The sequence below is a fragment of the Pongo pygmaeus genome, chromosome 7, assembly GCF_028885625.2.
Source record: "Pongo pygmaeus isolate AG05252 chromosome 7, NHGRI_mPonPyg2-v2.0_pri, whole genome shotgun sequence".
Classification (NCBI taxonomy): Eukaryota; Metazoa; Chordata; class Mammalia; order Primates; family Hominidae; genus Pongo; species Pongo pygmaeus.
In genome coordinates this window covers 107272396-107344236 of record NC_072380.2, presented here as the reverse complement: position 1 = coordinate 107344236, position 71841 = coordinate 107272396, and the positions used below count along the sequence as shown (strand labels likewise).

The 71841-nt window shown below is 44.0% G+C and overlaps 1 protein-coding gene and 1 non-coding gene across 3 annotated transcripts; both read left to right on the top strand.

Moving 5' to 3' along the window:
• The first annotated feature begins 26021 nt into the window (after window positions 1-26021).
• TP53INP1 (tumor protein p53 inducible nuclear protein 1) lies at window positions 26022-49582 on the top strand. 2 transcript variants are annotated; one of them, XM_054498728.2, is made up of 5 exons: window positions 26022-26327; window positions 34371-34632; window positions 35237-35597; window positions 43370-43407; window positions 44782-44889. In XM_054498728.2, the coding sequence occupies exons 2-4, from the start codon at window positions 34521-34523 to the stop codon at window positions 43389-43391; spliced, it is 495 nt and encodes a 164-aa protein (XP_054354703.1). In that variant the 5' UTR covers window positions 26022-26327; window positions 34371-34520; the 3' UTR covers window positions 43392-43407; window positions 44782-44889. The 2 variants fall into 2 exon arrangements, with proteins under 2 accessions (XP_054354703.1, XP_054354701.1); XM_054498726.2 differs by lacking the exon at window positions 43370-43407 and having other exon boundaries at window positions 26026-26327; window positions 44782-49582.
• Window positions 49583-69481: 19899 nt separating this feature from the next.
• LOC129043333 (small nucleolar RNA U13) lies at window positions 69482-69584 on the top strand. The gene has a single exon (XR_008504424.1). It is a non-coding gene; the product is annotated as a small nucleolar RNA U13 (small nucleolar RNA).
• Window positions 69585-71841: the final 2257 nt, after the last annotated feature.

Here is a 71841-nt window from a genome sequence, read left to right as displayed (position 1 = left end):
GAGGCTCTGCTGGATTCCGACTCCCAGCATGGGAGACTCACCTGCAACTTTCGTTGAGAGTACATGGGGAGGGGCCTTGGCAGGAGCAGTTCAGTAGACATCTCATCATACCATCATCTCTTTTCTCCCCAACCTCCACCTTAGATTTATAGGAATATAAAATCTGATTAAAATAGCAATTAGGACAGCTTTAAAGGGAAAAATAAGCTCAAGAAAGCCACCTGCTGAGTGTGAATGAAAGGGGATCCTCCATCCCACCGACACCTGCCCTCTGTCTCTACCTTGCCCTAACAGTTACAGGGGGCGGAGGAAGACTCGCTCTATCCCAGGGGCAACTCAGCATTGGAATGAGACAGTGGGAACTGGCAAACACATGACTTGGTTCAGGCTCCTCCAAGTGGCTACGTTGGTAGGCTGAGAAAGGAAGAAGCGAGGAGCTGGCATTTTGGAACCTCGCAGATCTCAGTTTGACTTCCTGGGCTGCTACTTGCTTACTTGTTTTGGGCCAGAAGGCCTTGGGTTTGAATCTCAGGTTGACCCTTGGACAAACATCTACAGGTGTGGAAGTGAGAACCATGCCTCTAGGTGGACAGGCTTCTGAAGCTGGCAGGCTATGTACTTCCTGCATATGGGTAAAGGGACGTCCTTTGAGACCCCCTTAACAAGGAAAGGCTTGGCTACTGATACACTGGGAGCGGATGGACTACAGGCTCCAGGTACCTCTGCCCGCAAGTTCCTTAGCATCTCTCCCACGGCACTCTACCTCCTGACAGCTTCCATGCCAGGTGTGATGCTGCTTCCTTCTTCATCAACACAGCCTCATTGCTCAGTGTATTGCTGCCTAAGCTGCCCCAGTTCCATGGGGTTCCTATCTGCAGGATCAACAAATCCTGAGGGCTTGAGCTGGGCAAGGCAGTGAAACAAATGGCTATAACATCCTTCCCTTCTTCTCCATACTGTCTTCAATATCTTGAAAGCTGGAGAACCATATACCCTTTCCTAAATGCCCAGGAAGAGAAGAGATTGGAAAATGGAGCTCCTGGGCCCAGTCTTGCCGGGGGCAAGTTCTTTGAATCAGGAAAGTAGGTGAGGTAAAGGCCAACTCACTGTCCTCCCTCACAGGAAGCCATGTCTGGTCATTATATTTTTCTGTGTCTTCCACCCCTACCACCTGCCAGGTCTGTTTTACTGTGTGTTTTTTTTTTCCTTATAATAAAGATAATTTTTTAAAAAAAGCAGATTTGGCTCTATGTAGACACCTGCTGCAAAGGGATGAGGAGATGGTATGGCCACAAGAGCTGGTCAGTGTCCTGAATGACCTTCCAGTTCCTGACTAATGGCCACCTTGCAGGGTGGTATGATGTTCCTGCTCTAACCTTGAGGACTGGCTGAGTGGCTTTCTGGAGTTCCCATAAAGACATTATTTGTTTTCCTCACTTTCATGAACACCCTTATCTTAGTTGGTTCAGGCTGCTATAATGAAAATACCATAGACTGGGTGGTTTATAAACAACAGAAACTTATTTCTCACCATTCTGGAGGGTGAGAAGTCCAAGATCAAAGATTCCATGTCTGGGGAGGGCTTTTTTTTTTTTTTTTTAGAGACAGGGGCCTTGCTATGTTGCCCAGGCTGGTCCTGAACTCCGGGCCTCAAGTAATCCTTCCACCTCGGCCTCCCAAAGCACTGGGTTTGCAGGTGTGAGCCACCACGTCTGGCCAAAGGTCACTTTCTTTCTTTTTTTTTTTTTGAGATGGAGTCTCACTCTGTCACCCAGGCTGGAGTGCAGTGGTGCAATCTTAGCTCACTGCAAGCTCTGCCTCCCAGGTTCAAGCGATTCTCCTGCCTCAGCCTCCCGAGTAGCTGGGACTAAAGGTGCCCGCCACCACACCCATCTAATATTTTGTATTTTTAGTAGAGACGTAGAGACGGGGTTTCACTGTGTTAGCTAGGATGGTCTTGATCTCCTGACCTCGTGATCTGCCCACCTTAGCCTCCCAAGTGCTGGGATTACAGGTGTGAGCCACCGCGCCCAGCCCAAAGGTCACTTTCTGATTCATAGTTTGGCATCTTCTCACTATGGCATCTTCTCACTATGTCCTCACGGGGAAGAAGGCATGAGGGAGCTCTCTGGTGTCTCTTTCATTTTATTTTATTTTCTTTTTTGAGACAGAATCTCACTCTGTCACCCAGGCTGGAGGTCCTATCATCTCCATTTTACAGATAAGGAAAAAATACTGAGACACAGTGAAATTAAGTAGCTTGCTTAAGGTCACATAGCTAGGAAGTGGCAGAGCCAGGATTTGAACCCAGATAGTTTGCCTAATCACATGGTAATTATTGAGGGTTTCTCTTAAGAAACGAGTATTTATTAATTTAGCTAGTTAGAGACAGAGTCTTGTTCTGTCACCCAGGCTGTAGTGCAGTGAAGCTATCATAGCTCACTGGAGCCTCGAACTCCTGGGCTCAAGCAATCCTCCCACCTTGGCCTCCCAAAGTGCTGAGATTACAGGTGTGAGGCACCATACCTGGCTAAGAATTGAATATTTATTTATTTATTTATTTATTTATTTATTTTCGAGACAGTGTCTTGCTCTGTCATCCAGGCTGCATGTAGTGGCACAATCATGGCTCACTGCAGCCTCGACTGCTGGGCTTAAGCAAGCCTCCCACCTCAGTCTCCCGAGTAGCTGGGACTACAGGCATGCACCACCATGCCCGGCTGATCTTTTTTTTTTTTTTTTCTTTAAGTTTCAGTAGAGACAGGGTCTTGGTATGTTGCCCAGGCTGGTCCTAAACTCCTGAGCTCACACAGTCCTCCCACCTTGTCCTCTCAAAGTGCTGAGATTATAGGAGAACTGAATTTTTAAATTGTACTTAATTTTATGATCAAAAACTCATTTTCCTTTAGGGTGGTCTTTGATATATTTTAAAGATCACATTGTGGCCGGGTGTGGTGGCTCATGCCTGTAATCCCAGCACTTTGGGAGGTTGAGGTGGGCAGATCACTTGAGTTCAGGAGTTAGAGACCAGTCTGACTAACATGGCGAAACCCCATATCTACTAAAAATACAAAAATTAGCCTGGTGTGGTGGCGCACGCCTGTAATCCCAGCTACTTGGCAGGCTGAAGCAGGAGAATTGCTTGAACCCGGGAGGCAGAGGTTGCAGTGAGCCAAGATCGAGCCACTGCAATCCAGCCTGTGCAATGGAACAAGACTCAGTCTCAAGAAAGAAAAAAAAATCATGTTGTATCTATTCCTTGCTCTCTAAATCTGCCTGGCTACTCCATGGACCAAAACACTTAAAGAATAACCTGGCTGGACTTTTCAGAAAGTAGCTTTCTAGGAGAGCTTTCTCTCTGACACTATCAGAATCTTTGTTTTTCTGATTTAGCATTTGTTAAATAACTACAGTTTGATAGGTAAAGGAAGCAAGATGGAGGTAACACTGCCAGAAAATTTTAAAATGCAGCTAGTTGATTTCCAGCTACCAACTACATCATTCTTCAATTTGTAGGTGAGTCAGAATTTTTTTTGAGACGGAATTTTTTTTTTTTTCCCACTCTTGTTGCCCAGGCTGGAGTGCAATGGTGCAATCTTGGCTCACTGCAACCTCCGCCTCCAGAGTTCAAGTGATTCTCCTGCCTCAGCCTCCCAAGTAGCTGGGATTACAGGCGCAAGCCACCATACTCTGCTAATTTTTCAATTTTTAGTAGAGACGGGGGTTTCACCATGTTGGCCAGGCTGGTCTCGAACTACTGACCTCAGGTGATCCACCTGCCTTGGCCTCCCAAAGTGCTGGGATTGTAGGCATGAGCCACCGTGCCAGGCCCAGAATTTTTAAAATATATGTGAAATATACATAAAAGAGTCTAGAAATACAAGGTGTCATTCTGTCATCTCCACCTGTAAGAAACCTGAAAATAGAGGCATTCCTACTGGCCCAATCCTGACACTGCAGCAGGAACCTCCAAGCTAGTCATTGCCAAAGAGTGGGGCTCAAGAAGTAACCCAAGATGGAAGAAGCCCAATGATCCATCTGGAGTCACTCTGGTGATTCTGAGCAGAGGCTAGGCAGAGGCACTGTTACACCAAACCACTTACAGCAGGAAGTTAGGCAACAATATTGTTTGGGAGTATCAGCTTCATTCTATGAATTCTATTAGCTACACCCTGACTTTCATTCCGTTGGAGTCAAGGCCATCTTTACTCTAGCACTGGGGTTTCCAAGAACTCAACTCACAGCTAAGTACGCTCCAAAATTTCCTGTTGCCTCTGGGCAGCATCACTGAAGGCCCAGCTGTGTGGTCAACATTTACCTTGCAGGTGTGTTCATTTCTGCTGTGATATTTTTGGATTCCAATTATGCTTATAGCTTTTGAGGCTTGATTGTTTACTCACACAGAATAGTTTTTCATATCATAGATGCAAACTCTTCAAGGGAAGGACTTTCTGAATTATCTTTGTACTCCCAGGACTTGGCAGAGACGCCAGCACAGAATTGAACAAAGTTGTGCTGGCTCATGCCTGTAACCCGAGCACTTTGAGAGGCCATGGTGGGAGGATGGCTTGAGGCCAGGAGTTCGAGACTAAGGTATGCTGCATGAAAGAATGGTAGCCAGTCTTCCTGTGTGATGCTGAGGGAACATTTTGGTGAGTTTCCCTTTTTCTAGAAATATGTTCCCATAGGTGAGAAGAAAAGGTATATACAATTTACAATCCTGCTTTTTAAAAAAGTTAATATGATATAGGCATTTTCCTGTGTTACCATAAATTCTTCCCAAGCATTTTTGGTATGTGCTTGATTAATATTCTATTGTATGAATGTGCCATACTTTTCTAAGCCAGTCTCCTGGTGTTCAGCATTTTGATTATTTTCTGTTATTTTTAATTTTTTTTTTTTAGAGATAGGAACATGTCACCCAGGCGGGAGTGCAATGGCAATATCATGGCTCACTATAACCTCGAACTCCTAGATTCAAAAGATTCTCCTGCCTCAGCCTCCTGAGCCACTGGGATTACAGCTGTGAGCCACCATGCCTGGCAATTTGCTGTTATTAACTATTATAAACAGAATTGTGACTAGCTTTTTCATTTGCATTTTGGCTTAATTTCTTAGGATTCCCTGACCTGGAATTTCTGGGTTAAATGATATTAGTAACTTTTTGCTAATTTGATAGTTGAAAACACGTCATTTTATGTTTTTTTTTCCTTCTTCTTTTTTTTTTTTTTTTTTTTTTGAGACAGAGTCTTGCTCTGTCACCAGGCTGGAGTGCAGTGGTGCAATCTCGGCTCACTGCAACCTCTACCTTCCACGTTCAAGCAATTCCCCTGCCTCAGCCTCCCGAGTAGCTGGGACTACAGGTGTGCGCCACCACACCTGGCTAATTTTTTGTATTTTAGTAGAGATGGGGTTTCACCATGTTAGCCAGGATGGTCTTGATCTCCTCACCTCGTGATCCACCTGCCTCGGCCTCCCAAAGTGCTGGGATTACAGGTGTCAGCCACTGCGCCCAGCCCATCTTAAGGTTTTAATCTGTATTTCTTTTCTTGCTAATGGTGCCAGTTTTATCTTTGTTTACTAGTTGTATTCCCTCCTTTTCAAACTGTCTGTTCATGTCCTTTGTCGATTTCCTGGTAGGGTCTTAACATTTTTCTTATCAATTTGCATGAGTTTTTTTTCCATTGTAAAGATCCTAAGCCTCATCATATTTACTGAAAACAATTTACCTCTTTCTGTGTTCTGGGTTTTATTATAATGTTTGGTTGTTGATATCGATATATTCTAATTTTTCATAACTTAGAGTTTTCCCTTGTGCTTTGTTTCCAACTTTAAAATTATTTTATTTAGAGACAAGGTCTTGCTCTGTGAACCAGGCTGGAGTGCAGTGGCATGATCATAGTTCACTGCAGCCTTGAACTCCCAGGCTCACCTGATCCTCCTGCCTCAGCCTCTTGAGTAACTGGGATTACAGACACTCACCACCAGGCCCAGCTAATTTCCCTTCCAAATCCAATATTGCCCAACTGCTGACCTTATGGCTTTGCAAGCTGTTCTCTCTAAAGTAATGAACGACCTTCTGCTACTTTTCAAATCCAGTGGCACCACTTGACCCTTGGAGGCATGTGAAAGGGCAACAGCACCTCTCTTCTTGCTCTCCTAGGTGGACCCTATTGGTTTGCTCCCTAGAATCATCTGTCCTTTGTCATTGGTTTCTCTTTCTCGGTTTCCTTTGCCAGATCCTCCTCATCCTCTTATTTCCAAAGGTTCCAGGTGCTCCAGGGCTCATTCTCCATTAATACTTATTCCCTAGGTGATTCATCTCATCTAGTCCTCTGTTTTTAAATGGCAACTTGATCCTGATGCCTCTCCAAATTCTATCGCCAGCCTACACCTCTCATCTGAACTCCAGACTCCAACTTCTTCTGCAACATCTCCACTTGGCTATCTAACAGGTGTCCAAAACTTAACATGGTCAAAATCTTGATTTGCTCTCTCAGGTTCATCCTCCCCACCTGAGCAAATGGCATCCTGACCTTAGAGATTCTTATTCTGAAAGGCTTGCAGTCATCTTTGACTCCTCCTTCTGTCCCACCCTAAGTCAATCTATCAGCAAATCTTATCAAATATATCCAGAACCCAGTAACTTCTCCCCACTTGCATCAACATGACTCCATGATTTCGCTCTCTCTCCCCTGGGCCACTGCAGTAGAATCCCAACTGGTTTACCTGCTTTTACTCTTGCCCTTGGTACCATCTGCTGCCCACATTGTAGATTTTCAAAAGTAAAGCAGATCATGACATCACACCCCTGTGAAGAACCTTCCAGGAAAGTCTCTACCATCTTCTCTAAGTCTCTTCATGATCCCACCCCACCTCTCTGACTTGGTCTCCTCCCTTGCTCACTCAGCTCCAGGCACCTTGGTTGTGTGATTCGTGAAAGACACCAAGCATGCTCCTGCCTCAGGGAGCTTGTACCTGTTCTTCCCTCTGGCTGGAATGCTCTTCCGCAGATGCCCATATGCTTGCTGCCCCCTGTGTGCCAGGTTTTACCTAAATGACATTTCATAATAAAGGCCTTCCCTTACTCTGCGTTGATTTTCTTCCTAGCACTTATCACCCCTGACATATGATATACGTTTGTTTATTGCCTGTCTCCACTGACTAGAATATTGTGGTAAGCAGTCTCAAAGTGGTTCCCCATGATCTGAACTTCCTGGTATTCACGCCCTTATGTAATCCCCTCCCCTTCAGCGTGGCCTGGACTTATTGGCAGTAATTCAAAATAAATAAAATATGGTAAAAGTAATGGGATGTCACTTTTGAGAATGTTTTACAAGAAGACTGACTTCTCTCTGTTCCTTTCCACCCGCAACTCCTAGCCCAGTAGAGATGTCCACGTTGCAATGAGCTGACATCTCTGGCCAGTAGCCAGCAGGGACCTGGGGCCTGCCAACTACCATGTGAGTGACCTGGGGTTGAAGGCTGAATCCTCCTCTGGTTGGCCTTAAGATGACTGTAGCCCCAGCTGACCTTTTTTTTTTTTTTTTTTTTTTTTTTGAGACAGAGTCTTGCTCTGTCGTAAAGGCTAGCATACAATGGTGCAGTCTTGGCTCACTGCAACCTCTGTCTCACAGGTTCGAGCAATTCTCCTGCCTCAGCCTCCCAAGTAGCTGGGATTACAGGCACATGCCACCACGCCTGGCTAATTTTTTATATGTTTAGTAGAGATGGGGTTTTGCCATGTTGGCCAGGCTGGTCTCGAGCTTCTGACCTCAAGTGATCCACCCACCTCGGCCTCCCAAAGTGCTGGGATCACAGATGTGAGCCACCGCGCCCGGCCCCAGCTGACATTTTGATAGCAGCCTTATGAGAGAACCGAAGCCAGAGGCACCCAACTAAGCCCTGCCCAGTTTCCTGACTCACACAAACTGTAAAATAATAAATACTTGTTGTTTTAAGCCTCTGAGTTTCAGGATAATGCAACAATAGATGACTAAAGGATCTCTGTCATTATCTCTGGCACCTAGAAAAAAACCTGGCACACAGTAGGTACTCAGAAATATTTTGGAATGAATAAATGAATTTCAGGACTTTTTCTTGGAAGATGGTCAGTCTTGCTGTGGATGATGTGTGCAAATGTGAGTGCTGGAACTGCTTCAGCCACTCCATGGCCATTTGTGAGGTCAGCCTGAATACAAGGCCAACACAGAGGGGCATATCCAAGAAAAAAGCGAAGTTGCAAAGCCAGAGCCCCAACAAATACATCTGCCCTACCTGTAAATTGTTTTGGCTACTTGATCAAAGTTTAAGCTAGTTTGGTCTCAGCTTTCAAGAACTCATAACTAAAAGCATCCTAATTATTACACTTTTCATGGCATCATTCCCCTTTTCTCTCTCTTTGCGTGTTCCTTTTTTTCTTTCTTCTGCCTACCCCCTTATGGTAGAGATTACAATGGTCTATCCAGTTTCCATTCCTTTCATTCCTTACCAAGGGAACCTGATTTAGTTGGTGCAGTGAGGGGCCTAGCTAAGAACTGCATTTCTAGCCTCCCTTGAAAATAGTTCTAAGTTTTGGCCAATGTAAGCAGAAGTTATGTAGTGAGTCTCCTGGAAAGACTTCCTTAAAAGCAGCCCCACTTGGCTGGCAGACACCTTTTTCCTTTGGCCTCTTCCGCTTTCCCGCGGCCTGAAATAGGATGGTGGGACCTAAAATGACCATTTTGTGAAACTAAAGCAAATTTGAGGATAGGCCATACACAGTAAGTATGGTGGAAGAAAAAGAGAGCCTGAGAGTCTAATGAAGCCAAGAGTCTAACCCTGAAAGCCTCACTGCTGAACTCTGTGATAAGAAGAAACCAATCCTAATCTTATTCATTGCCTTTCTGTTATTTATTTATTTATTTATTTATTTAGAGATAAGGTCTCACTCTGTCACCCAGGCTGGAGTGCAGTGGTGCTGTCACAGCTCACTGTAGCCTCAAACTTCTGGGCTCAAGCAATTCTCCCACCTCAGCCTCCCAAGTAGCTGGGACCACAGGCGCATGCTATCACACCTGGCTAATTTTTTGACTTTGTGTAGAGATGGAGTTTCACCATGTAGCTCAGGCTGGTCTCGAACTCTTGAGCTCAGGTGATCCTCCTGCCTCAGCCTCCCAAAGTGCTGGGGTTACAGGCATGAGCCACCATGCCTGGCCGTCCTTCCTGTTACATATATAATAGTTTAACATCAACCTGACTGATATAAGCCTTACATGTGAAGTCCCCAGGGTCTGTCCCTGTCTTCTCTTTCCCCCGCATGCTCTCCCCAGGTGATCTCATCTGCTCCTGTAATTTAAGAATGATCTCCTTTATAAGGACTTCCAAACTGATGCCTGTACCTCATGAGTATCTCCCAAGCTCCAGACTCAGAGTCTTGAGTGACTCCTATATGTTCCAAACTAGATGACACTTAGAAGCATACTAGGGAGCAAAGCATGGGTTACAGATTATGGAGCCAGTTGGCTATAGTTTCTGATCCTGACTCACTTTCTGAGTAACCGTGGGTGAGCAAACATTATTTCTGAGCCTTTGTTTTACCTTTGAAATGATCATAAAAATATTACTTCATAGGGTTTTTATGACAAAAATATCTGTAAAACAGTGCTGGCATATAACCAGTGCTAAATACATTGAGTTCTCTCCTCCCCCATCACCTGTCCCCATCCCTGTCCATATTCCCAGTCTTCTGACTTCTCACCTTCAGGTAAATGACTTTACGAACTACCTAGTCTTCCACGCTAGACATCTTGGAATCTTCTTCAACTTCTGTCATTTGCCATCATTCCCTCATGGCCAATCGACTAAATTCTGTTGAGTTTTTATCCCAGAACCGTGACCTCGCTTTCCTACCTCCATTGCAACTCCTGGCTTAAACTCTTATTAGCCCTTGTCTGGCTTATTCCTATGGCCAATCACAGCCTCTTCACAACTTAATCTCCCAACCTTCTACCAAAGTTGTTCCCTTAAACATAAAAACAGGATCATGTCTCAGCATAGCTTACTGACCTTTCCTGACTTGTGTGACCTTCAGAATAAAATCCAAATTCCAGAAGCAGTCATCTAAGGCTGCCCATCAAGGCCCTGACACCCTCCACCCTGTCCCAGCCTCTTCTTCCTCATTCCCCGGGGACTCGCCATTCTCCAGACAGATCAGGCCCTTTCCTGACTGTCTTTGCACCTGTTGGAATGTGTGTATACTGCCCCTGGTCCTTTAATTATATCATCACCTTCAATATGTATATGGCCCAGTAATTGTTTCAAAGTTTAATTTGTTTTTCTCCCTGCAGTTCCCCTTTTTCCTGTCCCCATTCTAAAAGGATCTGTTCTCAGCCTCAGGGCCGACTGGGCAGGGTGACCACAGAGTTGACTGCAGACTCTTCCTTTCCTGGCTCATATTTCCCAAGCCCTAAGCTCACTGAGGTGAACAGAGCTTGAGGTGAGGGTCTCTGATGGAAACAGTACTAGAGGGAGGGATTTCCCTCATACCAAGAAGAGATGCTGGGCCTGAGAAGAGGAAAGAGACATCTCTGGCTCCCATCACTGGCAGGGATCTGTACCATGCTTTCTGGATGTATCAGGCACTGGGTGGAAATTCCCATGGTCCATCAGGGAGATGGAGTGTGATATAGTTTGGATATGTGTCCCCTCCAAATCTCATGTTAACATGTGACCTCCACCAATGTTGGAAGTGGCGCTTAGTGGGAGATATTCGGTCACAGGGGCAGATGATTCATGAATGGCTCAGTGCCATCCCCTTGGTGATGAGTGAGTGCTCATTCTATTAGTGCGCATGAAATTTGGTTGTTTAAAGGAAGCTGGCACCTCCTTCTCGCTCTCTTGCTCCCTCTCTTGCCATGTAACATGCCTGTTCCCCCTTTGCCTTCTGCCATGAGCAAAAGCATCCTGAGCCCTCACCAGAAGCAGATGTTGGTTCCATGCTCCTTATACAACCTGCAGAACTGCGAGCCATATAAACCTCTTTTATTTATAAACTATCCAGTCTCGGGTATTCCTCTTTTTTTTTTTTTTTTTTTGAGACAGGGTCTCTCTCTTTTGCCCAGGCTGGAGTGCAGTGGAATCATCATAGCTCACAGCAGCCTCAACCTCTTGGTCTCAAAGTATCCTCCTGCCTCAACCTCCCAAGTAGCTGGGACTACAGGCATGTGCCACCATGCCCAGCTAATTTTTAAATTTTTTTGTAGAGATGGGGCCTCCCTATGTTGCCTAGGTCGGTCTCAAACTCCTAGGCTCAAGGGGTCCTCCCGCCTCAGCCTCCCAAAGTGCTGGGATTACAGGCGTGAGCCACCGTGCCCTGCCCAGGTATTTCTTCATAGCAATTTAAAAAGACTAATACGTGGTCCTACCGCCAGGGTTCCTATGTCACAGAAACAGCAGCACCAGGGACTGAAGGGCCCTTCAGGCTAACTAAGGCAACAGAATTTTAGCACAGCCTTGGGTGCAGGGGGAATCCCCAGGAAGGACTAAGATGACTTTCCCACAGCCCTAACAGGATGAGGGCTGAATGTGAAAATGAAGTTGAATGATAAGATAATGAAATGGGGTATTTATTGACCTGCTGAACTTGTGCACTGAGCTTCTGAACTGCTTGAGAAGTAGGCCTCCACCTGTCTTCCCCAACTACTGCCCTGTTCTCCCTAAATGCCCTCTGCTCTCTGGCTCTTGCCTTTCAGCCCCAAATTTCTGGTTCCCTAGACCTGCTGTCATGGGTATTTGCCAACCTTCACAATTTCCCACCTGGTTCTTTGGACTTTTGAGCTTCCTGAAGTTGGCTCTGAAGGCAGCTTGGGTTTTGGAATCCTCTATTACCTAGTTAGATGTTTGGCTACGGCCCCTGTTCCAACCCGTCTCCAGCTGAGCCAGCCTCTGGCCCTCAAGGGTAGAAGAAAGAAGGGACTCAAGCACAGAAAGCTTTTTTCTTTTTGCTTCCTGACATAACTGTATTCATCCTTCAAGTCCTTGTTCATATGTTATCTCCTGGGATCATTCCCTAACCTCCTTAGGTAGGGTTCCTTTTCTGGGTTTCCATAGCATTTTGTTTATACATCTGTCCCCTCACAGTGCATTCTTTATATGTTTATATAGTGGTCTTTCCACCTTGACTGTGAGCACCTTGGGGGCAGGACCCCTGCTTCATTCACTTAGCACAATGTCAGCTACAGAGTAAGTCCTCAAAAATGCTTGTTAAATGCCATTTTTCATGCAGTCTCCACATTGCCATGTACTCTTCTTTTTCTAGCCTTCTTTTTCTCTGTATCAATAAGACATGCCTTTGGCTGCAGGTAATAGAGAGCCTGACTGCAGTGATTTAATAGTTAGCGATTTTTTTTTTTCTCACATGAAAAGGAGTTTGGGCCAGGCGTAGTGGCTCACGCCTGTCTGTAATCCCAGTACTTTGGGAGGCCGAGGCAGGTGGATCAGTTGAGGTCAGGAGTTCCAGACCAGCCTGGCCAACTTGGCGAAACCCCATCTCTAATAAAAATACAAAAATTTGATGGGCGTGGTGGCAGGTGCCTGTAATCCCAGCTACTCAGGAGGCTGAGGCAGGAGACTCACTTGAACCCAGGAAGCGGAGGTTGCAGTGAGCTGAGATCATGCCACTGCACTCCAGCCTGGGCAACACAGCGAGACTCCATCTCCAAACGAAAAAAAGGAGTTTGGAGGCCAGGTGCAGTGGCTAATGCCATAGTAGCACTTTGGGAGGCCAAGGTGGGAGGATCACTTGAGTCCAGGAGTTGGAGGCTACAGTGAGCTATGGTCGCACCACTGTACTCAAGCCTGGGAAACAGAGTGAGACATTGTCTCAAAAAAAAAAAAAAAAAAGAAGTCTGGGCTAGGCATGGTGGCTTATGCCTGTAATCCCAGCACTTTGGGAGGTCAAGGCAGGCGAATTACTTGAGGCCAGGAGTTTGAGACTAGCCTAGCCAACATGGCAAAACCCCATCTCTACTAAAAATACAAAAGTTAGTCAGGCATGGTGGCACATGCCTATAATCCCAGGTACTTGGGAGGCTGAAGCATGAGAATTGCTTGAACCCAGAAGGCAGAGGTTACAGTGAGCCAAGATCTTGCCACTGCATTCCAGCCTTGGCTATAGAGGAAGACTCTGTCTCAAAAAAAAAAGCAGTCTGGAGGTAACAAACCTAGGACCATCAGAGACCCAGCCTCCTCCTGTCTTTCTATCCTGTCCATTTTAATGTGCAGAACATAAGGTGGCTGCTGTGCCTCTGAGCATTGTGTACCTGTTCTGGGCAGGAAGAAGCAGAAAGGGTGAAGAGCCAGCTCTGTCCCTTTTCATCAGGAAAGCACAGTTGTCCTAGAAGACTTCTGCTGACATCTCATTGGCCAGAACTATGTCACATGGCCACCCCTAGCTGGAAGGGAAGCTAAGAAGGGGGAAGGCAAAGGACAAAGTGGAGAAGTGTGGGTGTGAATGAGAAAAATCTTGGGCCTCACTCCAGACGTACTGAATCAGAAATGCTGGAGACGGGCCCTGGCAATCTGTGATACAACAAGCCCTCCAGGGGATTTTGATGCAGCTGACACTGGAGAATCATAGCAAAATATGAAGGCCAGTATTATGGTAGGAAAAAATCCTGGACTAGAATTCAAATCAATTTCTTGGTACAAGTTTTGTTATGGCTAGCCAAGAGACCTTAGTTTTCTGTCTATAAAATGGGAGTAATAATGGTTGGGCTAGGCTGGGTACAGTGGCTCATGCCTGTAATCCCAGCACTTTGGGAGGCTGAGGCGGGTGGATCACAAGGTCAGAAGTTGGAGACCAGCCTGGCCAATATGGTGAAACCCCGTCTCTACTAAAAACTACAAGAAAATTAGCCAGGTGTAGTGGTACGCGCCTGTAGTCCTAGCTACCCAGGAGGCTGAGGCAGGAAAGTCATTGGAACCCGGGAGGCGGAGGTTGCAGTGAGCCGAGATGGTGGCACTGCACTCCAGCCTGGGCGACAGAGTGACACTCCATCTCAAAAGAAAAAAAACAACAACAATAATGGTTGCTCTGACTTCATTCTCTGAATTGTTGTGAGGACCAATTTAAACAATGCAGATGAAAACATGTTGAAACTATAAGTCATTAGACAACTGTACTGATTTAAAATGGTAAAAGTTCTTATTGAATGAATGAAAGGTTGGATGGTACTAAGGAAGGAGGAGAAGTTTTGTATGAGGTAGGCCTGGAGTTCAAGGACAAAAATGAAATGTGAGAGAGTGTAGTGGTGAATTTTATGTGTCAGTGGAGAACACTGATGAATAAGAGAAAAAAATTTCTAATTGGGACTGAGTGGTTTATTTTGCTTCTCTGTATTGTTGGTCAAAATTCCAAAAGAATGATAGTCTCTTGACACTGTTTCTGTGTTCAGAGATGATTGCATATAATTAATAAAAGGCCAAAAATGTCTATGTGCTGGCCTTTTAGAGTTTTGGTCTCTCACAAGATGTTTTCTTGGGTAATAATTATAGAGCAATCTTGCAACAGCCTTGTCACAGTTTATGTATCTGACGTGTTGGGCAGAGTGCAAATGCCTGGGAAAAGCAAAGCTACCCGTAGAAGGTATGAAGGGTTTGTTCGAAAAGTTACAACAGTCAGGGACAAAAATAGAAATTGAAACCACAGACGTTCAGAATACACTGTTATCAAAAACAAATGTTTGCAGCAGCTCCAGTGGTTGCTGCTACAGGTGGTTTCCATGAGAGGAAAGAGGACATAGACATACGTGGTTTCAAAACAAACACTTTGGAGGATAATGAAATGGAGCATTTAGCAGAAAGGTTGGTGAGAAGATGTGAAACAAATGAAAGGGATTTAGCGTTCTGCCATTTGGAATAAAAGTACTGAGATGTCATTGTCTGTGCACCAAGCAAGGAATCCATCCTTTATTGTATTAAAACTGCTCACTCAATTCCTTGTTCATTAGTTTCACAACAGCCACCCATATAACAGACATGGAGCAGTTTCCACCGGATGAACTTAGACAAGTCATCAGCTGCTAACGAGGCACCAGGGAAGTCCCAGTCATATCTACATTTGCCTTCAGATAACCTTTATGGGTTTGGAAATTGCCATGATGAAAATAGCAGAGTCGTACTGAGGTTGGGAGTTTGACCTGTCTATTCAGGTGAAAACCACACTGTCAAGAAGGAAATGTTGGCATCTGTGTGAAACCACCAAAAACCAATGAGTTGCGCATCTTCAATGGATGAATTATACAGCATGTGAATTTTATCTCTATAAATCTGCTACCAAAAAAAAGAAGGAAGTGTTTTTAAGGCAAAGATCTGGTGACACAGAGGCTGTGCAGTAGCTAAGAGACTTTGTTTGTATATGTCTTGGTTAAGTTTGTCTGCACAAAATGTGAAGCCAAGGTTTATTCATTGATCGATCTGTTTAACATCTGGACTCAGACATGCAAGTGCTGTGATAAGAGAGTTTGCAGAAGTAAAATCACAAAACCACGTGCTCCTTGGTGCTGGGGACAGAGAATATAATCTGCATATGAAAAGCTGATGAAATGTAAACATCCGAAACTGGTGGGGACCCAAAGCCAAGGTCAGTTCATACAAACAGGCCAGGCCAGGCGTGGTGGCTCTTGCCTACAATCCCAGCACTTTGGGAGGGCAAGGCGAGAGGATCACTTGAGCCCAGGAATTCGAGACCAGCCTGAGCAACATAGTGAGATCTCATCTCTACAAAAAATTAAAAAAAATAAAAATAACAGCCTGGCGTGGTGGTATGCACCTGTAGTCCCAACTACTCAAGAAGCCGAGGTGGGAGGATCACTTGAGCCCAGGACGGAGAGGCTGCAGTGAGCCATGAATGTGCCATTGCACTCCAACCTAGGAAACAGAGCAAGACTCTGTCTCTAAAACAAAAAAAAACAAAAAGCAACAACAAAAAAATTGGCCAATGCTAAGTCAGGGATTCAAAATATTCAACCACCCTTGGAACTGGACTTCCTGAGGGTGTTTTAGTTGTCAATCAGGCAAATGGAGTCTTATCTGTTTGTCCTCTTCCCCTTCCAAGAACCCACTGACCTCCTTCCTCCTCTTCAAGCCTTGAGTACCTAGTATGTAGGTAGCCAGGACAGCTGTAATTTCATATGTGAATGCGTTTCCTCCTTTACATCCTGGGAGATTGTTATGGTTACTGCTGCTCTCAAAGACAGGAATTGAAATGCAGCTTGGTTGGACTGGAGAGTCTCGGAGTGAGGATTCCTGAGGTCAAGTGCCAGCCCCATCACTCACAGGTTATGTGACCTGAGTAAGTCATTGGATACCTCTTGATCTCATCCCTTCTCAGGTACTCAGGCTTTGCTACCGCAATCACCCCCTCTCTCCGGCAGCCAGTTTCAGCTTCTCTGCCATATCATTCTTACCAGCAATACCAGTAGTTGTAATTCCTCCCATAGTAAAAGCCCAAAGTAAAGACAAAACCTCCCTGTCTTCCCATTCACATCTAGGTCCACTTTGATCCTTTGCTTTCCTTTACAACAAAATTTCTAAGAAAAGAATTGCTTAGTGTTATGGGCTGAATTGTGTGCCTCGCAAATTCATATGTTGAAGCCCTAATCCCTAGCACTTCAGAATGTGACTAAACATGGCTGGGCGCGGTGGCTCACGCCTGTAATCCCAGTACTTCAGGAGGCTGAGGCTGTCAGATCACCTGAGGTCAGGAGTGTGAGGCCAGCCTGGTCAATACGGTAAAACCCTGTCTCTACATGGTGGTGTGTGCCTGTAATCCCAGGTACTCAGGAGACTGAGGCAGGAGAATTGCTTGAACCCAGGAGGCGGAGGCTGCAGTGAGCTGAGATCATGCCACTGCACTCTAGCCTGAGCGACAGAGCAAGACTCCATCTCAAAAAAAAAAAAAAAAAAGAATGTGACTATATATGGAGATAGGGCTTTGAAACAGGTGATCAAGAGGTCATTAGCGTGGCCCCAATCCAGTATGACTAGTGTCCTTACGAGAAGAGGAGATTAGGATGCAGACAACACAGGCAGAGCATGTGGGCACACAGGGAGAAGACAGCCATCCACAAGCCAAAGCGAGAGGCCTCAGCAGAAACCAGCCCTGACAACACCTTGATTTTGGACTTCCAGCCTCTAGAACTATCAAGAAAATACCTTTCTGTTCTGTAAGCTGGCCAATCTGCAGTTCTTAGTTATGGCAGCTCCAGAAGTAAATACATTTAGACCTTCTATGTCTGCTTCCTCACCTCCAGTCTCTCTTTCTTGTGATTTTCCTCCCTCTTTTTAACCCACTCCAGTCAGGACTCCATGGCCACCAACCACTCCTCGCAAACTGCCTGTGCAAAAGTCACCACTGACCACCATCTGTCGTGCTGGACCCCTGCTGACTCCAGTAGGGCTGGCACCATGTCAGAGAGGCCGAAGAAGAGACCTGGAGACAACGAACGAGACATAGGGTTTGTTGGGTGGATTTACAAACAGGGATGGTCCAATGGCGGTGAGCTGGACAGGAGCACCACCACCATTTGTAAAAAGCATGCAGTTTGTATGGCATTTTCACTTAGCAACCTCCACCTAGCAACCTTCATTTAACCCCAAACAAAGAGCCTCTTTCCCCTGTACAACCCTCATTCCAAGAGGTGGCCCGGGGGTTCAGACGTCCTTCATGAATAATGAGTGAATTTCTGGGTTGGCCACTTCCACATTCCTCAGCTCATAACTCCAAACACACATCTTCTTAGACTACAAGGTCATTCTCAGGGTATGTGTAAATGAAGTTATTGCTATCAGTACATCTGCTGTAGACCATCTTGCTGGATCTAGAAGCCACCTCGCTGTTCTCATTGTATCTGGCTTCTCTGCAGGTGGTCACACTTTCCTTCCAAAGACAGTTTCAGTACTTGGATCAGGCCACCACGCTGTCTTATTTTTCAGTCACCCCATTGGCTATCCCTTCTCACTCTTCTTGGCTGGATATCCCTTATCTTCTTTCTTCTAAATGTCAGAGCCCTGGGCCCAGCTTTCAGCTCTTTCCTCTGTCCATAGTCTCTCCCTAGCTCCTTCCATCCAGTTCTATGGCTATAAATACTAAAGCTGATAAGTTGCACATTTACATCACCACTCCCACCTCCTCTTTGAGCTCCAGACCCAAATATTCAATTGCCCTGGAACTTCCACCTGGATATAAAAAGCATTTCAAGCTCAGTGTGTCTCCCTCATCCTTTCTTTGTTTCTCCCCATTTTTTAGTTTTTGAGATGGAATCTCACTTTGTCATCCAGGCTGGAGTGTAGTGGCATGATCTTAGCTCACTGCAACCCCCGCCTCCCAGGTTCAAGTGATTCTCCTGCCTCAGCCTCCCATGTAGCTGGGATTACAGGTGTGTGCCACCCCGCCCGGGTAATTTTTGTATTTTTTAGTAGAGACGGGGTTCCACCATGTTGGCCAGGCTGGTCTCGAACTCCTGACCTCAAGTGATCCGCCAACCTCAGCCTAACAAAATGCTGTGATTACAGGCATGAGCCACTGCGCCCGGCCCCCATTCCCTTTAATAGTATCATTGTTCACTGTGGGAGATCAGAGCCCCAAGCACCATCCTTGATTCACTTTCTCTCACATTTCACATCAGTCCACTAAGCAGCCTTATTGTCTCTATCTTCAAAATAAATCTTCATCTCAGTCATTCATTTACCTCCCCCTCCACTGCTGCCATCCTGGTCCTAACCCCACCCTCCATCCTCTGAATCACTGCATCTTATTTCCCTGCCTTCCATCTCACCCACTACGAGTGTTTTCTACACAGTAGCCAGAGGGATTCTTTTGAAATTATTGAATCCTTTCATTTCCCATCACATTTTGAATGAAATCTAGACTTTTCATTCTGGTTTGCATGTTCCCTCCTGACCCAGACCCTGCTCACCTCTCTGATCTGGTCTCCTTCTTCAGTCTCTTTCCCTCACTGCACTCTGGCCACACTGCTGGTCCTCTAAGCACCCCTGTGGCGTGGTGGGACCTTCACACTCACTGTTCCTTCTGCTACTAGTCACTGATTAGAGCTTCACAGAGCTTGCTTGCCCCTTTCATCATGCAGGGCTTGGCTCAGAACTCACCTTCTGGAGAGGCCTTCCTTGACCCCCCAGCTCATACAGCACTTGCCCAAACGCTGGAGAACCCAGCACACTCAGGTTACTCTTACGACCTTTTAATAAGCTCTTACTATAGTGCCAAGCATTGTATTAAATGCTTACATGCATTATCTCATTAACCTCGGAACCACTGAAGGAGGCATTCTAATCATCCCCATTTTATGCATCAGGAAATGGAGGCTAAGAGAGGTCAAGCCTAAAGTCATTCAGCTTGCACTAAGGTCTGATTCTAGAATTAGGGCTCTTAACCATTACATTCAGCTGATTCAGCTGCTTCTCACTTTAAATTCTGTTCTGAGTTACGGATTATATGGCTTCCAGGAGTTTAATTTACAGGATAGATTGGTTTCTATTGCACTTGTGATTGAGCAGGTAAAGTAACTCAGGTGTATCAGTGTGTGCTAGGGAGGGGCTTCTTTTCCAAACTATGGTTTTAAACATTCACATAATACAAAATGCAGGTTAGGTAGGCACAAATTCAAGCATAGGTCAAGACCACCTCTGTGGTTTCTACTTACAGACTTATTAAAGAAGATGAAGATATTTTGCTGTTGATTTTATGGTTTGAGGGGGCTCAAGTTCTCAGAAGTTATTAGAGCTTTTAAGCATTTTTCCTCTTACTTTCTTTTAAAATCGTATTTCCTTTTAATCTATTTGGGGTTCAAAAAAGGGAAATAGATAAATAAATAACATCCTATTTCCACATGGTGATTAGAGACAAAATACTTCAAATGAGAAGCACTATAGTTTGAATGTGTTCCCCAAAGTTCATGTGTTAGAAACTAAATCCCCAATGCAACAGTGTTGAGAGGTGGACCTTTAAGAGGTGATTAGGTCATGAGGGCTCTGCCTCATAAATGGATTTATGCTGTTATCCCAGGAGTGGGTTAGTTATCACAGGAGTGGATGCCTGATAAAAAGGATGAGTTTGACCTCCTTCCTCTCATGTGTGTGCACATGCTTTCTTGCCTTTCTGCGGGTCTGTCGACCTTGGATTTGCTAGACTCCACAACTATAAGAAATAAATCTCTGTTCTTTATGAGTTATCCATTCTCAGGTATTCTGTTACAGCAACACAAAATGCACTAGGACAAAAAGGGTCTATGTGCTGGTAAGAACACACACTTACCAAAGACCTACATGTGCCAGGCACCTTTCTGCCTTTATTGTCTCTCTGAGCTGGTATTATTGTCCCTCTTTTACAGGTGAGGAAACTGAGGCACTTAGAAGATAAGCAACTGTCCCCATTCCAGAGCAGGAACTCCATAATTATCTGTTCTTTCCTTCCTTACCAGACAGCACACAGTGTATTTATCTCCAGCATGCAACAGAATTGATTACTTGAGGCCCATTCTGTGAGACCTGTTCTCAGGGCTCTACAATTTAGTTCCACGTTATAATAATAAACACAAAAAGTGACTTCTCAGAGATCTGTGGGCCTTTCTGGAAGTGTTGGAAAAACCAAAAAGACAGCAAAACAATTCAAAGTTCTATGGCTCTTCAGCTTGTAAACCTATGGGTCTGGTCAGGTCACTATCAGATACCAGATCATGCCAAATCCTCAGTTACACTGTGTAGCCTGAGAACAGCACTGCTCTTAAGCACAGCAAGGACTCTTCTACCTCGGGCCTTTGCACTTGCTCTTCCTGCTCCTGGACCACTCTTCTATGCCCTTTGGTTCTCAATGCTCAAATGCCACCTCCTCAGAGAGGCCCTCCTGACCACACTACCTCCCCACCAACTTCTCTCTAACCCTTTACCCAGCTTATCTTTCTTCACAGCACCCACTAAATTATATATTTACTTGTTTATTGTATCTCCTCTACCAGATAGAAGGTTCTTGAGGGCCAAGACTTTATCTGTTTTGTTCACTGCTGTATCCCTGGTGCCTGGCATAGAGTAAGTGCTCATTAAATAATTGTTGAATAGGCCAGGTGTGGTGGCTCATGCCTGTAATCCCAGCACTTTGGGAGGCTGAGGTGGGCGGATCATGAGGTCAAGAGATCGAGCCCATCCTGGCCAACATGGTGAAACCCTGTCTCTACTAAAAATACAAAAATTAGCTGGGCGTGGTGGCACACGCCTGTAGTCCCAGCTACTCGGGAGGCTGAGGCAGGAGAATCTCTTGAACCCGGGGGGCAGAGGTTGTAGTGAGTGGAGATCACGCCACTGCACTCCAGCCTGGTGACAGAGCGAGACTCCATCTCAAAAAAAGAAAACAAAAAACAAAACAAAAAAAATTCATCTTGCAAAATGTAATGGATATTTAAGAGAAATAAATGCCTACTCCTATCAAAGAGGAATAAAGCAGGAAAAGAGGCCCCGAAAGGATACTATAGAAACAAAAAACCTTGCCTCGGATGATCAAAACGTTTAGGCCTGACTTTGCCAAAGCCATGAGAAACATGGACATTTAAAAGCACAAATTCATCTTGCAAAATGAAATCGATATTTAAGGTAGTTCATTCATGCAAAAAGAAAAAAAAAAGAATCCAATAAACGAGTTTTCCTTAAATAGGTAGATTACTTAGGCAGTGTGTGGCTTATGTAAGTAGTAACCATATCGTCTGCATCCTTTTGAGAAGAGCAGAAAGGCACTTGTACTCAAGCTGTCATTCTAACAAAGCAATTCATGGTTACAAACCCACCTCAGGTTGCCTCTGGCATATGCGGACTGTTGGGCAGTGCCCAGAAGTAGCAGTGAGTGAAGAAGTCGCTTTGGCAGCGGGAGTTACAAAAGCCCTTTGCTCACACACTTCAACTAATCTCTGACAACCGCCCCAAGAACGAGTCACATCTGCCCCACACAGTGTGCCTCTTGAAGCTTCACGGCTCCTTGGAGCTAGGGTGGTGTATGAAGGGCCATTCTGTATCATGTCTCTAGACCATATCCAGTAAGGGATGACCTTGCTTTCTGCTCAAAGGTTTTATCTATTTATTTATTTATTTTTTGAGATGGAGTTCCCCTCTTGTTGCCCAGGCTGGAGTGCAATGGTGCGATCTCGGCTCGTGCAACCTCCGCCTCCCCGGTTCAAGCGATTCTCCTGCCTCAGCCTCCCGAGTAGCTGGGATTACGGGAATGCACCACCATGCCTGGCTAATTTCGTATTTTTAGTAGAGATGGGGTTTCTCCATGTTGGTCAGGCTGGTCTCGAACTCCCGACCTCAGGTGATCCACCCGCCTCGGCCTCCCAAAGTGCTGGGATTACAGGCGTAAGCCACCGTGCCCAGCCTCTGCTCTAAGTTTTAATATAAATAATTGGGTTATCTGTACATTCAGCCAGAAACTAAGAAGCCTTGAAAGGACTTTCCAGAAACTAGAGAAAATACTCTAGGCTTGAAGCGATCATTAGTTACAATCCAGCGCAGGCTACCCCAGCTCTTGGGGACTCCCCACCAGCACTGGTTACTGAATGAAGAGGGCCCGCCTCCTTTTTCCTTTCTGCTGCCTCAGCCAGCACACAGACCCTTTTTATTTTAAGGATTTTATTTCTAATCACCATGTGCAAAAGGGTTAAACAAACAGATAAACATACAAAAGTCACAAAGGTTGCAGGGTCTTGAAAAGCTATTACACTTATGGCCCTGGAATAATTCTTGACTCCTTTCTGAGATAGTAACTGGCAGCCCAGTTAAACGTCTGTTTTCTGTTTTTATTTCAGAAAGCAGAAATTACAGAATCTCTTGCTTCTTTGTTCCAGGCTTTCTGGAGACCCAGATAGACCCTTTCTTCCCTTAAGACAATAGATGTCACTGGAATGCTAAGTGATTGTTTATCTAAAATGCAATTTTAAAAAATTCTTTTCTTTCCCAGACACTTGGCAACATGCTGTATCCATGGTAGAAGCCCAGCAGATCCTAACTGTTGATGGGTAGATAGAAAACGACCTAAGTGGACTTCACTTTGCGATTCTCCTCAGTACATACCGAACATCTTGTTGCTTTGTGTTCTGAGGCTGCCCCAAGTAGCCATCCTATGGGTTGGTAGGAAACAACATTCTTTAGCAGCCTTGATGCAACTGGCAGGGTTATGGCCACAGCCTGCTTTCATAAGCAGGACGCAGAGGCATTAGTTGCATTGTATCTGTTTGTTGGTGTGAATGTGGTCCTGCACTGTGAGTCTTCCAAACAAAACTTGAGGTTGAATCCCTTTTGTTAGGGTAGATAAGGGAGTGTATTGAGCTCCATGGAAAACAGACAGGAGGACTCTGACAGATGGGGAAAGGGTCACCCTCACAGCAGGGGGTCAGCCTGGAAGTGGGTACTATAGCAACACGCTAAGAATTATTCTGTGAATTAAAGGATGGTTGGATTCACTGGATCTGCCCAGGCAGGGAACCTGGCTGGGTCTTTGTCAGTGAAGAGATGAAAAGCTTGCTTGCATTTGTGTAATTTGACAGTTTGGTTGTGTTCGGACAGCTCTACGCTATGGAGATGACATTACTCCTGAGTTTCACTGCATGCATTTATGTAAACCAGTGGCATACCAGGGAGGGAGGCAGCGGGAGTGATCCACCCCAGGTACAGGCAGTACACAGTAAATTTGTGTGTCTGCAAAGAATTTTAAAATAAAATTGACTAAAAGTCAGTTTGCTTTTTATTATTATGCTCTAACAGTTCCAAACAATGTCGTGGTAAAGTACTCCTCCCTCCTAGGGACAGACTTCACCTATGCTGCCCTGAGGCACTCCCTCCTTGGTGCACCACTGGGATAAACAAGCACCAGGTGGGAAGATTATAAATCAGCAAGAGAGTAAACAGAAAGCAAGTGACTCCTGAGATAAGATGTTTTCATCACAAACACTTTTGGTAGAGTTTAGAGTCATTGATCTGTGATGGGCATTTCTGTTAGCTTTGTGTTTTGGTTATCGCTGCTTTAAAAACTACCCCAACATTTAGTGCATTAAAACGATGATCATTTATTTGTTCACAAAGCCGTCATTTTGGCAGTGCTCCGTGGGGATGGCTTATCTCTGCTCTGTTCCGTATGGTGTCTGCTGGAGCTGGAACTTCCTAAGGGCTTTTCCACTCATGTGTCTGGTAGCTCAGCTGGGATGAGCTGAAGAGCTAGAGCTGGCCAGGCATCTCTTTCTTTTCACATAGCCTCTCCCTGTGGCTAGCAGGGTGGTCTCTTCTCATGGGCGGCTGGCATTTTCCAGAGTACAAAGCAGAAGCTGTGGGGTTTGCTTAATGCTTTTGCTTAATGGCGAGGCTTGGAAGTCCTGGAACATTCTTTCTGCCACATTCTATTGGTCAGAGCAATCACAGGGTCAGCCCAGATTCAAAGGGAAGAAAAATACACCCACTTCATGATGGAGATACTGTTGTGGTCATCTTTGGAAAAATGATTTACTTCATATTGAATTTTTCTATCATAACAAGATGTTGATTTCACATGTTGCTTTAACCATGATAAACCTTATCAAACCGGAAAAAGGTAGGCCTTTTTCTTTTTAAAAATTAGCCCCTTGTAATTGTCATCATACCTTGGTTCTGAATGTGGAGGTGGCCTCTTCAATGGATTCCTAGGGAGAAACAAGAGATCATGGGGCTCCTACCACAGCATGTGGGAGAAAATATTAGAACAAGCCTGATTTGCAAAAACCTAAAATCCAAAGCATGTTCAAGTCTGTGAGACTATCTAGATCACAGTTTTAGCTCTTTCTCCCAAGATAAGGTCCAATGACCATCATATTTTGGTAATTACTCCTTGGTGTCTGACAATTCCCTGCACTACAATTTACATCCTTTAAAACCAGCATTGTTGGAAATGGACTGAATACATTGTGAGGGTCAGAACGTGAGTGTCTTTCAGATACTGTAATGTGTGATAGGCATCCCTCGAGGGTTGCTATACAGTTCACCCCGGGTCAAAGAACTACATCCCAGTCCAAACAGTATCCACATAAGAGCTGATAGGCATCAACGTTACTCACCTGCCTTTGCCAGACAGTTAATCCACCTATATGTGGGGCAGAGCCTTGGTTTGGAAAACACTTTCAAGCCCACTGTCTCACTCTCTTGTCACTATAAATAACCTGGTGAGTTGGCAGGCCCGGCGTGAATGCCCACACTTTGCAGGTATGCAAACAGAACAGAGGGGCTAAGTTCCCTGGGTCACATGAGAGCTGGGCTGCAGCGCCTGGGGAGGCGGCCATTCCCGCCCGGTGAGCTTGTTGTCCGCTGGAGCAGAGGCCCCCGAGCCTGCTGACCTCTCTGCCTTCAGGCCTGGTCTCGCAGTCCCTTGTGCCTCGCCTATAGGCAGGCGGAATCCAGAGCGTGCAGCAAGCCCGGCCGGCTCTCGGTGGCGGTTTCTACAGCAGGTGGGGCCCGGCTCCGTGATTGAGTGGCCTCTACCCCTCTATCTGGGGCCCAGCAGCGGCCCCCTCCCAGCACCCTGGCTACACGTCTAACCCTAGGCTGGCCAGGTGGGGCTCTCGGAGGCGTTAGCCCCAGCCCTCCCAGGATTCTTAATGATCCTCTCACAGGAAAAAACGTTCTGCGCCCTTTGTGCCCCAAACCCTCGACCCCTCACTCGGCGAGAGGGGTCGCTGAGGGAGAGCTCCACCTCTGCCCTTCCCGTCGCCCGCCGGTTCTTCCTCGCCCGCCTCCTACGCGCCCCGCTCCCACCGGCTCCTGGGAAGCCGGCCCCGGCCCCAGCGCTTCCCTCCCCGGCCTAGCCCCTCTCTCCCACCCTTCCGCTCGCCCAGGCCTTCACGCTCAGCTCCCGGTTTTTGTTGCCCGGGCTTGTTTCGGAGCTGAGCGCGCCGCCGGCCGGGCGCCAGGTCACGTGCGTTGGTGACAACCTCTCGCAGGGCGGCCCCGGGGCCCCCGCACCGCCGATTGGTGGGGCCCTGCCTGGCGCGGCCCGGGGCGGGGCAGCGGGGCCCGACGGCGGGCGGAGCGGCCGATCAGCTGTTGCGAGCGCTGCACAACAACAAAAGGACTTGGACTGGCCGGCCTGGGCGCAGCGACCCGAGGGCTGGAGCCGGCCCCGCGCCTGCCGTCCGGGAACCTGAACGAAGTGCAGCGCAGCCCGGCCCCACCGCAGCTACCTCAGCAATCCCGCGCCGCCCGCGTCCTTCCCCGCCGAGCCGGCGGCCGCCCCCTTCCCCGCGCAGCCCCGCACGGCCCGGGCCCACGTAAGTGCCGGGGGGCGGGCGGGCGTCCAGGGCCGCCTCGCTGCCGGTTGGGGCGGCAGCGCTGCCCGCTCCTGAGCCTGGCGGGGCCGGCCGCGCGCCCTGCCTTCGGGGCGCCGGTTGCGCGTTCTCCGAGCCCCCTCGCTGCCTCCCCTCGCCGCCGCCGGGCCCGGCCGCCCACCCAGTGGGTCGGTCCTTGGCGGCCCCCGGGGCCCAGGGCGCGGACGGAGGCTGACAGAGGCGGCGGCGGCGCGGACAAGGGCCCGGCCTGGCCCCGGCGCTGGGCGGCGGTTGGGTGTTTGGTCTCTGCCTCCTCCCCCGAGCGTGGCCTGTTTTCTTGGCCGCGGCGGGACCTCCTCCTCTCACTCCTCCTCCTCCGCCTGCTCTCGGCCGTTGGATGGGACCGCCTGCTCGGGACTCGGCGTCGGGGCTCCTGCGGCCACCCCCGGGACGCATCTCCGAAGACAGCGGCGCTTGGGCTTGTGGCCCGGCGCTCTGTCCCGGCCCTGCGATCCCGCCCCCTGCGCCTGCCCTCCGAGTTCCGGAGGCCCTGCGGCTACGGGGAACCTGCTCCGTGACCCGGCCACCGGCCCCCGCCTGTCCGCGGCCTGTCCCTTGACCTGGCTTGCACTCACTCTTCGCTACCTGACTTTGCACCTGTGGAAAGAGCGCTCTCCTTGGCCCTCAACATTGAGATCCTTTGGATCGCTCACGCTTACTGAGCGCTGAGTATGTGCCATATACTATGCTGGGGGCTTTGCTTTATCGCCCCAGTTGATTCTCATAATAACCCTATATGAAATAGGCCCGGCTATCTTACACATAGGAAACCTGAGGCACAGAGAGATTAAGTTGCTCAAGGCCACAGAGCCAATTAATAAAAGGAAATGGTGTTTGTATTTCAAAGTGGCAGCCGAATTTTACCTGGAGAGTCTGTTTTGCTTGTATTTCCTGATTATATCTGCTCAGTAGGTTAATTCCAATACAGAGTGGATTAAGGAAGAGCCTCTTTACAACTATGACTCCCAAGGACTTGGGCATCTGTTGCTAAAAGAGCCTTTTCTCAATGCACAATAGTTTTGGGAAAAGGGGGAACAATGTGACCCTTGGGGTCACTGAACAAAAGTCATAATGAGTTCCCCCAAGATACTGAAATCACCAGCCTGGTAATTGAAATACATTTTCATTTGCAGATGTGAAAAGCACTGGGAAGCTTTTAAGTCGCAATCAATGTAATTCTGAACTGGCAGCATAATTTTAAAAGGCCCCTGCCTGGAACCAGGACCTTACTAATTTCTGTGACCAAGGTCTTGTTTTCTCATCCTATCTTTTGTTCTTTTCTGCCATTGCTTCCTCTGATGTCTGCTTTCAAAATTCAAGATTATCAGGCTGTGAATTACCACTTAACTCTTGTCTTTGTCCACTGTCTTTCAGCCTTAGGGGCAGACGGGTGGATCCCTGGGGGAATAACCTCCCTTGCACACTAGTTGAACAGTCTTCATATAAGTGGAACAAGCAAAGACAAGTTTTTTGGCTTGGTATTTTCTGCAGTTCAAAATCCATTTTAAATTACTTGAATCTAGTCTTCATATAAGTGGAACAAGCAGAGATAACTTTCTTGGCTTGGTTTTTCTCCAGTTCAAAACCCATTTTAAATTACTAGAATCTGCACGTTTTTAAAGTAGTGGAAGAGGGTGGGATAAAAAGCATAATTCTGAAGCTGCTTTTCAATGATGGTACGTTTAGCCACCTGATTTCCTGAAACTGTGAAGGAGCCACAACTGTACACAGATTTAGAAGTTAGATCATCAAACTTGCAGGCTTTTTTTTTTTTTTAATGTTTTTTGGAGCCGCCTACTGGCAGCCAAAACTAACGGAAAATGGCTGTTTTCTGAAGTTCATAGACCCACAGTTGAGACTGGGAGCCTAAAAGAGCATGTATAGGGAAAACAAGGAATTGGAATCAGATGGATTTTTTGCCCTAATGCTGACTCCACCCCACCCAACTCTGTCACTTTTGAACAAGTTAGTTAATTCCTCAGCCTCGGTTTCCTCATCAGTAAAATGGGACAAATAAGTACTTCAAGGCCCCGTTACATACAATAAGCATTCTGTAAATTGTAGCTCTGATTATTAAGTAGACATTTTATGGATAAAGAAACTCAAATGCAGCGATGCTAAATGACTTGTTGACAGTCTCACAACTGGCTTTGAATAAACTTGTAGTTAATATTTACCGAGGTCTGCTATTCTAAGTAGTATATACACTTAATCCTTACACTGGCACTGTGAAGTAGGTATTACAACTATCATTCCCATGTTAAGGATGAGAAAACAGAGACACCAAGATGTTAGTAAATATCCTGAATTCACGTAGGTTGCAAGTAGCAGAGCCAAGATTTCAAACGGAGCAGGCAAACTCTAGGGCCTTTTTTTTTTTTGGAGACAGGGTCTTACTCTGTTGACCAGGCTGGAGTGTAGTGGGATCACAACTCACTGCAGCTTCAAACTCATGGGCTCAAGCGATCCTCCTACCTCAGCCTCCCTGGTAGCTGGGACTACATGCACATACCACCACACCCAGCTAATTTATTTTTTGTAGAGATGGGGTCTTGCTTTGTTGCCCAGGCTGGTCTTGACTCCTGGCTTAAAGTGATCCTCCTGCCTTGGCATCCCAAAGCACTGGGATTATAGACATGAGCCACTGCGCCTAGCCTCAGAGCCAGTCTTTAAGTACCACAATATACTGCCTCTTGGTGGGCTGTCTTAAAAGTGACAAAATAAATTATGCTAACAAGATCTTCCAAATTAGCAGTTCCTTTTCTAAGTGGTCAAACTAGAATGCTCTTCCCCATGAGTATTAGACTCAGTCAGCCACCTTTCTCTGCCTACAAAGCATCTCTACTCATGTAATAATATGAAAACCGTTGATGATAAAATGTTAAGTAACAGTGAGATACAAAACAGTGCATTCACAAGACTATAACTATGATAAAAAGAAGCTTTATGTGTAGAAGAAAAAAACAGAAGAAAAGGCACCAATATGTTAAGTGATGGGAACAAGGCAATGGAATAATACTTATTTTCCTTATTTTCTAGACTTTTTATAATGTGGTTTTGTTCAGTTTATAATTAAAAAGACATAATTTATTTTTTAAAGGGAGGGATGGAGGTCTTTTGAGCCAAGCAGAACAAGGACAAAGCTGCCTTCTTGAAATGCTAGGGCCCAGACACTTTGTTTCTTTTCTGTATTGAGGGGCTCTTTTCTCTGTCGGGGAAACTGCTGGACTGAGGCTGGTTAAAGCTGAAAGCTTGCAGGTACCTCAAAGAACAACAGCGCTACTTCACCTAACCTTTGCTTCACCTCTTTGCTGAATTCCAGAACTGTATTTGTAAGTTTGTCCTCTTAGGACACATGCTTTCTCTGGAATTTTTATTTTCGTTCTATGATTGCCCTAGCATTGTGAATATTAGTGATGATCTGGGGAGGAAAGGAGTCTAAAGCTCTACTTTTCCATTTACCTCCGCATAGAACCAGCCCAATTGAGAGCCTCCATCCCTGGGCAGGAGCCAAGGTCAACAGTAGCAGTGACTGGGCAGGGACAGTCTCTGGGTCATCAGTAGGAGGGCAGGCCTTTAAGACTTTTTCTATAACAGCCCTGTTCAACAGAAATAGATAATGTGAGCCAAATGTATGTTTGAATTTTCTAGTAGCCATATTTAAAAAGGAAAAAGAAACTGGTGAAGTTAATTTTATTAATGTATTTAATATACTAAAATTATTTTTTCAACATGTAATCAATATAAAAACTGTTTTGCATTTTGGGGGGTACTAAGTCTTTGAAATACACTCTAGTGTGTATTTTACACATACAGCACATCTCAATTCAGATACAAAGTTTTTATTGGAAGTACTTGATCTATATTTAGACTTCATAAAATTTATAGGTGAAAAAGTAAATTAACATACCCTAACTGTTCCAAACATACTTGAAAGTTTTCAAAAAACTAAATTATCAGCTTTTAAGTTTAACTGGATTAAACTTAGTAAATGGATTAAATAGTAAAATGAAAAATGCAGTTTCTTGATGATACTAGTCACATTTCAAGTGTTCATGTGCACAGTGTGCCTGGTGGCTACCTCAGTGGACAGTTTTAGCAATGGGGGGAGGGTCTCTCCAATAGCTCCTTGCCTTTTGTGACACCTGCAGAAAGCAGGGCCAAAGGAACTTGGCTTTGCTAGTTAAACCAGCCTCACTTTTTTGTGCTAGAAGTTTGTGGGGAAAGAGAGTGACGAGGTGATTCAGCCCAGTCTCCCCATTTTCCCAACAGTGAGACTGCAGCTCAGAAGGGCCAATTTAGCTCCAGCCATCTGTAGTAGAGCCACAGCCAGAACTGCTGCTGTGGATGGCCAGGCCCCTTTAACCCTCCCCAGGAACTCCATTCTGTGTTCTTCCCACGGGTGTCAGCAGATGTGCCATGTAAACACCAGCAGTGGCTTGAGTGAGATGAAGGATGAGCTCCTCCCTCACTTGGCTGGGCTTCTGAGCACTCTATTGCCCAAGGTTGGTTGTCCTTGCAGAGATATGGGACATCTGGAGGCAGCCTCTGACTTTGGGAAACCAAAAGAGCACTGACTTGTACTGCTCCCTAGAAAGCTCCTCCAGAGAAGCCTTTCCTGTATCTGACTTGCTACTTGCATATATTCCAGGCAGAAGCTGCCTTCCTGGGTTTGGACCTGTGGCCAGAGGGGGCAATTTGCATGTGGGAACCCAGCAGCTGTCACAACTGCAGTGGCCCCAGCAATGTTTTTTGGCCTTATAGCTGCCAGTTATCTGACCTGGGCCCCAGTGCCTTACTCTCATGCAGCATCACAGGTTGGGGACAAGGCATTCGTTCAGGACAAGCAGAGGTTGCCCTGTGTGGTTCTGCCCTCCCAGTGGCTTTAGCTGATTCAGGGCTAGAGTCCAGCACCATGCTCTGCAGAATTGGGCTTATTCTCTCAACTGGTTCAGCAGACACAGAATTGTACGTGGGGCCAATATCTGCCTCCACAATTTAAAATAAATGGAGGAAGGATTTTGAAAATATGTTTTTCCCTCCAAGCATGTATCCTCAAAAATCTTTATTTACATCAGACCTTATGATAACTTATTTTGGAATATAACTATCACACCACAGCAGGTCAAACAAACAAACTACACTTTTCTTCTAATTTTTCTTACATAGAGCATAAAGCTGACTTTGAAATCTGCTACAGCTCCAGCCTTCATGATTTGGCCGTGCTGCTTTCCAGAAGGTTTCAGAAAGACTGGTTATGCAAGTGACACTTCCTGTTTACCTATTTTTAATAATTAATGGCTGAAGAAGATGAATTGTGACCACAAAGTGTTCTAATGTTATTTATTTGAAATGTTTTACTTGTGTAGTAGTGTGCCAAACAACTGTAGCAGTCCAGTTTACACACAAGGAACTGAACCAGGAATCTCATTAGCTACAGATCCCAACTACTTTTACAGCTAAAGATTATTTTGAAAGTGAACTGTCAGGAGCCTGAAGTTGTAGATTCAAGGCTGATGCTTGTGATAAAAAGAGGTGGTGATTAGTGAGGTGCATTTCTTCAGCCCTGGGTGATCTCATCCATATATATAACTTTTTTTTGAGACAAAGTCTCGCTGTGTCACTCACACTGGAGTACAGTGGCACAATCATAGCTTACTGCATCCTTGAACCTGGACTCAAGGGATCCTCCCACCTCAGCCTCCCAAGTAGCTAGGACTACAGGTGCACACCACTGCACCTCGCTAATTTTTTAAAATGTTTTTGTAGAAACAGGTTCTTATTTTGTTGCCCAGGCTGGTCTCCAACTCCTAGGCTCAAGCATTCCTCTGGCCTCGGCCTCCCAAAATGCTAGGATTGCAGACATGAGCCTCCACACCTAGCCTCATCCATTCCTATGCTTTTTATCACCGTCTTTGTGTCATCAGCTCCCAAATCTGTGCCCCTAGCTGAGACCACACTCCTGAGCTTCAAAGCTCTATATCCCGCTGCCTGCTGGACATCTCCAACTGCATTATTTTGCATATTCCCCCAATTTACCATGTTCGAAATGCCTAACCTGTACTTTCTGCAGGATTCATTCCTATTTCCCTAAATGGTTCCACCATCCCCTTAGTTGGCCAAGCCAGAAACCTGAGTGTTTGACTTTTCCCTTCCCCTTTTCCGGGCTTACAAGGCCCTGCAGGACCTGGTTCCTGCTCAGCTCTCCTAGCCTGCTATGGTGACCCTCCCTCTGGACCTTGAGCGGTACTGAAGGTGCCACATTCTCACTCATGCACAGGCTTCCATAGTGTTCCTTTGCCCCCTTCCTCCATTACTGACCTCAGCCACTCAAGAGTAAAGTCATTTATTGCAGGAGTGTACCCAGGTAGCCTGGAGAACACCAAATACTTCTTCCATGGCATTCATCACACTGGATTGTTAAACTTATGGGAGGGCCCTGTTCACAGCCATCTCCCCTGTGCCCAGCACTGCACCTGATGCATAACAGGTGCTCAGTAAATACATGTAGAATAATAGTTGACCTGGACTGAGGACTTTATTCGCAGTATTTTGCTAAGTCCATTGCCTTTAGCAACAGTAGGATCAGGGAGACTGTCTAGTAGGCAGTTTTGGCAAAGTCTCAGAGACAACAGTTTGGCTTAAACTAGGACGAGAATGGTAGAGGGAAGCAGGCAGATTCGAGCTGCCTCTGCTCCTGGGGTTGACGGGACTTGCTGATGGTTGGGATGAGGGGTGAGTAGGAGGGAGCAAAAGGTGTGCAGGTGCGGTAGCTCACACCTGTAATCCCAGCACTTTGGGAGGCCAAGGCGGGCGGATCACGAGGTCAGGAGATCGAGAGCATCCTGGCTAACACGGTGAAACCCTGTCTCTACTAAAAAATACAAAAAAAGAAATTAGCCGGGTATGGTGGCGGGCGCCTGTAGTCCCAGCTACTCAGGAGGCTGAGGCAGGAGAATGGCATGAACCCAGGAGGCAGAGCTTGCAGTGAGCCAAGATCGCCTCACTGCACTCCAGCCTGGGCAACAGACCAAGACTCCATCTCAAAAAAAAGCGTGAAGGGTGACTGCTAGGGTGTTGGCCTGAGTAACTGCCAGCTGCTGCTGCTTCCTGAGAAAGGGATGAAGGGCAGTGTATATGAATAAGTTTGTGGGGGAAAGAAACCTATCTTTGGTATGTGTTTGGTTTGATATGCCCATCAGGTAGCCAGGTAGAAATGGATAAATATTCCAAGATCAAGCAAGCCTGGAGTTCTTCAGAACTCCCTAGGGTAGGAGCTGTTGCCAGTTGAAGTCACATAACTTCCTAACACACAGCAAGTGAGCAGCCGGCCAGGGTTTGAATGCAGGTGGCTGACCCAGCACCCACCTGCTGAGCTGCTACACAGAAAGGGTGTTTCCAGTTCTAGGTTCGGCCAAGCTCAGTTTCCTACAGTGTAAATTTCTTCATGCCAGCTGTAGGAATTGTTTAGAAGGTCAAAGTATGCTTGCTGGGCTTATAGATTTTAAGTGTAATCAGGTGTGCTTACAGTTATAGACAAGAAGTACAGAGTAGAAGAGAAAATGAGCCAGAGGAGGGTGAGGGCCTGGTATAATGGTGGTCACCAGGCACTGTTGCTGGGACTTCTGGGCAGTTGAATAACATATAGCAAGACTGTTAATATCTAGAATTTGCTCATCTGCTTGCAGAAAAGTTTGAAGGATATTATTCAAATTCATCCCTTATTATAAAAGCATAGATATGAAAAAGAACCAACTCTTTCCCTTTTATTTCACATTTTAAGATATTTATAGGTTGAATTTGAGTAAGAGTATTTACAAAACATTATGTTGCATTTCTTGTGTTTGACTCCTGCAGAAAGAGAATAGCTGTAGAATGTAGGCCAAGGCGTATGCTTTCTTCTAAGGGTATGTGTGTATGTGTATGTACTTACGTATATATGTGTATGCTGATTTGAAATAACTTTCTTTCTCTGTTTTATTTTAGGGATGATGACTCTTCTTGCTTTTCACCTAAGTTGAATAAGCACCCTGTGCACTTTAATCTCCTGTCAGTACCATTGGGCCAACTAAAGACAAGGTTTTGAAATCTCAGCTATAAAAGACATCCAGCCAAACTCTCAGTCTTGCCTTAACAATGTTCCAGAGGCTGAATAAAATGTTTGTGGGTGAAGTCAGTTCTTCCTCCAACCAAGAACCAGAATTCAGTGAGAAAGAAGATGATGAATGGATTCTTGTTGACTTCATAGGTAAGGTACACTTGGTTACTTGGTGGTTCATCTTCACAGTAAAAATGGAAACTTGCATCGCAGTTTTTGCATAAGGAAACCAATAACTGAGGGGTTTTCAGCTTTAAAAGTAAGCAGGAGTTTGTCTTTAAAAAATTGCAGGAAACCACCTGTGCTAGATAATGTCAGTGAAATTGACTGACATCAGACTTTTTAGTTTTGCAACTCTTACAGATTGATTAGATCAAGGGCACTTCAGTAGAAGACCCTTGTATTAGACAAGTAGTAACCCATATGTCTCATTACATAGTTATTCAGCAGAATAGAAACAGTCTTAAAATCACTCCTGCAAAGCCAACATAATCCATCCCATATAGTGACACACACACACACACACACACAATTTCTGTGCTCAGAAATAATTTTATAGTCATATAGATGAATATAAATGGGTTTCTGAACTAAATAAAAGAAGATATGTGAGCATCAGCTAATAGTATCATCTCTTCTTTTTCTGTGCTGTGAATTTGATGGGTGACTTTATAATGACTGCCCAATGTGATAATCATCCTCCTGTGGGACTCTTCAACAACACATGCGGACTGCAATGTGGACTATGATCTAGATACTTGCACTGGTTTCTCAGCAGAAGAAGAAGAAGAAGAGGAGGACATCAGTGAAGAGTCACCTACTGAGCACCCTTCAGTCTTTTCCTGTTTACCGGCATCTCTTGAGTGCTTGGCTGATACAAGTGATTCCTGCTTCCTCCAGTTTGAGTCATGTCCAATGGAGGAGAGCTGGTTTATCACCCCACCCCCATGTTTTACTGCAGGTGGATTAACCACTATCAAGGTGGAAACAAGTCCTATGGAAAACCTTCTCATTGAACATCCCAGCATGTCTGTCTATGCTGTGCATAACTCCTGCCCTGGTCTCAGTGAGGCCACCCGTGGGACTGATGAATTACATAGCCCAAGTAGTCCCAGGTATGTTACAAGTATTTTACTCTCTGTAGGCAGTCCACTGAGCATGCATTTTGTCTCTACTATAATTCAAAGCTACGTTATTAGAAGATGCAAAACTAATTTTGTTAGAGATTTATGAAAGCATGTGCATAGTACACAAGGTGGTCCATAAGATAACTTGTTGACCAGTCACGGTGTCTCACACCTGTAATCCCAGCACTTTGGGAGGCCAAGGCAGGCAGATCACTTGAGCTCAGGAGTTCAAGACCACCCTGGGCAATGTGGCGAAACCCTGTCTATTTTTTGTTATACAAAAAAATAACAAAAAATTAGCCAGGTGTGGTGGTGCACACCTGTAGTCCCAGCTACTCAGGAGGCTGAGGTGGGAGGATGGCTTGAACCAGGAGGCAGAGGTTGCATTGAGCCAAGATTGTGCCACTGCACATCAGCCTGGGTGACAGAGCGAGACTCTTGTCTCAAAAACAAAAACTTCATTTTAGATTTTTAAAGAAAGTTAGATGTAGCATGGCCCCAGTTATATAATAGCATTCTCATTTACAAAATTCTGCTACTGATTAGAAATAAGACTGGCATTTCTGCTAAGTATCTTAGAACATAACTCTGACTTTATAGACTGGATTATTTAGGGTATCAAATTCAACTAGAATATCATGTCTTAAAATTTATTTTCTTCCAAGTATTTCTAGCTACATCGTATCAAATGATGTAACCTTGAAAACCTTGTCTGAGAATTTAACAAACTCAGTTTCTTCCTGCAATACTCACACTGTACAGTCACCCAGTGCTTCTGACACCAGACGTGTGGGTTTTTTCCACACACCAAGCAAACAGTCCTCCAGCAGTGGACACCCTCTAGTGTCCTCTGATTCAATTCAACTCTGACACTGTCTACCTGGAGATGGCATCAGATCCCATAGGTTAAAGGCTTAGTCCCAAAAGACTGCCTCCCATTTCTGATGCCAATCTCAAGCCCCAGGTTTTACTTATGCTTCTGACCAACCAGCTGTAAACTGGTGTTCCCACGACCCCTTCCTTGGGTTTGATTAATTTGCTAGAGCATCTTATAGAACTTGGGGGAACATGTTTACCAGTTTATTATAAAGGATACAGATGAAGGGATGCATAAGGCAAGGCCCATGCTCTCTGTACACCCCTCCCTCCGGGAACCTCCACATGTTCAGCTCTCCAGAGGCTCCCTGAACCCAGTACTTTTGGGGTCTTATGGAGGCATCAGTACATAGGCATAATTGATTAAATCATTGGCCATTGGTGATTGGCTTAACCTTCAGACCCTCTCCCCTCTCTGGAGTTTGAGGGGTGGGGCTAAAAGTCCCAACTCTAATTTGGTCTTTCTAGTGACCAAATCCCATCCTGAAGCTGCCTAGTTGCTGCCAAGTACCAGTCAACTAATTAGCATACACTTTCCACGCTGGAGGTTCCAAGGATTTTAGGAGTGGTATGCCAGGAGACTGACAAGACCGAATATATATTTTACAGTATCACAGTCCAGCCTCAGTCTTCAAACTTGGATTCCTTACAACAAAAGGATATGGAACTCAAAAAATACTGGCACAACACCAGAATCCCATTCAGACAGTAATTCATTCCATCCATCATCGTACTGTATTAGCATGTCTCCCAGGGCGAGGCCACTCAGGTTTGCAGGTTTATTGATCTTGTTGGTTTCCAAAAGCAGAAATGGTTTTGACAAACACGTAACTTCACCCTTTCAGGCATCTGGTATACCTGAGCTTTGAGACAATGTCATCTTTTTCTCTGAGCCTGTTTCAAGGTATTAATATAATGAATTGATCCTAATTCATAACCTATTTATTCATTCTTTTATCTTCTTTCTCTTCATTTATACCCAAACTTTTCCATCTCTGGAAGGGACGTTAGCTTTAGCCACTGTGCTGGTCTAGACTGCAGGTAGCAATACTAGTTTAGCAAGTACCTCTCCCTCAGTCCACTCCCATTCAGATAGGGTAAGGTGACATAGGTACAAAATTAGTGGGCTGTTTTTACCACCAGACAATATAGCTGCGTTCGTTGTTGACTCCAATTTTGCAAGATGGGGTATAGGTAACCCCCATAAGGCCCTTAGGAATTTTGACATAAGGTTTAAAAACATAGTTACAGCTTCTTGCTCAGGAACCATCCCTGCTTCCAGTACTTGTAGTTACAGCCCTGGTCCTAGGACCATTGCATCCAGTAGAGGAAAAAAAAATGAGGTGATGGGGGAAAGAAATAAAAAGTTAAAGTCATTATACTAGCATACTCAACCCTTGGCTAGAATTGCATGTCATGCCAGCATCCTCCTCCCCATCCCTTCTTCCTCAGATCACTAGAAAAACAGGAAAATCTTGTGGGGACAGCCAGCCCTTCATGCTTTTATCCCATTTTGTTTTTGGGTTTTTTTTTGTTTGTTTGTTTGTTTTTTTGAAATGGAGTCTCACTCTGTCGCCCAGGCTGGAGTGCAGTGGCAGGATCTTGGCTCAGTGCAACCTTTGCCTCCCGGGTTCAAGTGATTCTCCTTTCTCAGCCTCCCAAGTAGCTGGGATTACAGGCGCCCGCCACCATACCTGGGTAATATTTGTACTTTTAGTAGAAAGGGGTTTTCACCATATTGGCCAGGCTAGTCTCGAACTCCTGACCTTTGGTGATCCACCGCCTCTGCCTCCCAAAGTGTTTTTGGGCATTATAGGCTGTATAGTGTGTCCTTTGGTCTGAAGAAATGACAGTTAACTATCCACATCCAGGCAGTATCTTCTGTTCTAGGTTTTTTTGGCACACTGAGCATTTGCATCTTCCATTGGGTAAGTAAAGCCCACTCCAGAGACTGTCTCTTCTTCTCAAGACCCATTTGTAGCTCCCCAGGGCTACCAGCACCAGTCTCACTTGCAGCTATGCTCAGGGCCTTCCCACCAGGGAATCTGCCCCTTATCAGTGGTCTGTCTCTTTTGCTGACTGGCAGAATGGTTCTCATTGGTATTTGTGCCTGAGAGGGTAGAAGAGGAATGTCTAGATGCAGCCCGTCTCTGCACTGCCTGCACCACTCATTTAATGAACCCAGGATGGCACCTCCAGGGAGCACATGGGGATATATCTGCTTCCAGTCCTAGTCACCTTCCAGACCTGGAAGGGAGTTCTTCTGATGGCCATTGGCATGTCCTAAGGTACCCCTCAAATTTCCATGGGATTGTGCTCCCTATGGAAGCCATCCCTTTAAAAGTCCAGGTTTTCATTGTGATTCTGCCTGACCATGTCCATTGGTCACTGCCCATGATTCAGTAAAAACCCAAACGTAGGGGATTCCATCATCGCTAGGAAAACAGCGTGCAGTTCAGCCCACAGAGCCAATTTGTTTTTACCTTCTTTGATCAAAGTAGCATCCTTCCAAACAAGATGCTGTCTGTTCACCGTGGAACTGCCATCCACAACCAAGCAGCTCTTTGTCAGTCAGTTGAGAGCTATTGGCAGTGTGGAATCCAGCTCCTCACACAGTTCCAGAGTCAGTCCAAGGTGGAGAGAGGCTCCCTGCTTGTGAGTGTGTCCTCCTTACATTCCCTACATAACATGATCCTGTATAAACCATTTCCATTTATTATGGAACTCTTCTGGGCACTGCCCTCCCAATTAGTGTTTTTCTGACATCACGAGAGACAGCATGGGTATTTCAGGTTTCAAGGTCATTTTATGTCCTTCAATCATAGGGGTAGCTTCAATTAATGTCCTATGGCAAGGGAGTAAATGCCTCTCATGTGGAAATTCTCTAGTCCAAAGTGCCAGTAGTTGTTACTGGGAGATGCTCACAGTCTTTTGCCGTAAGTGCCAGTTTCCCTTCCACATAAGACTATCAGACAGATAATTTGTCCCTACCACCACTCCAGCTTCTACTATACACCATTGGGCCTGGGCAGTGCTGTTGGTCCCCATTTAGCATGTCTAGTTAATATTGTCATGAAGGGCAGATTTACATGCCTTTTGTTTTACAGTACTAGGTAGGGGAAGTGTGTCTCCAACCAGACATATCCATTCTCATAAAACATTTAGGTAAAGGGGATATAACTTCTTTACGTAAAGCTCACTTAAACATCCTAACTTTCATAATTCTATCAACCTTTGCGTTTTTATGTTCTCCAATCTAATTGTAGCCTGAATCAGGGCTTTACCAATAGATCTTGATACCACAGCACATGGAGCTCCCATACCAAGGAGTCCCAGGAATTTATCCTCACCACCCCGACCATTTTACCCACTTGTGTAGGAGAGGCCTTTGGTTCCCAGCAGAGACTGAGAAATAGATCCTTGCCCAGTTGTCAGTCATTATCTTGATTAATCAATCTATTGCCCCAAGCAATTGTTGGTCACTTTTCTTGTAATCTCTGCCTTCTGGCTTTTTAAGTTTCCCTGAATTTACAGACATTATGTGACCTTTGTCCAGAGAATATATCCAGGAAATATCTGAGATTGCTCCCACCCACTAAAGTAAACCCCATTACCCTGTTAATTAGCTGGAAGTCACACTGTTCTATCGTGTAACTTAGTGGAATGTTTCCTGTTAAAGTATTTTGGGAATGTTGGCATTCCCTCTCTTAGGCTGAGGGTCCAGGTGGATTTGGATCCTTGGAGCAGTTCAGAATATCCCTATTGTTAGTGTTGTCATGTCCAGGCTCTGACTCTACTAAGAAAAGTATTGTATCTATTATATCTATCTATCTATCTGTCTATCTATCTATCTGTATCTATCTATCATCTATCATCTATCTATCTATCTATCTACCTACCTACCTACCGTTTCCTGTTTTCCAGATATAAACAAACCCTAGGCAGCACATTAATTTGTTAACTTTACCAGAGTTTGCCATACTCTCAAGTCTCAATACTGTAGATGATTTTTTATGAGGCTAAACATATTTCATTTCATTTTGCTTGTACCAAAATGAAAACAACTTTCTTATATGTTACATGATGCCAGGCTATATCCTAGGTAAGGTCATGGGTGGGGAATGTTTCTTTAACTGGCACTTTATTCAGTGCTACAAGTTTATTAAGAGGTGTTTCAGGCATTCCAACAAAAATTTAAAATATAACTTTTTGGAATTGCTGTTAATTGCTTTAGAGTTGCTTCAGATTCATTTCTTGAAAATTCTTCCGTTCTGATTCTGATTTTACCTCTGAGGAATGCCACTCAAGAATTTATAATTAGGCCAGGCGCAGTGGCTTACACCTGCAATCCAAGCACTTTGGGAGGCTGGGGTGGGCCGATCACAAGGTCAGGAGTTCGAACCAGCCTGGACAACATGGCAAAACCCCATCTTAAAAATACAAAAATTAGCCAGGCGTGCTGGTGGGCACCTGTACTCCCAGCTACTAGGGAGGCTGAGGCAGGAGAATTGCTTGAACCTGGGAGGCAGAGGTTGCAGTGAGCTGAGATCATGCCATTGCACTCCAGCCTGGGTGACAAAGCACGACTCTGTCTCAAAAAAAAAAAAATAGAATTTATAATTAATAGTCACTTTAAACTTACTGGCATTTGTGTTTACTTTTCAGTGGTGTATGTGTGTGTGTGTGTGTGTGTAGTCAGCAGCTTTGCAAAAGAATTTACTACAGAAACAGTACAAATGCAGTGTAAAAAATTAGAAAATACAAATATGCAAAAATTGGAAATGATATTTTCATGACCCAGAGATGAATACTTTTAACATCCTAAGAGTATATCCTTCCAGATTATGTTTTTTTTTTTCTGTGCCTGTACGTACACATAAACTTTTAACCTAAATGGCAACATGCCATATATGCTTTTTTTTTTTTTTTTTTTTTTTGAGACAGAGTTTCACTCTTGTTGCCCAGGCTGGAGTACAATGGTGCAATCTCAGCTCACTGCAACCTCCGCCTCCCGGGTTCAAGCAATTCTCCTGCCTCAGCCTCCCAAGTAGCTGGGATTACAGGCATGTGCCACCGCCACCACGCCCAGCTAATTTTTGTATTTTTAGTAGAGATGGGGTTTCACCACGTTGGCCAGGCTGGTCTTGAACTCCTGACCTCGTGATCCACCCCCCCCTCCCAAAGTGCTGGGATTACAGGCATGAGCCACCATGCCCAGCCGTATAGTTTTTTTTTTTTGAGACAGCGTCTTACTCTGTCACCCAGGCTGGAGTGCAGTGGCGCGATCTCGGCTCACTGCAACCTCTGCCTCCCAGATGCAAGCAATTCTCATGCCTCACCCTCCCGATTAGCTGGGACTACAGGCGTGCACTACCACACCTGGCTAATTGTTTTTAGTAGAAACAGGGTTTCACCATGTTGACTAGGCTGCTCTCAAACTCCTGACCTCAGGTAAGCCACCTGCCTTGGCCTTCCAAAGTGCTAGGATTACAGGTATGAGCCACTGTGCCCGGCCCAGATATACTATTTTATAAACTACTTATTTAGGCAATGATCTCCACCATTTTGTTTCAGTAGATTTCTTCTTCTTTCTTCCATCTTCTTCCTTCCTTCTTTTTCAAGGTTGTTACGGTTTTCTAGTTTTGGTACAGTGAGAATGTTGTTTTTATATCTTGTTTGTTTTTGCATTCATATATGATAGTTATATAGGGATAGTAAAACAAATACATACTTTTCCATATATAAAGGATCAAAAGAAGGCACTGAATTTTATTTATGTATTTTAACACGGAGTCTCACTGTTGCCCAGGCTGGATTGCAGCGGCGTGATCTCGGCTCACTGCAACCTCCGCACTGGGTTCAAGTGATTCTCCTGCCTCATCCTGCCGAGTAACTGGGATTACAGGCACATGCCACCATCTCCAGCTAATTTTTTGTATTTTAAGTAAAGATGGGGTTTCACCATATTGGCCAGGCTGGTCTCAAACTCCTGACCTCAAGTGATCCGCCCACCTGGACCTCCCAAAGTTCTGGGATTACAAGCATGAGCCATTGTGCCCGGCCAGAATGCACTGAATTTTATGTGAATCCTTTTTGTACACAGGAAACTCCTGTAAATTATTAGTTTTAAAATAGTAACTATAATTTTTTTAACATCCTTATTTTGGGATTTGAAATTCTTTTTTTTTTTTATTTTTGAGATGGAGTCTCGCCCAGGCTGGAGTTCAGTGGCGCTATCTCGGCTCACTGCAAGCTCCGCCTCCTGGGTTCACGCCATTCTCCTGCCTCGGCCTCCGGAGTAGCTGCCACTACAGGCGCCCACCACCGCGCCCGGCTAATTTTTTGTATTTTTAGTAGAGACGGGGTTTCACTGTGTTAGCCAGGATGGTCTCGATCTCCTGACCTCGCGATCCGCCCGCCTCAGCCTCCCAAAGTGCTGGGATTACAGGCGTGAGCCATCGTGCCCGGCCGGGATTTGAAATTCTTATAAGGAAGTCTTGCTAAATCAAGATGGAAATCAGGTGTTACCAAAATTAGGCTAGCTTTGTAGTAAATATCTATTTTCTTAGCAGGAAATAAATCTTCTGTCTTTCAGAAGTCCAATTGCTTCCATTGTGTCTATCATTGGGGATATTACCATAAAGCACAGAAAATTGAGATGCTTTGTAATTACAGTGGGTTTCAGGGTATACATTTCATTGCATTTTAGCCTTTATAAATATTGTTTTTGAAGGTTTTACATGTTATCTTAAGTACATGTACGTGCCTTTAATGGCACATAGTAAACCAGTTTTAATAAAAGTTGACCACGTCCTAATAGTAAAGTTACAATAGCATTTTAAATCTTACTAGTGACTTAATAGTTCACCATTTAACATTTGTAGGGCCAGGAAAAGCTGCTTATAAGACTCACGGGCACAGAGTAAGTATATTCACTTTGAGACTGTGTGATATATGTATGCATAGGGAGGCAAAGGACCCAAATGCTGACCTTTTAAAAATGACTTTCTTTCTTTTTCTGAGATGGAGTCTCACTCTGTCAATCAGGCTGGAGTGCAATGGTGTGATATTGGCTCACAGCAGCCTCCACCCCCCAAATTCAAGTGATTCTCTTGTCTCAGCCTCCCAAGTAGCTGGGATTACAGGCTTTGCATCACCACACCTGGCTAATTTTTGTATTTTTAGTAGAGATGGGGTTTCACCATGTTGGCCAGGCTGGTCTTGAACTCTATTAAAGTGATCCACCTGCCTCGGCCTCCCAAAGTGTTGGGATTACAAGAGTGAGCCACAGCGCCCGGCCTAAAAATAACTTTCTTTATATTAACTTTTTTCTATTAGTTTCTTAATGTGGCCTCTTAAAATTCTACTTTAAAAAAATTTTACATATATATATATGTGTGTGTGTAATATGTGTGTTTCCTCAAGTGATTTTAGGCAGAATGTGTCACTGCCCTTCCTGTGTAAAATAACCCTTAAAAATCGTATAGCTCTTCATGTTACGTGTTGACATAGTTTACAGCAATCCTACTTGATTAGCTTTTTTATATGGAAAACATAATCATACTGTGTGTAGCCAATTTTAAGATTGTGTTATTCAAGAGTCTTATAATATTGCCATGTAAATACCATCTCAAAATGTGCCCTGTTGTGAGATAAAAACTTAAGAGATTTATTCTATTAAGCTATTAATAGATTTATTTATTAAGCTATTAAGCTTATAAAAAATTTCTTATCTAGAAAAATGGTAAATTAGTAGAATTTCCATATGCAAATTTCTATTAAATAAAGATTTAAAGCATGTTTCCTGGAACATTTTACTTATAGACAGGAAATGTCTTGTGAAAGTATTGTGAGCACACTGCTTTCTGATCAGTAAAATTTGGGAATTAAAATATTTTCCTTTTAAGATTATGGTGAGGATTAAAATATATATTTGCAAAAGAATTGGCAAATGCAGATATTCAATAAATGTTAGCTGCCCCCCCAGACAAACTTATATAAATGTGTGTGCTCCGTAAATGAAATTCAAAGTTTAAAGTGTATTTTTAGAAAACAGTCTACTTAGTGAGCCATCTGGGGCTTACATGGCATCTTTCTAGTAACAGTTGGCTCTCCTTTCCACCACTATCAGTCAGTGGGGCCACAGAATAATAAACTTGTCTGTCAGCCATGAAACACAAGCTCTCATTCAGCCATAAACAAATTAGCGCGGCAAATTGAATTGCTAAGTAACTTTTCCAGTTTCGTTAATAACATACTCTGTTATTTAATACATCCCCACTTTTTTCTGTTTCAGAGTGGAAGCTCAAAATGAAATGGGGCAGCATATTCATTGTTATGTTGCAGCTCTTGCTGCTCATACAACTTTTCTGGAACAACCCAAGAGCTTTCGCCCTTCCCAGTGGATAAAAGAACATAGTGAAAGACAGTCTCTTAACAGAAATAGCCTTCGTCGCCAAAATCTTACCAGGGATTGCCACCCTCGGCAAGTCAAGCACAATGGCTGGGTTGTTCATCAGCCCTGCCCGCGTCAGTACAATTACTAATAGTTTCAAGTTTTGTTGGTTGGTTTCTCTTGGTTTGTGCTTATGTGTATGGATGTGTGTATATGTACAATGAAAATGTTGTCTCTTTACAACCAATTGATAACCAATCACATAGTTTTATCAGTGTATTTAGACACTATCTTGAAAATCAGATTTATATGCTGTGTATCACATAATGCCTTGCCTTTAACATTTAATTTTTTGTACACTTTTTCAGATTATTTCTGGAAACATATCAGTATAATTACAGTGTTTGGGGGTGTCTTTAAATATATTAGGGTATACATTAGTCAGCATTTTAAAGACATTTCTTCCCAAGTACGAGAATAGGCATCTTTCATTTTCATTTTATTTTGTATTAATCTTTTGAGCAAGCAAAAATTTATTCTCAGGGTCAGCTGTACACTTTATTGACCAGTACTTGATAATCTCTCTGTATATGATGAATACATTTTTACACACTAACATTAGCATTAACAGGTGATAGTTGCCATGGATATAATGGAATTATGGCTGGACTTTCTTTTGAAAGAAAACTTAATGTATTCTGTGTGTATGGTTTTTCTCGATTAGTCATGCAGTTCATTTGGAATTCAGGTACATTAAGCTTTAGTGAAGAGTGCATTCAGTAATTCCAATGTGACTGCATGATGTGGTACAGACATTACAGGTGTTGTAGACAGAGGCACTTGTCTCATGCAGAGGGATTAAATTAGACCTGTGAAATTATATTTGGAAAAATTCATGTCTGTAACTAACCCATTAGTGCAGTATTTAATTTGTTACGATTCCTTCCTGCCAATTCTGCCCACTCCTCACCTTGCATCAGCTGTAAATTTGGAAGTACTTGTCCAGGCACTCGAGCGACTTCCTATTTCTCTCTGCCCACGGGAAAAGAGATAGGCTTTATATTTCCACATAGAGTGAAAAATCCTCTGTCATGGAGCCTGTTCTGCCAAGTGGCAAGCAAGAGTGTGGGGGGACTGTCTGGTGATGATGTCTTTCATGGCATCTGAGTGAAGAGTGACAGGTTGGCTCAACTTTTTTCTTTTTTTTTTTTTTTGCCTTGTATTGTAAGTATTCTTCCCTGCAGTACAAGTGACTTTTCATTTTTTGTTTTAACTTCAGGCAAAATCTTTAACCACTCTGGCCTCTGTTTCCCCCACCAACGGGGAGCAGTGACATTTACCTCCCTCACAGAGTCACTGTGAGGATTCTATACTGATTTGAAGTGGAGCTGTTCAGAACTGAACCTTGTAGGAAATTCCGAGGGCCTTTCTACTGAATCTGGTGATGGGGTGGGGCCGTGGCACTTTCTCTGCCACAGCTGTTCTTCACAGTGTTGGTGCTAATGAGGCCAGGGTGCAGGGTTCGATTCACACGTAGGCCAGTTAACTGAGAGAAAATCTATTTCCTTACCTCTAGCCAGTCACTTCCTTTTTCCGCAGTTGTGATGGGTTTTGCTGAGCCATCCACTCTGACTGATTTCCTCTGAAGTAAACATATTTACAATCCAAAGCAATTCTACTGACAGAAGCGTTGCCTTCATAATCAAACAGCTTGTTTTTCCATCTCCTCTGCAACCCTAATTAAATGAGTACAGGTCTACAAAATGTTTTCAAGAGAAAAGCAGCATATCCTTACGTGAAGTATTATATTTTTCAATAACCCTATAGTGGCTTGATGCAGGGAACCCTGGAAGACTTTCAGCGAAGAGCTGTGCTCTTTCCTGACTAGACTAGAGCATTTGGAGTGGAAGAGGTCAAATGTGTAGTGAGATGGAGGTTTTACATTGTTCTTCTACGGCTGTGATGAAGTGCCAGAATGTCTCTTTAGAACAAGAGTCTAGATTCCCCCTTTCTCCTTATTGCCCCTTCCGTTTTGACTTCCCCTTTATTTATTTGTTGTCTAATTAGGGGCCAAGTCTGTAAAGTTTTGTCAAAGTGAGTTAGAAGTTGTTTTCTCTTACTATTTGTGTTTACCAGAGTTGGGAGATAAGATAGTTTCCATGAAGGTATGTTTTATATGATGTTTGTTATAGGGCCATGCATTGGTAACTTGAAAATCGACCAGCTTAATGTCTTCAGGATGTAAACCTCTGAATACACGGCGTCTCTTTTTCATACATTGCATGTAAGTTGTTAGTACCTCACAAGCTACAGAAGTTCAGCCATGAGATTTTGTTTGGCAACATGAACAGATTTGTGTATAACTGCAATGGCCTTTTTTCCAGATTTCCTTATTGACTTTTTTTTTGCCTTATCTGGGGCTAGTTTTTTATGCTTTGTACCTAGAAAACAAAAAATTACATTCATTGGGCTTTTTTTCAAGGTTGGGATTACCACACCACCTGGAATATCATACTGTGGTTTCTGCCTAAAATTGGCACATGTAAGTATTGAAGAAAATGGTTATATAATTCAGTTGAAACTCTTGGTTATTAGATGTTAGGCATCTCCTGTATGTAAGACACAAGGCCAACCACAACACAGAACAATGTTGACCTGTTAAGTATTCTCTGAAACATGGCCAAAATGCATTTTATGAGCTTTTTTTTTTTTTTTGCTATTGTAAATATTAGTGGTTTACAATGTGCTTTAGACATTATTATTTCTTTAAAATGCAAGCAGTGAGAAATAAGACCCCTCTGAATTAGTATCTCTAAACTGTTAACATAGAATGTTACTTGGAAAAAGTCTGGAATATGTGGTGTACACAAGCAGTGCTTTGTGAATGAGTTTCTTAGCTTTTATAGTGCACCATGTTTCTCAAAGTTTGTTTTTGTTGACAAAACATTTTATAATATATATCTTATGTTTATCTTTTTTTCCGCAACTAACTGTGTACTGCACTGTAAGTTGAAAATTAGCCATCCATTATTTATCTTCTGTGGCAATGCATTTATATGGTTGATTGGGTGGGGAATTTTTTGCAGAAAGATGCAAAGTGATTGGGTTTTCGACTTCCTATCGCAGGGACCTTTTAAGAAATATTAATTTCCTGTACATTTTTCCAATCCCCATGCAAACTGTTCCTGTTTACATACCTTCTCTGTTCTATCAGTACTTTGAGTGAGAAGACAGTTTATTTAAAACTTGAGCAGGCTGTTCAGCATTGTTTTTACTTCTGAAATCTGTATAGTACACTGGTTTGTAATCAGTATGTCTTCATTGAAATCCTTGCTACTTCTCTTCCTCCTCAATGAAATACATTATATATTATCTTTATGTACTCTTAAGAAAAACGAGCAAGGAAGAGTATCTTCATCATTCTCATTTTCTCTGAGTTGGAAACAAAAACATGAAGGACTCCAACTAGAAGATAGATATTTACATTTAAATAGATTAGTGGGAAAAGTTTAAGAGTTTCTACCTTTTAGTTTTCATTTTTTCAGTCAATTGAGAGACTGCTCCTTGTACTGGGAGACACTAGTAGTATATGTTTGTAATGCTACTTTAAAATTATCTTTTTATTTTATAAGGTCCATAAATACTGGTTAAACTCTGTTAAAAGTGGGGCTTCTATCTTGGATGGTTTCACTGCCATCAGCCATGCTAATATATTAGAAATGGCATCCCTATCTACTTATTTTAATGCTTAAAATTATACATAAAATGCTTTATTTAGAAAACCTACATGATACAGTGGTGTCAGCCTTGCCATGTATCAATTTCACTTGAAATTTGAGACCAATTAAATTTCAATTGTTTAGGGTGGAGAAAGAGGTACTGGAAAACATGCAGATGAGGATATTTTTTATGTGCAACAGTATCCTTTGCATGGGAGGAGAGTTACTCTTGAAAGGCAGGCAGCTTAAGTGGACAATGTTTTGTATATCATTGAGAATTTTACGACACTTTTAAAAATTGTGTAATTGTTAAATGTCCAGTTTTGCTCTGTTTTGCCTGAAGTTTTAGTATTTGTTTTCTAGGTGGACCTCTGAAAACCAAACCAGTACCTGGGGAGGTTAGATGTGTGTTTCTGGGGAGGTTAGATGTGTGTTTCAGGCTTGGAGTGTATGAGTGGTTTTGCTTGTGTTTTGGTTGTGTTTTCCGCCAGAGATTTTGAACTTTAATAATTGCGTGTGTTTTTTTTTTTTTTAAGTGGCTTTGTTTTTTTTTCTCAAGTAAAATTGTGAACATATTTTCTTTATAGGGGCAGGGCATGAGTTAGGGAGACTGAAGAGTATTGTAGACTGTACATGTGCCTTCTTAATGTGTTTCTCGACACATTTTTTTTCATTAACTTGAAAATTCAAAAGGGACATTTGGTTAGGTTACTGTACATCAATCTATGCATAAATGGCAGCTTGTTTTCTTGAGCCACTGTCTCAATTTTTTGTTTTTATAGAAATTTTTTATACTGATTGGTTCATAGATGGTCAGTTTTGTACACAGACTGAACAATACAGCACTTTGCCAAAAATGAGTGTAGCATTGTTTAAACATTGTGTGTTAACACCTGTTCTTTGTAATTGGGTTGTGGTGCATTTTGCACTACCAGGAGTTACAGTTTTCAATCTGTCAGTAAATAAAATGTCCTTTAACTTCACACTTGTCAGATTCTTTTATCTTTATACTCATTAATATTAAAAGGAGGTACAACTTACTGTTTAGTTTTGTTTGTCCAAAAGATGTATTTAATACGCATTTTAAATATGTTTTTAAAAGCTTGTATATATTAAGGCTGGGCGCGGTGGCTCATGCCTGTAATCCCAGCAATTTGGAAGGCCAAGGCAGGCACATTGCTTGAGGCCAGAAGTTCGAGACCAGCCTGGCCAACAGGGCAGAACCCTGTCTCTACTAAAAATACGAAAATTAGCTGAGCATGGTGGTGTACACTTGTAGTCTCAGCTACTTGGGAGGCTGAGGCAGGAGAATCCCTTGAACCTGGGAGGCGGAGGTTGCAGTGAGCTGAGATTGTGCAGCCTGGGCAACAGAGCAAGACTCTGTCTCAAAAAAAAAAAAAAAAAAAAAAAGGATTTTTTTTTTTTTAACCTAAAATGAGGAATCACTTAAGTGAACAGGAATTGGAGGGTGATCCCCAACCAGTACCTTTCCCTCCAATCAGTGTTTAAAAATATAGCATGTAATACACTGGCTTTAGCCTTTTTAAAGCCAGGTAGATGAATTCCCAATGGATCTTCTCCCAAATGAATGGAGATGGAATCTTACAGAAGTGTTTTAGGACAATATGGCCTTCCCTGATGCCATTGATGCCCCTATTGTGGAGCTCTAGTTTCAATAGGCCAGTAAACATTCAGAATAATGGAACAGGAAGCCCAAAGACTAACTCTCATGTGAATGAATGTTTGGGGCAGATCAGCATTCTACAACTGTAGCTTATTTAAAGTCAGATTTTTATTATCTGAGTCTTTGCTGAGATGAAAAGATTGGGTGCCAGGGGTAAGGAGTAACCCAAAGATGAAAATAAGGTCATGAACGTTGACTTGAGAAGCAGCAAGTTGAAATGAAAGCCCCACTTTGGGCCAGGCATGATGGCTCGTGCCTGTAATGCCAGCACTTTGAGAAGTTGAGGCAAGTGGGTCACCTGAGGTCAGGAATTCAAGATCAACCTGGCCAACATGGCAAAACCCTGTCTCTACTAAAAATACAAAAATGAGCCAGGCATGGTGGCGCACGCCTGTAATCCCAGCTCCTCGGGAGGCTGAGGCGGGAGAATTGCTTGAACCCAGGATGTGGAGGTTGCAGTGAGCCAAGATCATGCCACTGCACTCCAGCCTGGACAACAGAGTGAGACTCTGTCTCAAAAAACAAAACAAAACAAAAAAAACCAATCCTACTCTGGAATGGCAGGGGAATGGCTGCTGCTGAGAAGACTATTGCTAGGCCCACTTACAGAGTGTCCAGGGAATCTAACAGCTTGATCAGGTCTCAAGGCAGTGACTGTATGGAGTCTAGAAGTGGGTAGTCAAACATGAAGGTAGCTTGTGGGGATGGGCACATCAAGGCATCATGGTTTGATATGTGGCCTAAGATTATCTTGCTCCTTTGCTGTAAATTTGTACAGACCACAAGGTTATTCATTGAAACACTGTCTGCTGTAAATGCAAAATTGAAAAACCTAAATGCTATGCGTAGATTAGTTGAATATATTATAACACATCCCCACAATAGAGGTCAATGCAGCTTTTTTAAAAACTGAGGAAGGGGCCGGGTGCGGTGGCTCATGCCTGTAATCCTAGCATTTTGGGAGGCCGAGGCAGGCGGATCACAAGGTCAGGAAATCGAGACCATCCTGGCTAACACAGTGAAACCGTCTCTACTAAAAATACAAAAATTAGCCGGGCGTGGTGGCGTGCACCTGTTAATCCCAGCTACTCAGGAGGCTGAGGCAGAAGAATCGCTTGAACCCGGGAGGCGGAGGTTGTAGTGAGCCAAGATCGTACTACCACTGCACGCCAGCCTGGGTGACAGAGCGAGACTACGTCTCAAAAAAAAAAAAAAAACAACTGAGGAAGAGCTTTATGAACTGGTTGATTTCTAAACATACTCAACTGAAAAAAGCAAAATTCAGGCTGGACGCAGTGGCTCACACCTGTAATCCCAGCACTTTAGGAGGCCAAGGCGGGTGGATCACAAGGTCAGGAGTTTGAGACCAGCCTGGCCAGCATGGTGAAACCCGGTCTATACTAAAAATACAGAAAAAGAAAATTAGCTGGGTGTGGTGGCGGGCACCTGTAGTCCCAGCCACTCGGGAGGCTGAGGCAGAAGAATTGCTTGAACCCAGGAGGTGGAGGCTGAAGTAAGCCGAGATCCCCTCACTGCACTCCAGACTGGGCGACAGAGCGAGACTCTGTCTCAAAAAAAAAAAGTAAAATTCAGAGTATCTGTTGTAAGCTACACTTCACGTAAGAAGGGAATATAAGAAAACACACCACTATCAGCTCATTATGCAAAAGAAATACAGGAAGAAAAAGCCAGAAATGAAGGAGTGGTTACTTACAGAGGGTGGACAAAAAGGTTGGAATAGAAGACAGGAATTGAAATAGGTTAGTGGGGATGAGAAGAGAGCAACATTTCTTTGAGAATCTATTTGTATAGCTTTGGCCTTTAGAACTATTAGTAATGTTTCCAACAGTTCTTCAGTCATACTAGTAGTATTTCAAGTGCTCCACAGCCACATGTGGCTAGCGGCTACCATACTGGACAGTGCAGATAGAGAACATTTCCGTCATCCAAAAGGTTCTGTTGGACAGTTTTCTCTGGACCTATCCACAGTTCCACAGACTCTATATAGCAATCTTGGACCACTACTCTGCTAACTTTTTCTCACACCTTACCTGCTTCATGCTATCAGAAACATTCAGGTTGTCACCACCTTTCTTCATGGCCACCCTCCCTCCTAGCCAGCCTACAGACTCCCATCTGCACGACTTTGGCCATTCTCATGGTCGCATGTCAACTTTCAATCATTTCTCTTTCCGACATGCCTGTTCTGCTAACCTCCAACTACAAGTCAATCTGAATGCAAGGCTTGCTTCTACATTTGAGCTGCCTAAGAGCAACTGGAAAAAAAAAAATGACTCTTGTGGGGATCACGGCCATGAGACATGGAAGGGGGTACAAGCTCAAGTGCCATTTTGGCAATTTTGTGTGCAACTGGTCAATTCTCTATACGATTCCTTCTCTACTCTCTTCAAGATCCCTAACATAGTGCTTATCAAACTTTAAAATGTAAACAAATCATCTGGGGGATCTTGTTAAAAATGCAGATTCAGCCAGCGCAGTGGCACACGCCTGTAATCCCAGCACTTTGGGAGGCCGAGGTGGGTGGATCACCTGAGGTCAGGAGTTCGAGACCAGCCTGGCCAATGTGGTGAAAGCCCATCTCTACTAAAAACACAAAAATTAGTTGGGTGTGGTGCCGGGCGCCTGTAATCCCAGCTACTCTGGAGGCTGAGGCAGGAGAATTGCTTGAACCCGGGAGGCGGAGGTTGCAGTGAGCCAAGATTACACCACTGCACTCCAGCCTGGGTGACAGAGTGAGACTCCGCCTCAAAAAAAAAAAAAAAAAAAAAATGCAGATTCTAATCCAGTAGGTCTGTTGTGTATGGGGCCAGAGATTCTGCATTTCTAGCATGATACGCATGCTGCTAGCTCAAGAGCCATGAGCAGCAAGGCCCTAACCCAGTGGTTCTCCAACTTCAGTGTGCACAATTTCCTGCAGGGCTTATTGAAACATGGATTTGGCCGGACTCGGTGGTCCATGCCTGTAATTCCAGCACTTTGGGAGTCCAAGGCGGGCGGATCACAAGGTCAGGAGATTGAGACCATCCTGGCTAACACGGTGAAACCCTGTCTCTACTTTAAAAAATATAAAAAATTAGCCGGGTGTGGTGGCACGAGCCTGTAGTCCCAGCTACTTGGGAGGCTGAGGCAGGAGAATCGCTTGAACCCGGGAGGTGGAGATGGAGGTTGCAGTGAGCCGAGATGATGTTACTGCACTCCAACCTGGGCGACAGAGTGAGACTCTGTCTCAAAAAAAAACAAAAAAACACAGATTGCTGGACCTCATTTCTGAAGTTTCTAACTCAGTAAATCCAGGATAGAGCCGAGAATGTGTGTTTCTAATAAATTCCCAGGTCATGCTGCCACTACTATTCCAGGGAACACACTTTGAGACCATTGCCCTAAACCACTGCTGGCCTTCTGCCTCCTATTTCACAGAGGCAATTGAGGCTAATGAGTGAGCAGGCCTATTTGAGCTCCTGTGACACCTGCTCTTCCCATATTTCAGCCATCATCACACTACTGAAGGATGTTAATCTGCATTTTTAGTAGGATTCCCCAGATGGTTTCTTTGCATTTTAAAGTTTGATAAGCACTGTGTTACGGATCTTGAAGAGAGTAGAGAAGGAATTGTATAGAGCATTGGCCCGAAGAATTTATTTGTAATTAAGAAAAACATTGAGTAAAGAAGGGATGTATTTGTGAACATTCTGCATCCATTTCCCTTCTGATAACAGTATCCCAATTTTCTTCTAGGGATCTATTTCTTTCTCCAGAATCGAGGTTAGTTTCAGATGGCATTCACTATTCCCAGCTCCAGGAGTAAGCATATGAATCAGGCCTGGCCAATCAGATATGCATTCCCCCTGGCCAAGGATAGGACTATGCCCCTATGCCCCAGTCAAAGCTAATAAGATACATTGAGGCTTTCTGGGACTGCCGAGAGAAGCGAGACTCATCTCCACTTGACTTCGGTCAAGAAACACTTGAAGATTCGAGGACTATGGCAACTATCTTGCTTCACAAGTGGGGGAAGTTGACAGAGATACAGCCAATGTGCAAGAAGGACAGAAGGAGAGATGACTTGCCATAGTGACATAATTTAATATCTTGATCAAGCTCTACCCTTGGACTATTATGTGAGATAAAATTCCTTTTTGCTTAAGCTAGTTTGGGTTGGGTTTCTCTCACTTGTGAGTAGGCTGTTTGTATGTCTCATTGGCAGCCAGTAAAGGACTTTAAGAGCTTTTTCTTAAATTTTCTTAAGGCTAATTCTAGCCTTATTGAAGAGGATTAAGCAAGGTGTTCCCAGAGCTGGAGAGGATGAAGGTGAATGCTTTAAGTGTGGAGATTGGTCCTAATAGGCAGCGAAAAACTATGAGCAGGGAGGGGAATTCAAGGCTTTCATTTCTTCAGAGGCTCAGCTGCAGCTGAATGCAGAACCCCCAAATGGGAGGCAGCTGCGGGATGCTCATAGCTGCTGGTTGGCAACACAGCCTGCAAGCAGTGTGCAGCTTTCCAGGAGCAAGCTGGGGCTGGGGGTGGAGGGTCAAGTATAATAGGGCTCTGGAGTGGCATCCTGAAGCACCCATGCCTGGGCAGACATTCTGCAACAACACTGGGCTACAGCAGCCATGATGGAAAGCAGTGGGACTCAAACCCCAGCCCTCCCCTTGTTCCCTTCTACTGCATACTGGGGTTCATGTACCACCCTGGGTGGGGGACATGCAGGGACTGCAATCACTGCTCCAGTGATTAGGCCCTAAGTGCTCTGCCCTTACGAATGAGATTAATGTCCTTATAAAAGAGGCTTCAGAGAACTGCTTGGTCCTCCCCTCCTTCTGCCATGTGAGGATACTGCAAGAGTAGCCATCTTGAAGGTAGAGTGAGACTTTGCCAGACACCAAATCTGCCTGCACCTTGAAATCGAACTTCACAGCCTCCAGAACTGTGAGAAATATATTTGTATTTATAAATTACCAGTCTATTGTGTTATAGGGCAGGAATGAACTAAGACATCTAGTTAGGATCTTTCAATCTGTGATCCAAGACACTGAGTTATATCCAGATGGTTCTTATATAGTGTTATCACTATATGTATAGATATACACACACACACTTACTATTATCATCTTATCCATGTAGTGTTATCGTTATATATCAAACTGTTACAGCAGCCATCTCTACCCCCTTTTAACATTTTCTTTTGGAGGTCACATCCTCCAAGAAGAGTATTTTAACATGAAGTGTGACCTGCCAAAGTGAACAGATTATAGGAAATTCTATGTTAAAAAAAAAATCCCACAGAGCCTTCCTGAATCTGCTCCACTTTAATTTTGAAATTTTGTGACCTAACATTTAGGTCCAAGTGTGGATTTCTTAATTTGTCACTGCAATGCTTTAGCCCTTGTTGCTAACTTGCCTGGTTTACAATGTTGATTTGGATGACAAATTCAGATAATACAGAGCACCTGGAATTCCTGACTTTCAGGTCAGCATTGAGAACATCAGGGCTCTCCTGCTGCACGTTACAGATGCAGATATTGACCTGTTTCCAGGAGACAGGATAGTAATGTTCAGTGCCACCAGGGGGTTCCAGTGTGGCCTGGGAGGAGTGGCTATCACTCTAGAGGGCTTGGAGCATCCTCTCTGTCCCTGGGATGGAACAAGTGTAGCCAAAAGCAAGTGGGCAGACTCAACGCTATGTATTCCTGGTAGCTCTGAAAATGACAGAGCAAATCATGGGAACTGCATAAAATGAATGACATTCTAAACTGTTTGACTTCTTACTTGAGAATAAACAAGTGAACTAGGAGTCTCTCTGAGCCTACTCTGGCTCAGGTAGCTGCCTGATAAAAAGAAAAATAAAGAAAAAATAAACAAGAACCAGTAATTATGGGGTACATTCAATAAAAAAGTAAAGTAATCACAGGCACAGGAGCTCACACCTGTACTCCCAGCTACTCGGGAGGCTGAGGTGGGAGGACTGGTTGAGCCTGGGCGATCAAGGCTGAAGTGAGCTGTGATTGTGCCTCTGCACTTCAACCTGGGTGACAGAGCAAGACCCTATCTAAAAAAGGAAAAAAAAAAAGTGAAGTAATAACCACTTAAAAGTACTTTCAAATAATTACACTGGCACATCTAGGCATCTATTGGGCTAAGATTTTATTTCTAAGTTCTTTAAGCTGGAAATAACATGTATTTCAAAAGATAGTCCTAAAAGAAGTGAGGAATTTGCTTCTTCTGTAACAAGAATAAAACTTAAGTTTTTCAAGTTTTTTTGCCATTGAATTATCTGGCTAAAGAGAATGTGTCCCAAAGTTGCTTCAATACACCATGGCCTAAAGGTTTTAAATAAAACTTAACACTTAACTAAATTAAAACTAGTGTCATATCCAAATGCAAGGAATAAAAAGGGAAATGAATTCTATCAGTTGGTCAGCATTTACTAAACACCTCCCAAGGATAAAACACAGGGAATGGGTTGGAAAGAGAAAGATGTTGGAGATACTGTGAACACAGAATTGACGAGTGTGATTGGGGTGCAGGGGAAGAGGGCAAAAGGAGGAGGAAGCAAAGGATGGGAGATTTCCAGTTTGGGTGAACCTGGGGATACAGACAGAACACTCTGGCTTATGTATCCCCATGTGGGGTGCTCTCTAATGCCAAATTACAGGAATAAAATTATTCCTGTCAAAGAAACATTTGACAACTGTATTCAAGAGTATGTCATAACACAGAAATCAATGAAATGATATAGCTAATCTCACAGGCTAACAATAGCCTCTAGAGAAGTCTGCAAGGTGAAAAATGGGTTAGTAATTAAAGAGCTGACCAGGATTGTCTGTGATCATCCCAGCCTCTGAAATAACATTAACAGAGTCTGAAGTGGTGGCTTCCCTGGCAGCTTATTTCTCCACCAGTATCCCAGGGCCTACTCTGCACTATCACCTCTGGAAACCCTGGGAAGTGCAGGCCAGGGTTCTCTGCTTCAAACCAAGTCTGGGCCCTAGGGGACACGAGCCCCTCTGTGTTTAGATGTACTCCCAGCTACTCGGAGTGTAGCTGTGATTCTTTGAGGCTGGTTTTCTGTCTCTGGTGTGCCTGGACTGCTTCCATGGCACTGATCAGGAAGGGAGGCAGATTGGTCAGGTCGGTGCACTTAGAAGTTTGAGTTTTAAAAGTCAGGCAAAATTTCATTCTGGAAAAAAAAAAATTACAAATATTTACCCAGAAATCCAGAGCAAGTTAGAAAGTCTTGGAACTAAGAAACAACTTACAAAGTTTCGCTGATCAAAAAAGAAACTTGACAAAACAGGCACTTGGCAACGTGCTGCAGAATATCAATTCACAGCCCCCAGAGATCTGCAGAAATACCTGAGAGACCATGAGCATAAAGAGGCTTCCACTAATATTCTTGCACATAAGAAGCAAACATGATGAAGAGATTGATGTATTTTATATTCTTAAAGCAAACTGAATAAACTTAAGAATTATCACTTGTACATCTTGTTATAAAATGGGCTTGGAAAAACACTAATGCATGTGTTCATAACATTTAGGGGAGGATTTGACAAAGAGCATGATGACATTAATGTTCCAACTAAAATGTTTGCCCTATTTTTTTAATAGAATTTGTACATTTCTTTGACATTTTCTATAAGCTCTATAGTGTTGATGCACTAAATTTTTTCTAAGACTGAGAGATTCTTCTATTTTAAAACCAATTTTGGGGGATGCCATTGCCAACACACATTGGTAATTCAACCATCTGATCATTACACAAAAAGAATTCATTTTGGACCCAAAGTTTTGTATATCTTACTGTCAACTTTGGCAGAACTTACATTAATTTCTATTTTGCAATTGTTATATTAGGAGGTAAATATATTAGTCTGAGAAATGTGGATTCTAGTTGTATTCCACAGCAGTATGTGTGTTATAGTATGAATTCCAGTAAGTATGTTAGACTACCTTGCTGATTTCAGGTTAATGCAAAGATATTTGTAAATGCCTCTGCAGCTCTCACAAGACAGGCTGGAATAGGTAAAAACAAGAGGACTAAAATCCTTAGGTTATTGAAGTAGGGTTACTTTTTATTATAGAACCTTCTACGTTGACATACACTGTTTAACCATTGGTCTTCCAAGTTTATTATTTGTGGCTTTTTTTCTTTTTTTTTGAGATGGAGTCTCACTCTGTCACCCAGGCTGGAGTGCAGAGGCGTGGTCTCGGCTCACTGCCAGCTCTGCCTCCCGGGTAGAGGATTCTCTGCTTTAGCCTCCTGAGTAGCTGGGACTACAGGTGACCGCCACCATGCCCGGCTAATTTTTTGTATTTTTAGTAGAGATGGGATTTCACCATATTAGCCAGGATGGTCTCGATCTCCTGACCTCGTGATCCGCCCGCCTCGGCCTCCCAAAGTGCTGAGATTACAGGTGTGACCCAGCACGCCCGGCCTTTTTTTTTTTTTTTTTGAGATGGAGTCTCACTCTGTCTGTCACCCAGGCTGGAGTGCAGTGGCGTGATCTTGGCTCACTGCAACCTCTGCCTCCCGGGTTCAAGCAATTCTCCTGCTTCAGCCTCCCGAATAGCTGGAATTTAGGCACGTGCCACCACACCCAGGTGATTTTTGTATTTTTAGTAGAGAAGGGGTTTTGCCATATTGGCCAGGTTGGTCTCGAACTCCTGACATCAGGTGATCCACCCGCCTCGGCCTCCCAAAGTGTTGGGATTATAGGCATGAGCCACTGCACCCGGCCCATTTTTGTTTTTTAATAGGTGGAATAAGCTAAAATTTGGCTTACTTTATAGTAATTCCTTTAAATGTAAATACTAAGTAAACTTTAGTGGCTAACACTTAGGATGACAGCCGGGATGGGTCATTTATGAGGTGTTAAAGCCACAGCACTGACCTTTACCCCTTCAGACTGATAGACTAGTGGACAATAGTCCTATTGCAGGAAATTTCTTATTGCTGGCTGGCACTAATCCCATGGGACAAGGGCATGGCTTGCCTCTGTTGTTTTGTCAGGACCACCTCCGATTCCATGTTGAATGTGCTACTGAGAAACAACAGATGGAAAGGTATTGCATCAGGCTGTAAGAAATTGCATGAACTTCGTTTTTTTCTTTTCTATGCTATCTTGCTACTTCCCCCAGCTACCCAACAACCTTACAACTCCTCACACTTTATGCCTCACTGCCTAAAGTACACACCATTTTGCTTAAATTGCACTGACCGTAACTCATTCAATGGCCTCTCCTAGCTTCAAGGGAGAAAGGGAAATTTAATTTTTATTTCAGCTAAATTAGGGGTTCTATTGCTAATAAAGAAGGAGAACACAGATATCAAAGGAGGGATATCTTCACAATCTCTCCCACCACCCAATACAATTCCACCTATCCTACGAGGTCTGGTACAGTATCACTTATTCTGTAGTCCTCCTATTTGTTCCCCAATTCCTAGACAGAAACTTAACCACTCATTTCTCTGAAGCCCCTTGTAAGTATATGATCTGTGTACCTGTTCTGGTCTCATTCTGAATTGTAAGCCCTGAAAGTAACAGATGCTGACAAGGATGCAGAGAAGAGGAAACACTGACACACAGTTGGTGGGATTGTAAATTAGTTCAGCCCCTGTGAAAAGCAGTTTGGAGATATTTCAAAGAAGTAAAAACAGAATTACCATTCGACCCAACAATCCCAATACTGGGTATACACGCAAAGGAAAATAAATTGTTCTACCAAAACAACACCTGCACTCGCATGTTCATCACAGCACTATACACAACAGCAAAAGTATAGAATCAATCTAGATGCCCGTCAAAAGTGGACTGAATTTTAAAAACGTGGTACACATATACCACAGAACACTACATAGCCATAACAAAGAACAAAAATATGTTCTTTGCAGCAACATGATTGTAGCTGGAGGCCGTCATTCTAAGTAAATTAATGCAGAAACAGAAAACCAAGTATCAGGTGTTCTCACTCATAAGTGAGAGCTAAACACTGGGTAAAGATGGACAGAAAGATGAGAACAATTGGCTGGGGGCAGTCACTTACACCTGTAATCCCAGCACTTTGGGAGGCTGAGGTGAGAGGATCACTTGAGCTCGGCAGTTCAATACTAGCCTGGGCAACACAGGGAGACCCCGTCTCTTAAAAAAAAAAAAAAATTTAAGATGCGAACAACAGACACTGGGGACTCCAAAAGCGGGGAGGGGGGAATAGGGGAAAAGTGTTGCAAAACGACCTATTGGGTACTGTGTTCACTATTTCGGTGATGAGTTCAATCAAAGCCCAAACCGCAGCATCACATAATATATCCATGTAACAAACCTGCACATGTGCCCGATGAAGCTAAAATAAATAAATAGCAATAATAAAACATAAATTGTAAGCTCTGAGCTGTGGACCTCTACGTATATGTGGTTCCACATGTTACTCACTTTTGTATTTTTTTTTTTCGAGACGCCTCCGCCTCCCAGGTAGCTGGGATTACAGGTGTGCGTCACCATGCCCAGCTAATTTTTGTATTTTTAGTAGAGACGGGGTTTCACCATGTTGGCCAGGCTGGTCTCGAACTCCCGTGATCCACCTGCCTTGGCTTCCCAAAGTGCTGGGATTATAGGCGTGAGCCACCGTGCCCAGCCAAGAACCTTAGTCTTGAGCAAATCGACAGTGCTGAAGAAACAGCTCTTTCCTGGTGGCATATTCTGGAAAAACATTTCACAATGCTAGTGAGTGAGCAACCATAGGCTTTGAGGAACTGGCTGACTGTTCTGGGGTGTGCCACTATTGTTGGCCACATGAGATAAAACTGGCGGTGGCTGGAAAGAGCAACATCTAAAATGTTTCAGAGGTACATGTAACTCACCCAGGCCTTACTATGCAAACAAAACATGAGTAACCAGGTAAGTACTTTCTGGCTGGTCAATAACTACTCCATAGCAGCTGCGTGAGTTCCCTGCAGTGGCATGGATGCTGGCTTACAGAGATGTTTGAAACCAAATCTACAGATGAAGACTTCAAAGGATTTTATTTCACTAATAAGAAGACTACCTTATTCCCAAAGTTTATCCACTAAAACTATAAAACCAACATCAAATAAATATTCCACATTGACAGTGAAGACCCTGATGTGCCTGTCTTAAGCAGAGAAACCACTGAAAAAAAAAAAAAAATTTTAAGAGGTAAGGTCTCAGGCCGGGCGCGGTGGCTCATGCCTGTAATCCCAACTCTAGGAGGCCAAAGCAGGCAGATCACTTGAGGTTAGGAGTTCAAGACCAGCCTGGCCAATATTGCAATACCCTGTCTCTATTAAAAATACAAAAATTAGCTGGGCGTGGTGGCGCATACCTGTAGTCTCAGCTACTCAGGAGGCTGAGGCAGGAGAATCGCTTAAGCTCAGGAGGCAGAGGCTGCAGTGAGCTGAGATTGCGCCACTGCACTCCAGCCTGGATGACAGAGTAAGACTTGGTCTTGAGAAAAAAAGAGACAAGGTCTCGCTCTGTCACCAAGACTGGAGTGCAAGGATGTGATGGGAGCTTACTGAAGCCTCAAATTCTTGGGCTCAAGCTATCTTCCCACCTTAGCCTCCCGAGTAGCTGGGACTACAGGTGCATACCAGAATGCTAAGCTGATTTTTAAAACTGTTTCATAGAGATGAGGTCTTGCAATGTTGTCCAGGCTAGTCCTGAACCCCTGGCCTCAAGCAATCCTAATGCTTTGGACTCCCAAAGTGTTGGGATTACCGGCATGAGCCACTGCACCTGGCCCAGAAATGGTTTTAAATACAGATAATCATGAGGGTTATAGTGATGATGAAGAGGAAATTATAAACATGGGTAGAACAATGATCACTAGATGATATGGTGAAAATGTGTGATCAGTCAATGGTGGGCTTTGAGCCATGTACATTTATCAGCGAACATGAGTTTATGGCAGTTTTCATAATTAAAAAGGAAGAGATGGAAACCCAGATTAATGAACCATTATGACATGGGTGGCAAGGAGTCCTTAAAAGGGGCACCTGCTGGAGTGCTGCATTTAATCCTGCTCCTGCTGGCATCAGATGTCCCCCGCCAGCCTACTGCTGGGACAGGCACTGATGTTACTCTCCTCTAGGATGTACAAACACCAGAGGTTACACATGTTCATCCTTTGTGTATGCACAGGAATAGTTAGCCGAATTTGAACCTGTATATATTAAAAGAGTTATAAAATGTTTTCCTTAGAAAAATGACTACTAGAGTACTTACAATCTATATTTGTTCCACTCTTTCATTGACTGGTTTATTATCTATTGATTGATTGAGATGGAGTCTCTCTCTGTCGCCAGGCTGGAGTGCAGTGGTGTGATGTGGGCTCACTGCAACCTCCCCCTCCCAGGTTCAAGTGATTCTCCTGCCTCAGCCTCCAGAGTAGCTGGGACTACAGGCATGTGCCACCACGCCCAGCTAATTTTTTTTTGAGACGGAGTCTCGCTCTGTCGCCCAGGCTGAAGTGCAGTGGCATGATCTCGGCTCACTGCAATCTCCGCCTCCCGGGTTCATGCCATTCTCCTGCCTCAGCCTCCCCAGTAGCTGGGACTACAGGTGCCCGCCACCACGCCCAGCTAATTTTTTGTATTTTTTTATATTTTTTTTCAGTAGAGACAGGGTTTCACTGTATTAGCCAAAATGGTCTCAATCACTTGACCTCGTGATCTGCCAACCTTGGCCTCCCAAAGTGCTGGGATTACAGGCATGAGCCACCGCACACAGCCTACTGGTTTATTATTTAAATAAACTACACAGTTTGTCCTAATTAGTTCTTCGTACATTTCACTGCAGAAATATTAATGCTTTTTCTAGTGTGTTACCTTAGACCCTGCCAGGGCTTTTATGTGATGTGTGGTTATTGTATACATACATATTTCCTTTCAAAAAATCTGAAAAGCTCTGAATTCTAAAACTCATCAGGCCGCAAAGATGGATAATAGATAGTGGACCTTATTTTACTCAAAAGGCAAATAATGCACTTGTAGGAAATCATTCCACTGTTCCAGGTTAAGATCCTTTTTGAACAATTCCTAATGCCTGTCACTCTTGGTTATGTATATTTCTAACTAAAGGCAGCTACTCTATCTTTCCCTTGTAGGATAGAGACCACTGTTAAAATTCTGACACTGATATGAAAACAAAACTTAGCAGAAAAACTGAGGGAGTTTAATCATATCTGGTGGTAATACCTCCTAAATGATGTCACACTCTAAGAGCCTTTGCAAGATTATACGAAAAATGAATTAATTACTCTCTAATAATGCAGCATTGTCACTACGAACAGCAGTTATTCACTGTGAAAACCGCGTGTGGGCCCAGACCATCCGGCTTCTTGAGCTCTTGTGTTTGAGTATCAGTATTCCACAGACCCCTCAGCTCAAACCAGGCTATCACTTCTGGCTGCTCTCAGGGAACCTGCCATAGCATCCCCACTAACGTGCCAAAGCTGGAAAAACCTCATTTTGTTGTCTAAGTTAAGAATAAATGATCCAGGAGAGCTTGACTTTAGACATCTGTTTTGGCTGTTCAAAAGCCTATCTCCTTCCTTCCTGCTTTTCAGCTGGGTTAGTAATCACTGAGGTACCAGGTAACCAACCCCTGGAGGGCCAAGGTACCATTGTATATTATTCTTACTTTGTCTCTAAAAGGATTAAAGGGAGAAATAGTGATTATCTGCTGGATCTTTGTGGAGACACTAATCCACCTCTTTGGAAGGCCAAGGCCAAGTTGAGAACATGAAGAGAACACACACCAGAAGCGGAGCCAACGCATTCCGCATTTATTTTAATATTCTACTCCAAATCACTTATGTGGAAGGAAAAAGAAAGTAACATTTATAAAAGGATAATGTTACAAGCTTCGTATACTTCCTTTAATTATATACTGTGAGGTAGGTGTTATTCCCTTTTTACAGATGAAGACTGAGGTTAGGTAATTTATTAATTCCAAACCTCTCATGAATATTAAGTGATAAAAACTAGCTTATAATCCATCTGTTTATCTCAAACCCATGTTCCTCAAAATTTTCACTTTATTAAAGAATCACAATATCAATACATGCTTGCTGTAAAAGTCAAATACAGACGTGTTAATATCTCCTCCCCCAGCCCAAATCTGCTCTCACGGTAACAAATTTTAATAGCTGAGGTGGCATCTTGCCACTTCTTTCTCCAGGCTCATATAATCATGTATACACACATATGAAGATTTCCTTATTTTTCTCCAAAGTAAGATCTTACTTTAACATTTTCCATTAACATCACTCTGCAATGTTTATCACTTACGAATGTATCACAGCTTTTCAAGTCCACATAGGTAATCTCAACTCATTTAAAAAAAAATTGCATGATATATTCTATATTATAGATGAACCATACTTTTTAAAACACTTCCTGATAAAATTCAAATTATCTCTAGGTTTTTGCTATTACAAATAAAGCTATAGTAAACTTTCTTGAACATATATTCTTACAAATTGGGACCTTGATTTTCATAAACTAAATGAAAAGTGATATTACTGAATGTAATCTCTGAACTTTTTAAGACTGAGCTGTTCCTATTGTCAGGTTTTGACTCATAGAGATATGCAAGGCCAAACAATGGAATTCATCTTCCCGACAGTCCTAGTAAAGTCATTCCCACTGGACAGAAGGCAAGATTCTTTTAGATTCTGTGCAATGTGAACTCTTAGTAGGGGTAGGGTCTACACGAGGAGGTATCAGAGAAAGAAATGGGTTATTATTTTATTAACTTTCAAGCTCAGAGGCCTCTATCAAGACCAGTTCAGGCCAGGCACGGTGGCTCACACCTGTAATCCCAGCACTTTGGGAGGCCAATGCAGGTGGTTCACCCAAGGTCAGGAGTTTGAGACCAGCCTGGCCAACATGGTGAAACTCTGTCTCTACTAAAAATACAAAAATTAGCTGGGCATGGTGGCACATGCCTGTAATCCCAGCTACTTGGGAGGCTGACATACGAGAATTGTTTGAACCCGGGAGACAGAGGTTGCAATGAGCCAAGCTTGCACACTGTACTACAGCCTAGGCAACAGAGCGACTCCATCTCCAAAAAAAAAAACACTAAAAAACCAAACAAAAAAAAGTTCCTAAATGGGCAGGAGTAGGGAACCCTGGCTGGGTTACCTTTTCCACAAGTCCCACCCACCTTACCCCTATGCAAGGTATACAAAAGAGAAGGAAAAAAAAATGAAGGAGAGAACATGAGTTTCCTACAAGAAGGGCCATGCTCCTGTCAGAAAGGGGCCTAGTTTTCAGGGGCCTCTGATGCAGACAAAGCAGAGGGCAACTTGGTCTCTCACAAGCTCAATGCACACTCTCAGGCTGAGTGAAACCAGGTAACACACAGAGGCACTGGCTGGAGAAGCCAGCTTTTTGTAATTCGTGTGTGTGTGTGTGTGTGTGTGTGTGTGTGTGTGTGTGTGTGTGTATATATGTGTATATATATGTGTATATATATACATATATAATTTTTATTTATTTATTTTAGAGACGAGGTCTCACTATGTTGCCTAGGCTAGTCTCAAACTCCTGGGCGAAGTGACCCACCCACCTTGGCCTCCCAAAACGCTAGGAGCCACCACGCCCGGCCAGCTTTTTGAAAAAAAATTTTTTTTTGTTTTTGAGATGGAGTCTCACTCTGTCGCCAGGCTGGAGTGCAGTAGCGCGATCTCAGCTCACTGCAACCTCGGCCTCCTAGGTTCAAGCGATTCTCCTGCCTCAGCCTCCCAAGTAACTAGGATTACAGGTGCCCACTACCACACCCGGCTAATTTTTTGTATTTTTAGTAGAGACGGGGTTTCACTATGTTGACCAGGCTGGTCTTGAACTCCTGACCTTGTGATCTGCCTGCCTTGGCCTCCCAAAGTGCTTTTTTTTTTTTTTTTTTTTTTTTGAGACGGAGTCTCCCTCTGTCGTCCAGGCTGGAGTGCAGTGGTGCCATCTCAGCTCACTGCAATCTCCGCCTCCCAGGTTCAAGCGATTCTCCTGCCTCCGCCTCCCAAGTAGCTGGGATTACAGGTGTGCACCACCACACCTGGCTAGTTTTATATTTTTAGTAGAGATGGGGTTTCACCATGTTGGTCAGGCTGGTCTCCAACTCCTGACCTCAGGTGATCCACCCACCTCGGGCTCCCAAACTCCTGGAATTACAGGTATGTGCCACTGTGCCTGGCCAGCTTTTTGAAACTCCTAAACTGGATGTGTACCTTTGGATACATATATAAACTTTCCAATTCTTATTTTCCACTTTTGAAAAATGAGTGAGGGGTTCAGGATTTGTGATGTGTGAGGCCACTTCTAATTCTCAGATTCTATAATTCTAGTTATAAAATGTGGATAATTTCCTATGACATTTGTATGAATTCATACAAATATAAAATTAGGAGTCAAGGCTTGGGTTCAAGTTCCAATCTGCAAGCTAAATAATCTTAGAGAAGCCCTCTGACTCCTCTGAGTCTTATTCCTCAGTTATAAATCTGGCAAAATAAACCTCATAGGGTTGTTGCAAGACTCAAGTAAGGGGATACCTGTGAAATAACTTGTGAACGATAAAGACGTTAAAATAAATGTAGCATAGGCCAGGAGCGGTGGCTCACATCTGTACTTCCAGCACTTTGGGAGGCTGAGATGGGAGGATTACTTGAGGCCAGGAGTTTGAGGACAGCCTGGGCAACACAGCAAGACCCCATCTCTACAGGAAATTTAAAAATCAGCCAGGGAAGAGGGTGCATTCCTGTAGTCCCAGCTACTTGGGAGGCTGAGGTGGGAGGATTGCTTGAGCCCAGGAGGTTGAGTCCATAGTGAGCTATGATCATACAACTGTACTCCAGCATGGGCAACAGAGTAAGACTGTCTCTAAAAATAAACAAATAAATGTGGCATAGTATTCTTAGTAAATCTAAGCTACTAGTTCTCCTTTCTTTGCTCAACTTAAACTTCATTAATCAAATATTTAAGTCATTCATTCCACAAATATTTATGGAAAGTCTTCTGTTTTAGGCACTATACCTCAGTGAATAAGACACTGAATTTTTATTTACTGTCCAACACTGGCCAGGCACAATGCGAGGTACTGGGCACACAATGGTGTAATTGAGAGCTTTTAGTGGGAGACACAGGCAAACTCCAAGTCATGGGACTTAGACTTGAAAATGTCCTTTCACAATGTGTATCAAATACAGAAATTTAAACATAAATATTTTAGCAAGGCACACACAAGGGAAATAAACTGTATTCAACATAGTACAGAGGTGAATGTAGTACCTGCTATGACCCAATACATAGGGGCCAGCCACTATTTTAGGTACTGGAGATTCCGCAATGAACAAAGCAGACCAAGTCCCTGGCCTTCTGGAGCTTACATTCTATTAAAAAGGCTGAATCACAGGCATATGTTCTCAGGACCTCCTGAAGGATGTGTCACAGGACTAAAAAAAAAAGAAAGGTTGAATCAGCCAGACTATTACTAATTACATATGGAAGATACAGGCAAAGAAAAGTATGAGGCTGATGTGAAAATTATGAGACAAAGTTCTGGACCCAGAGCTTCTGGCCTCTTCTCTTGGTAGTACTCAGTTCCCCTTATCAGAACTGAAGTTATGATGAACTCTGACTTGCTCACCTCATTTCTCATTCCAATTATTCAGCTTGGACAAGTAGCAGCTTTTACCAAGGAGTGAGATGTTTGGGTATATGGGATAATCACAGCTATGTTTCAGCTATGGTAAGCTGTTATGGCTTTAGATTTTCAAACACCATTCATATATTCTGCAAATGTATGACTGAGCTCTACCCTTTTCTAGGGTCCTTTGAATCTATCTGTGTCTCACACAGCACGAGGACTCCTGCAGCCAATAATGGATTACTAGCCTCCATCTAACCTCTAACTATTGCTCACATATGCATTCAGCAGTGTATCCAACAACTGCAGATTCTTTAGTATGATGCACTGTGCAAGGTCCTTGCTACCTGGCATTTATATTCACATTGAAAACTTAAGAGAAACGCAAACTCTAGTATTAGACAGTATGAGTTGATGCATTTGATTAAATGAGATATAGGAGCTACAAGGAGAAAGACATCACTTCTGGCTAGAGTAACTGCAGGAGAGAAGGATACAGCTCTTGTGAGAGACTGTTTTGTGCTGGCCACACTGCGAGACATTTTACATACATTCTCTCACTTGCCAGGAAGGCTTCATGAAGGACTTGGTAGTCTAAGACCCTGAGGAAGAATTTGGTAAGGCAGACATGTAGTTTCAACTGAATTTTCATTTACTGTCCAACACTGGCCAGGTACAATGCTAGGTGCTGGATACATGATGGTGATGGTGCAATTAAGAACTTCTAGTGGGAGACACAGACAAATAAACAGGCAATTACAACTACCCTATAGCGTAACGTATACAAATAGATGAAGCACAGGGGCAACGGCAGAACAAGTCAAGTGTATTTGTCATGATCCTCTCAGTTGCACACAATAAAACTGACTCAAAATAATCTTAAGCTAAAATGTGATGGACTGGCTTTCATTACTAGGAACCACCAAGGTGGATCCACGACTTAAACCAGGACACTCCCTCTGCTCTGTGTCAGCATGTCCTTTAGTGCTGCAGATGGGAGGTCCCCCAGGTGAACATTCTTTGACACAGTGACCCTAGAGGCAAGAGGCAGGCTTCTTGGCTAGCTCACGTGGAGGGAAGGACTTTGGCCCTGCTTGGAACATTTGTCCTTTCCTGAAACAATCCCCGTTGCCAAGGCAAAGGGCACCACATCAACAAACTGGGTTTACACACCTAGCCCTGCTGGTGAGTAGTGGGTTAGGTTCTTATACCAGCAGAAAGAGAGAGGGGAGAAATACATATGGGGTCACCACAAACAACAGCTACCACATGGAAGCCCTGAAGTGACAGTGCAGTTATGGGAACGGCAGGGACACAGGGAAAGGGATGTGTGGGATGAGTTCCTGGGATGGTGAATAGATTAGTTCAGCTGGAGCAGTGGTCATACCTAAGAGCACAGAGAAGAACCAAAGAGGGCAGGGCAGACTGTGGAGGGCCTTGAATACCTGCTAAGGACTCTATAGCAGCCTGATGGGAGCACGGTGACAGCTTTGCTCAGAATCTGTAGGGCAATCCTTTGGAGTTCATAAACATGATGACCAGGTGTTCACATGCATGTGTGAGATGTGCCACCCTTGAACCTTGTTATGATGCTGGTACATTACCTATCTGACATGAAAAAAATATAAATAATTTTTTAAAAAATCTACAGAGCAACAAGAATGAAAGTGTGAAACACCTACAAACTGTATCTTCAGTGAAATGAGGAAGTGACAAAGTTTATAAATTTCACATTGTGTGTGGCGTCACCCCCAAACCAGCACAGTAATCTACAATGTGTGGGCAGGTGCCATAGGAAACACCAGAAACTGCACAGCAGTCCAGCTGGTGGTGGATTCCAGCCATCCCCAGGGAAATTCAACCCCAAGAGGAGAAGACTCACCCTGGATGAGAACCACTGTGAGCAGGACCAAGAAGGAAGAGGGCAAGAACACTAGGAGAGGAAGAAGGAAATCACCAGAGTGCCTAGAGGACACCCAGGTAGCTTTGGGAAGTGCAGCTTCCAATAGACAGAGGAGTACCTTGGCAGGAAGGGGCAGGATGCCTCCGAATCAGTGGCTGGGGAAGGACCAGGGAAGCTCTGGGCTTGGTGAAACCCACCCAAGTGAGGTTAGGATCCTAAAGTCAGAGGAGGTCTGGCTGGCTACACAGAGGTGCCATTCAGGAAACAGTAGGCCTCTCACTACAACAGAGAAGGGAGCCCTCGAGCTGAGAATCAAGGAAAGCTGCCTCCCCTCTCACATCACAGGACTCACTTGCTAACTGTTGCCTCAGAAAAATCCAACCCGTCAAAAAATAAATGATTTTTAAAATCCACAAAAGGTTCTCCCAGAAAAAAAAAAAAAAATCTGAAAAGGAGTGGCAAAACTTCCCCCCTGCAGAAAGAAAACTCATTCAAAAAATCCTGCCACAAAGAAGAAGAAAAAAAGTTTTTTTTCTTGAGACGTAGTCTCCCTTAGTTGGGCTAGAGTGCAATGCCGCAATCTCAGCTCACTGCAGCCTCTGCCTCCTAGAGTCAAGCAATTCTCCTGCCTCAACCTCCCAAGTAGCTGGGATTACAGGTATGCATCACCAGGCCCAGATAATTTTTATGTTTTTAGTAGAGACAGGGTTTCACCATGTTGGCCAGACTGGTCTCGAACTCCTAACCTCAGGTAATCCGCCCACCTTGGCCTCCCAAAGTGCTGGGATTACAGGCGTGAGCCACCGCGCCTGGCCAGAAGAAGAAAATTTTAACCCAATATTCTATTATGATTTTTTTTTAAATGTAATAAGGCAATGACAGTTATGCAGGAAGATGACAAAGCAGAAATAAAGAACTCAAGGAAGGGGTGGTCAGGCAGCAGAAGGTGACAAACCACAGGAGTGCATGAAAAAGGAGCCGGCACATTAAAAACTGCTTTAGGAAAGAAACGAGAAAGAAATACAGAAACACTGAAAAAAAAAAAAAAAAAAAAACAAATGATAAGGAACACAAGGGAGAAGAAGACATTACTGTGAAAAAGATACTGTGGAAGACATAAAGAACAGAATCAAGAAAAGTAAAAAATAGAAACTTAAAATCATTAGAGAATTGACAGGCAAATGAAACTGCATAAAGTTAGAGTCTCTGAAGAAAAACAATGGAACAGAACAAGTTATTTTAAAACATGGTTCAGGCCAAGCGCAGTGGCTCACGCCTGTAATCCCAGCACTTTGGGAGGCCGAGGCGGGCAGATCACGAGGTCAGGAGATCGAGACCATCCTGGCTAACACGGTGAAACCCTGTCTCTACCAAAAAAAAAAAAAAAAAATGCAAAAAAATTAGCCAGGCGTGGTGGTGGGCGCCTGCAGTCCCAGCTACTCGGGAGGCTGAGGCAGGAGAATGGCGTGAACCCGCGAGGCGGAGGTTGCAGTGAGCCGAGATCGCGCCACTGCACTCCAGCCTGGGCAACTAAGTGAGACTCCATCTCAAAAAAAAAAAAAAAAAAAAAAACACAAAAACAAAAACAAAAAAAAACATGGTTCAATTTTAAGTAGGGTTTGGAACTGGGATTGGAAGGACAGCTTGGCCCAGTTCACAGACCTAGATTTAGGAACCAAAAGGGGAAAGAAGGCCTGGAAGTTATCTCAAGGCTAGGGAGCCAGGGGCAGGTCAGAGGTGCTCTTTGTCCACAGGACCCCTCTGCCCTGGGTCTCTAAGAAGAGGGAGGCACAGGAGTGGGAAAGGACAGTGCTGCCTGCCCTACACACCCCGGTTCAGCCCAGCATCAATTACCTACAGAAGCAGGGACTGGCAGGGTGGGGAGGAGTAAGTAAATAGTTCAGAAACAGTGCCTTAAAAACTAACAAGTTACCAACTAGAGAATCAAAAAGTAGAGATTAATCTCTG

Bases quoted from the DNA above. Each gene is read 5' to 3' on its own strand.
- TP53INP1 (XM_054498726.2), top strand. From the start codon at position 34,521: ATGTTCCAGAGGCTGAATAAAATGTTTGTGGGTGAAGTCAGTTCTTCC. The intron at 34,633-35,236 runs GTAAGGTACACT...ACTATGATCTAG, and splicing joins GATTCTTGTTGACTTCATAG to ATACTTGCACTGGTTTCTCA. The intron at 35,598-44,781 runs GTATGTTACAAG...TTTCTGTTTCAG, and splicing joins CATAGCCCAAGTAGTCCCAG to AGTGGAAGCTCAAAATGAAA.